The 57,588-nt window shown below is 40.8% G+C and overlaps 2 protein-coding genes across 2 annotated transcripts; both read left to right on the forward strand.

The window, feature by feature from the left end:
* The first annotated feature begins 9,972 nt into the window (after positions 1-9,972).
* On the forward strand, positions 9,973-36,290 carry LOC113015859 (adhesion G-protein coupled receptor G7-like). The gene is made up of 16 exons (XM_026158214.1): positions 9,973-10,000; positions 13,216-13,908; positions 14,582-14,666; positions 17,267-17,304; positions 17,391-17,500; positions 17,645-17,785; positions 17,912-18,000; positions 23,626-23,762; positions 23,924-24,114; positions 26,970-27,122; positions 27,249-27,361; positions 27,997-28,355; positions 34,711-34,792; positions 35,077-35,235; positions 35,676-35,831; positions 36,197-36,290. The coding sequence occupies exons 1-16, from the start codon at positions 9,973-9,975 to the stop codon at positions 36,288-36,290; spliced, it is 2,628 nt and encodes an 875-aa protein (XP_026013999.1).
* A 4,604-nt stretch (positions 36,291-40,894) lies between these two features.
* On the forward strand, positions 40,895-47,699 carry LOC113015861 (paraneoplastic antigen Ma2-like). Its single transcript, XM_026158215.1, has 3 exons — positions 40,895-40,952; positions 46,050-47,560; positions 47,679-47,699. The coding sequence occupies exons 1-3, from the start codon at positions 40,895-40,897 to the stop codon at positions 47,697-47,699; spliced, it is 1,590 nt and encodes a 529-aa protein (XP_026014000.1).
* Positions 47,700-57,588: the final 9,889 nt, after the last annotated feature.

A 57,588-nucleotide genomic window follows, 5' to 3' on the forward strand; every position in this document is an offset into this window, starting at 1 on the left:
AGGCCTTTTTATTTTGATACTTTCACAGTGCACTGAAAGTTTTGTTTGATAATCTCTGTTCTTTAAGCAGATCTGCACGTCGGGAATTAAAAGCGCTACACGTCGTCGAGAAAATTGTGCCAAGTGAGTTCTCCACATTTAAATGGACTCTGGAGAAAGCCACTTATTTGGGACAATTATTAAATGACAGTCCCAGTCCAAAAGGATTCAGCGATGTAATCCAAACTAAAGTTCTTCTTTTTCTTTTTGAAATGACGTCATTTTGCTGAGAGTGGAAACTAAATGCGACGATAGGTTCCACTATCAGCAAAGAAAGAAAGAATGAATGCATGAATGAATGAGTGAAAGGAAAAAAAACTGACTGACTGGTAAAAGCTGACAAAAGCTGACAAGACTTTACTGATGTAACACGACTGTGTGAAGTTGACCCCCGCCTGGCAGGGGTGCAGATGAGTCTGTGTGTGCTTCCCTTTACAGAAGCAGAAAGATGACAGCAACACTCGAGGTTGCGTGATGATTTAACATTTTAAATGCCATTTTCTGTGTCTGTGAATTTACTATGTGTGTGTCATTCACTAGCTTGTGTGCTCACAGAGATATCTGTGACAAAGTATGCATACGCCTGCGCAAGCGCTAACATTTGCATTTTCGTTTTTACAGCATTACGGTTCTTCATGTGTTTGATCATGTGATTTATAGGAATACTGGCTAATGTTTCTCTACTACAAGATTTCTGGGTTTATGTGTGAAGAAAACTGTAGTTACAGGCATATGTTGATGGAGAAATTAATATAGTTTGAGACATACTGTGATGAGACCAGTGTTACTGTTTCCACAGCGAGTGTTAACTTTATGGTGTTTTATGGCACCTCTAGAATCTGTTGACCTGTGTCTGACCTCCGTCTGACCACAGTCAATGTGTATTGCTAATGTTTGTTTCTTTGAGAATGCTGTAGTAGATTCAGCTGAAGCGGACAAGTGACATGAGTAAAACAAATAAGAGATTACGGTATTTATGGAATAGTTTATTATGGGCTCATTTGCTGGCCACTTTGGACCCATAATAATAATATATGAGTGGAGTGACTTTGCTTAAGAGAAGTCACTGATTACATTAACCCTTTAAGACCTACCATAGAACCAAGTTCGCCAGAGCTTATATTATATTTTTACATGCTGTGGAGCCATTTTTGGGAGCATTTCAAGTTGCTATACATCAATACAACCATTATAGCCCAAACTTTAATAATATGTCTGCATTAGGTGCATAGTAATTACATAAATTGCAAAAAAGTGCAATAAACTACAAAAAAATTGAAAATCGTTTTTGTTTTTTTAACATATATTTCTAGTTAGAGAAATTTAAGAGGCTTATCCCTCAAAACTGTAAATACAAAAAAGTTACACAAACTAGTTTCCCACCACAGGAAATTTATTTTGAGTGTCTTCATAGTTTTATTTTTGAAATACACCAATTTTTATATACTGCAGGAAAAACGAAAATAAATATTATAGTGCAAATTTGCAAAATAACAGCATATGCATCAAAATAAACGATTTCCAGCAGTGCAATATGAGTCTTAAGCATCCCAGAAACGACACAGAAAGTCATAAAGTCAAACATAACTTTTTAAAACACATAACAAGTAAAACACAAGCTCATAAGGCCCCGATCGTAAAAAACTACATTTCCGCAAAATGACGTCACTTCCGGTTTCGGGCAGGTCATGCGGTCATGTGATAGTTCGTGCTGATGGACGTAGGAAGTGTTACAAACAGCTGATGGATCGGCGAAGCGTGTTTCTGGAATATCATGTTTTTGTTGCTGCAAGTGATTTTTATGCAGTTTTTGCAAAGCTATATGTGGAAGGAAACTGTGACCTAGGACAAGCTGATGGCATAAGATGTAAGTACAACTCCTCCAGTTTCATATGCAAAAAAAAATTATTGCGCTAGCTTACTTGGTTGCAGAGCTACCGGGATTTAAAAATAGTTACGCAAAACAGAGCGTGCCCGCTCCGATCGGCTGTAAAGGGTTAATGTTAACAGAGTACATGGGATAATCCATGTCTGAGGTGAATTAGGGTAATAGTTGTAGTTACTGATTTGAGAAAACCTGCACATGACACTTGTCTTGCTGATGTTGAATGCTTATTACTCTTATGATACAATTGTTTACAGGTATGAATTTTGATTTCACTTCCAGATTTTGCTTTCCAGGCCGTGATGGTGTGTATGCAGGCTCCTGGGAGAGCCAGGTGTTAAGCAAACTTAATATGCAACACACGCTAACATCTTTTATTGCAGGGTTACGGAGCTACTCCAGAGGAGATGCCCTGATGTTGCCTGGGACATGATCTAGCTAATCTGTTTCTTTAAGACAGGGATCCAGGTTTGGTGAGTTGACGCATGGGAATGTCCATGCGTCAAGAGGTGGAGTGCAAGGATTAACATTAAACAATGTTTACTATTATTGTTGCAGTGATTTGTGTGATTAGCCGTTTTATTTACAAATATTAAACCTATGCAAGTGGTGCATCCATGTTCAGATGAGGCTTTGATGGCCTATAAGTGAAGTTCACTGAACTAAAGAATGTGGTTTGATGATTGTTGAAATGCTCTCCAAATAGAAGTTTTTCTTCTTAGCAAGGAAATACAGGTGCAGCAGTAATCTCCTGAGAAATCTTCAGAGGCCCAGTGAGAAGCGTGAACCATTCCAGGCATAGCTGACAGCCAGGCAGTGGTTGAGGTCAAAGGTCAAGCTGGTTGGGGCCCATCATGAGATCAGACCTTGGAGCCACAGCAAGGACCATGAAACTGCCTGCAAAATAGAGGAGAGGATCGTCCACAAGATGGGAGCTGAGGCCAGGAGAGAGGCTTCAGGAGGATCAGAGATCATCTTCAGCACAGCAGACATCACACAGAGAGCTGTGCTACTGAGTTTCCAGGAGATTTTAAATAAAATGAAAGATTCAATATTGACGCTGAGGAAGACAACTAAGGTGTACGACGTGCTCTGCCTTAAACCTTCAGCAGCGTTGGAACATGAAAACTCGTGGGATGAGGGGAGCGTGCCAAGCTCCATCGACAGCGCAGAAGGAGTTCGGGGATGAAATCATGATTCTGTGAAAGCACAGGAACCAGAAGCTATGGTGGTGATGACAGCAGTTTCCTATGAACATCACCTAATGCTGTGCCACTATACTGTGCATACGATGACACTCTGAAGGCTGCTGGGATCATAACAGCAGTAAGATGACGGAACCCAGCACCCTTTCCACAGAGAGCTTTTTCTGCAGAGCGTGGACAATTAAGGAGTCATAAATATCCCCCTCACAAGACGAAGGTCTGAAGTCAGGTGATGGGGGCTGGTAAGAGGCCATAAAACTAGAGTGCTGAGAGGTCTGCAGCTTGGAAATAGCTGAGACCCATGTTGACGAACAACAAAACCAACTGGTATGTTTGAATGTCTATTCTACATACATTTGGACTCTGGTCCTATGGACAGTGATGGAAACAACTGGAAGAGACATTCATGACGCCCTGCAGAGCTTAAACCACTCTGCAGAGAGACATGTGATGTGCACACCCGGAGGAAGCACCACCAAGCTGAGATGTTTTTGAAAATGTTACTTTTTTAGTTTCACTATTAAATTAACAATTTCTTTGGTTGCTCGTAAGATGCAGTTTGCCATGAGATGAGCTCAATGAATGGGGTAACTGCTAATACATTTATTAAACTGTGTACCTTTCAGTAATTTAGGGTGATTTGACATATGCTGAGTATAAAAAGGTTTGCATTGAAACTGTCAGACATGAGGTATTCATACCTGGGAACTTTTCAAGCATAAAGGTCAAAAAGGGGGGAAATGTTAGATTTGTATTGTTGATTGTCATTTATGCTTAGAAATATTTACTTATATATGCTTAGAGTTTTGTAATTAGTTGTAGATTGGTAGAGGTTTTGATCCTTGATAGTCTGCAAACTTTGTGTGTATTAGACAGCACTTTGGGAGCATGAGAGGTCATACCGTGTCTTATTGTTTTATGGTAGGATTAACGTAGCTACGTCTGTTCTAGTCTAAGTGCTCTTTGTTTAGATGAACTGCAGGACTTCCTCACCGTGTTATCTAGGATGAACCATCTAGGGTGAGGGGGAGGCTACCCTCTTCCTGACCAAGGATGTTTGACCCTTTGATCAGCAACACACACACACACACACACACACACACACACACACACACACACACACACAGGCAAGGTACTCTTTGTTTGTATGTAGACGTCGTATGTTAATGAACCTATGCATATTCATGTAACCTCAATAAAAGGACAGTGTTACGGGAGGACGGACGAGAGCTACTGGGGTCAAGCGAAGGAACGGCGCTCTGTCTGGTTCTCTCCCGTGCACGAGTACCATGAAGAAGTTTGCCTACTTGCGTCTTGCTTGCAGTGTAATTATATTGTCTTAACGTTCCAGCGAATAGGTTCAAGCTACAAACCTATCAAGATCACTTCTAAATGTTAATTCTTGGTTTATTTCAGTGTTTCCTTTGTTCCTGAGTAAATTGGTTTGGCTGAGATTAAAGTTAAGCTTCATAATATATTAATCACTGTTAAATTAGACGGGGGGGGGGGGGGGGGGGGGACTCCGGACTTGCGACATCATCAAGTACGCTGGTGTTCCAATTGTACAAATTGCGAGTCCGTGCTCGCGTCCTTGGCAAGTCCGTACTCCCGTGCATTCTTGGCTAGTCCAGACTCGCGTACTTGAGAATGTGGACGGGCCTTATTGTGGCCCGTCCAGACTGGCAGCCCCGCCTACATCCTGCTTCAAACGAGCTGTGCATTTAGCCCTGTGCCTTGTAGTGTGCTGTGTGAATGTGTTTCTGTGATGAGAAGAGCTTGGCTGCATTGTATATATTGTAAATAGTGTGAACAGACCTTTTTTGTTGATCTAGTAGCTGTAGGGGTGGGATGCAGTTTTCTTTTAGAACCTTTTTCTCCCGTTTAGGTTAGAGAGACAGGTAAGAGGCCTGAATTTTCTTTTGGGTTTCTGATTACAGGTAAGTCAGTTCCATTTCATGACTAGAATGTTTTGTTTGTTGTTTTGGCCATGCCCACCCCTGATGCGCGCTACTTTTTGAGTTTAATAATGCAAGAGCGGATTCAAAGGATAAAACATGGACTAATATAAGAGATGTTTGCTGGGTCCAGGTGTTTGAGTGCTCCGCTCACCAGGTGGAGGCTTCCGGTGATGAGGACGTGGATCTCGGCGGCCTCACGGAGGGGAGCAGCTTTGGCCGTGACACTCTGTTTAACCGGCAATGTCGACTTGGCCAGGTCGGCCAGCACAGAGTCCCTGCCTTGCAGCAGCTGAATAATTCAGTTATAAACATTGTTTAATTAGAGGTTCAAAAACTTTATAGTTTTCTACCTGGTTGTTCTAAATGTAGGGGGGACCTCTCCCTCTGAGCTCTGTAAAAGTTTCCAGGCAACAGCAGGAACACAACCAAACAGGTTACTATATAACAGGTTATTACATGTGTATCACACCACAAACATAACAGTTTCTTACAGAAGACAATTGGAAATCATAACATCCATCAATATGTCCGCAGGGGAAAAAGTATCTCGATGTGACACTGTCCTTTACTTATATTTGGGCTTCATTTTTTTGTCACTTCTGATATGAAGTAATCCAGTCAATGAGATGATGTAAATAAAAAAGATGCAGACTTAAGTTGTTGTTTTATGGCAATCCTTTCAAAATCTGAAATTTGAAACTCTTTTAACTGTTTAGTTCTTGGTGTGTGTGCCTGTTTTCATGGTTGAAGTAATGGATTTTAATGTCCACATGTTGCATTCAGCTAGAATGGAAAGAGAACAGCCTTTTAATAATAAATTAACAACAACAGCTGACATCTAATTTCATGTTTGCTGTTTATAAGTTCCTGATAAATCTGTGAGCTTCAGCTGTGGGAAACGGACACCAATTGGGTCATGACCAACAAACTGTGGACACCAGGGGGCGCTGTGGAGACAGCAGTAAACTCCAAACACAAACTGAGAATGAAAGGTTAAACAGTGATCAGCTGATTTGCTCAGTGAGAAATCAATCACTATGTCTCGGGGTGAGAATGGGAGATAAAAACACTTGCAGCATGTATTTAAAATAATTTATATTTTTCCTTCTCCTGCTGTAGAGTGAAGAGATATATTAGTTAGTGTTGATGGCTGATGAAACTATGTGAAACCACTAACATGGTCAGCATGTTTTTGCTGCTAACTAACATTACAAACCACTGAGTACTAGTTTATTGAATGTTATCTCTCTATGATAATCAGATAAGATAAGATAACCTTTATTAATCCCACACGTGGGAAATTTGTTTTGTCGCAGCAGAAAGTGGACAGTGCAAAGTTACATAGCAAAAATGAGAAAAAACACTGGAATAGGATAAGAATAAGATACTGTACACAATAGAATAGAATAAAATAAAACACTATATACAACAGAATAAAATAGAATACAAATGCTATATACAACTGTGTAAAGTACAACATTGTCAGAAAAAGAGTATTGCACTTAGTGTTATTGCTGTTGCACATAGGTGGATGTGTGTGTTTGGTCAGTTGCGAAGTCTTTGTTGTGGAGTCTGACAGTAGTGGGGAGGAAAGACCTGCGAAGTCTCTCCGTCCCACACAGCAGGCTGCCACTGAAGGAGGTGCTCAGTGCTGTCAGTGTTTCCTGCATGGGGTGGGAGATGTTGTCCAACAGGGATGACAGCTTAACCACCATTCTCCTGTCACTCACCATCTCCACTGGGTCCAGAGGACATCCTAGAACAGAGCTGGCCCTGCGGATCAGCCTGTTCAGTCTCTTCCTGTCCCCAGCAGAGATGCTGCCACCCCAGCAGACCACACCTTAAAAGATGGCTAAGGCCACCACAGAGTCTAAAAGACCTGAGTGTAACCACGGTAACTTCTGACCCCACTTCCGCCAGTCCCTTTATTGTGGCGGGAATGAACCCTATATAAGTTCCGGGTCAATCAGCTGCATGTCCCTCCTCTGGCTGCTGTTGTCCCTGTGGTTGACGTACTTGTCAGATATCGACAAATTTTACACTGCAGACCAGTTGACAGCGTGCAATAACCCGGCCGATTCATCCATCTTTACACCACCTCACAATCGACTCAACGGTGAGTTATTTGTTTGTTTTGTCACAATTAATGAAAATGCGGAGCCCCGATCGAACATCCTAAAACGCCGGTAAGCTAATGCTAGGCTAGCGACAATAAGTGCAATTACTAGTTTTATTTATTGAATATTGTTGTTTTTGTTTATTCCATTATGGCCGAATGTTGACTTAACGTATCTAGAGTTGAACGAGTGATTTGATTTTTGTAGTTTTGTCAGTTTTGGATGTTTTTGTTACTTTTCTGGTGAAATGCCAAAACGGCCTATGAGATTTTGAATGGAGTTAAATTCCATTGAGATTATTGAATCTGTTGCGCAACACCTGTGGTTAAATGAGTTTTGTAAATATACTTGAGTAACTTTGGATAATGTTTATTAGCTTTATTGCTGATATACTTTGATGGGACCCATGAGAATGTTTTTCTATAATAGTATGTTGAATGAAATTCATTATAAGAGATGGTTTGGTGTATGAAACATGGTATTAATTACTTGTCTTTGTTATTTATGGATTTATGTATTTATTTTGTCACAGCAGTAGAATGCTGTTTCATTTTCTTCGGTGAATGATAATTTATGTTTTTGACCTTGTTTAGGTCAGGTTTTTTTTTTTTTCCTCCCGCGATCAGCCCTGATCAGCGCGGGATGGCGAGCCACCCGACCACCGCTACGTTGCGGTAGGAATCGTAAACCTATGGACTGAATTTAACTATGACACATGACCTATCACAGGTCCATGTAACTAAACTAAATCTCATACTGGACTACACCTCATCCCACCTCCTTTTGGAACCTAATAAGCTGTTTTGTATTGTCAACATTATTTCTGTTTGTGATATATATGCATATTTTTTTTGTACATCTGTCTATACATTTCTCAAAACAAACATAATATATATATTTTTGAGCTCTACTTTGGTTTCCTGTGTTTTATTCACACACTCAGGCTCCATAGTCGAAACTAATTCTGATAGCTCATTGTCTATGAAGTAGAGCTGGGCGATAGAACGATAACGATATGTATCGCGATATAACTTTTACTCGATAGAGAAATTAAACTATCGCGATAGACCTCGCCGCTCTTGTCCTCTTTAAAAAAAAAAAAAAAAGGTCAGCAATCCAAATTACGTAGCGCAGAGCCGAACCAATCACAGCCGCAGCGTCACGTCGCGTGACTTGTTACGTACAGCACAAGTGCCAAGCCGCACATGTGTATTTGTTTGGGAAGCAGCCAGCCACCGTACCGCCTGGGTAATGGAGGAAATGAGTGTGCCGACTAGAAAAATCAACCGAGCGTGACCGAAGGTTACCGAAGAGAAAACAGATGAGGGTTCCAATGCCGGAGAGATTGTCGAACGGAAGAGCCACAGAAGTTCCGTAGTGTGAAGGTATTTCGGCTATTTCAAGTCTGACAAAAAACAGAGTAGCGTGCACTGTAAATTGTGCTGAAAACAAGTCTGGAAATACAATAAACTGGTGCATGTGTCACACTGTGCGCCACGTTATTGTTTCGGTGAAATGAATTTCTACAATACTGTTACTGTTAATTCTACTCTCTGCAGTGTTTAAATGCTTACATATACACACAGTTACTGTCCATCCACACATACGACTCTGTTCTGCTTCTATGCCCCAGCTTTGTTTACTTTTTCCCACCGAGGCTTCTAGACTTCTGATTGGCCAACATTTCTGCACTGTTAGGAATCTAGCGCCACCTGCTGCTTTGGCATGTTCACAGCAGCGTTTTCCTTCATTTCTGCCTTTATGTGTGGACGGGATTATTTTTTTTAAAAATGAAAACGGAAAATCTCCGTTTTCAAAAATACCCGTGTACGTGTGGACGTAGCCTCAGTCTCTGACTGGAAGCGCTAATTCGTCATTCGGCTTTTGTCAGACTAAAGTAACTGTTAAAACTGTTTGAAAAGCTAAGCTATACAACAAGGAGAGATTGAGAATTTCCTTTTAGTTCTCAGTTTATTTGATATTGACAAAAGTTAGTCAGTTTTGTCTGTTCTTCTGTAAAACAAACTAAGATTTATTTTTAGAATTAATATTTTGTTTCTAAGTGGAATTGACAATTTAGTCTATTTCGTTTGTTCTATTTTGAAACTTAAACGCTTTAGCGGCTGCCTTTTGTGTAGTTTGCAATATTTGCCTTTATTTATCTGAAAAGGTCTCATGTTCCTTAAGTACATCTACCCTGTTGAACTTCATCCATCCATTCGCGTCCGCTTAATGGATGAACTTATTATGGGAAATAAATATTTAAATAAAAACAAGCTGCTGATTATTTCACATTTAAATCTTACAAATATAGTTATTTGGCTTATATCGTGATAGATATGGTTATCGCCTGAAATGAAAAAAACATATCGTGATATGAAAAAATCTTATATTGCCCAGCTCTACTATGAAGTTTTAATATAAAAATAAAAACAATATTAAAAGTTTGGAGAAGCTTAGATTTACCAGTGACACTTCAGGTTTCACTCAGTGCACATTCTGTACAGTAAATCACACCATATTTATTAATTGAGCACCTTCTACAAAGCTGGACTGCAGTTTGAAGTTCTTTATAGGTAACTTATGGACAAAGATAAGGAACCTTTTCTTGAACATGCAGTAAAACAATCAGGCGCTGTATAATTTGATAGCTTATTGTAAAGCAGAGTAACTCAGCTGAATGTTTTCACGCAGACTCACACAGTGGCGTCTTTAAAATATTACCAAACTAGACAAATGGGAAACCTGATGTGCAGCTGCTCATCATCATGGATGGCTGGCTTGTTTTCGCTCTGGGTAAGAAAAACTGAGCTTTTCTGATTGTTGCTGGCAGTTCCTTAATTCGTCACTTAAAACTGAACCAACTCAAATGCGACTCTCCTTAATTTTTCATAGATAAGTTTGAATTAATGCACATAAACAACTGCAATATATATACACAACATATCAAAAAACTTATGAAATGCATTGCCTTTCTTTGTCATTGTTTTTTCAGACTTAATAATACAGTTTTTAATGATAATTATCTCAGTAAAAGAATGTTAATAGTGGTAATTTCATTGTTTTAGTTCTTTTACTGTGTCATTGTTTTTATAATTAGTAGTAGTAGTAGTAGTAGTAGTAGTAGTAGTATGCTATGATACATTGTGCTACAACACATCACTCCAATCTGACATACCTTTTCATAGATACTTTTTGTTCCCACAATGGACATATTAAAGTCAAGAAAACACAACAAATGATAACTATACTATGAGAGAGTGCTGCAGTTATTTATTTGTAAAAAATGTTTGGAATCATGTATGATTTTCGTTCCACTTCTCACGTGTACACCACTTTGTGTTGGTCTTTCACGTGGAATTCCGATAAAATAGATTCATGTTTGTGGCTGTAATGTGACAAAATGTGGGAAAGTTCAAGGGGGCTGAATACTTTTGCAAGCCACTGTATATACTTACAACAGTAATACCCCCCCCCCCAACCACCACCAAAAAAAAGCATTAAAAGAAACTGTAATTGAAAACAGTCAGTAGTCAAGTAAGACTAACGTTGTTTCAAGAGGAAAGTGCAAATTACATTAATGAATAATATGCATCAACAGCTGCATCAAGGTATAATACAAATATACAGTATGTTTAGGACCTTATGCCTGACAGGTGTGCTCACCTGTAACAGAATGAAAAGTTGTTATGCAGATTTGTAGAAAATAGTAGGAATGATTGCCTGAAGTGTTCTTTTTTTGGCAGTGAGGTTGTGTCAGTCTGAGGGAGAGTGTGGAGTGCAGTGGGTGTGATGGTTTATCCATGGTGGAGAGCAGTTTGTTCAGTGACCTCTCTCAAATGCCTCCAAATTCTAATTAATGATGTTTCCAAACTTGTGGATTTGTTTGTTGATCCTGCTGGTATCTTTGGCACTGATGCTGCCCACCCAGCAGACAACAAAGTGGTGCTTGTTTGAACTGTCAAATGTGCAAACATATAAGATCGTGACATTTGTATATATTATATTATTTTATACGGCATATAGATGTCGGCGCTCATAGTGCCCTAGGCAATGTTTATATAAAGTATCGTCAAGATTTGCCACTCGACTAGGAGGACAACCTACAAACATGCACTATGTCTATAACATTCATAGTTTTGTTTACAATTAATTTGGAGCAGTGACATCATACTGTAATGATCAAAGTATCTAGAACAGTGAGTATTTTTTTATGGACTTCTTTTCCATGACCACTGACTGCACATAAAGTAATGCATCCATCACTCATCGTTTTACAGCTGCCTGCTATAACTGGAGAACGTTCCAGGATCTGGTTATGAAGGTTGACTTGAATGTTTTCCCTCTGTATCACATAAAAGTCAACACAAGTCTGTGAGCTTCACCGATGTTTGATGTTCTCCATTTATCACATTGGTGCTATATTTCCTTGTTTATAGAGGCCATTACCGTGTTAATCACTTTACTCTATAACATCCTGAAGGCACAGAAAGGACAGATAATATTGACCTCTGACAATATCCAGCTGCTGCTTGTGAGCACGACTCCAGGTATTGTTGACATTTAGGTCATTGCATAGACTACTCTGGTGTGGTTCAGAATGTGCAGCTGTGCTTATTTCCAGCTGTAGCAAGCCTGCTGTTTTAACCTGTGTTGCTGATCTGATTCCACTACAGGACCTTTAAAGTCAAAGTCAGCTTTATTGTCAAAGACCATATATACAGTCTGTAACAACCCTTATTGTGTTATAGCACCACTGTGCGGGGGGGCTGGGGGCTACTATTGTAGTAGTTGGGGGAGTCTCCTAGTGGGTGTGTGTGTCAGTATAGCGTGGCAGCAATTTCATGCAGCTCGTGTTCTGTTCACACTTGTAACGGCCTGGCGCCGGCGACTACCGACATGTATGTACGGACAGAGTAGAGCCGTGGAGACCTGGCTTGTATGGTCTTATGTTGCTGACAACGAATAAAGGTCTGTTGCTTGATTTAACTGACTGGCTTCGAGTTTTCGGCTAACCTCCACACCACACGCTCGCTCGGACCTGCTAGCCACTCCTTCTTCGCCAGTCTGCTGTTACAAGTCATACAGAGGAATTTGAAATTGCAATGCTACCATGGCTCTCTCGCTGCTCTCTCACACAAACTCGAGACCTGCATTCACCTCTTCCCTCTGAACCCCCATACAAAACTGAACCACCACCATTGGCTTTTCACTGACTGCCCCCCACCCCTCACCCCCACCCACTTGCACACAAACTTGCTCTTTATATAATTGTATAGTATTGTGTTGTACATAAGACTCCTATTTTATTTTTTATTTTTTATCTTTATATTGTTTTAGTGTACACTGAGGGCTATGTCAATTTCAAATTTCTGTGTATGGCTGTACATATGGTCTTTGACAATAAAGCAGAATTTGACTCTAGCTTGAACAACTATCACTGCTCACATGAAAGCCACCTGTAGTCAGAGTCCCACCCCTTAATCAAATATCGTCTGTCTCAGAAGAAGTCAATGAGAAAACTTTATTGAGACTGCAGGGGAGGAGAGTTGTGCCTAACCCATTCCCATAGTCATAACCAGCAGTGCAACGCTATAAAACATGAAAGGTTAATTTAATATAGTTCTGACTTTCTCCATTGGACCAGCCCAGGCATCATCATTAAGTAAAATTTTATTAGTTGGTTGCAATTCCACGTAGAAGATCTGAGGATCATTAGTCTCATTCTCCACAAGTTACAGTGACATGTCAGGGGCTCCACATTGACATACTGTGAAATGTAATGACTTGAGTAGTCCTGATTTTACCTGCACTGCCACCATCAGATCATTTTAATGTCCAGCACCTGTAAAACTATCTGAATCAGCCTCAGCTGGGTATTGTGTTTAATACTACAGATGAGATGGTATAAGTTCATGCCAAGTACAGTAAATATTCTACATGCTAAACAAAAGCATGTTAATATCGTTAGGTTCAAACTGATCATTGTAATTCTGATGTGTTTCCCACAGCTATTCCTTTAGCCTCCTTCACAGCAGGAGCAGAGTTCACTGGAACAGCAGCCATCCCTGATACTGCAGCTACTGCACTCCTTCCTACTGATGTTTCTGATCATTCTACTACTACACAAAATATTACCACAGTACAAACGGTTAGAACAGAGGGTACAACTATAACAGTTCCTAACAATACCACTTTATGTAATATTTTTAATGTATGTACCAGTCCACCAGGCACTGATCCAACAGCTAACTCAGAGCATACTTTAATAACAGAATTTGTCACATCAGAACATCCACAAACTACTTCTGCTACCATTACCAGTCCTGCTCTTACAACCACAGATTTTACCAGCCCTTATACTATCTCTAATCCCATGACTGAGCAAATGCCTACTACTTACTATGCTCCCACTAATACTACTTCTAACACAGGTCCATACACTAACACTACTTTAACTCCTACAGCTAATACTACTGTAACTCATGAAAATACTACTACATACACCTCTCCTGATACTGCTTCCCCAACAATTCCCACTAGTGCAGCTAAACCTCACACTATACCTTCTACTACTACTACATCATCTCCAACTACGGTTACCCCTCTTAGCACCACTTTCCTGAATTGTTCTAATGGTGGGAAAAACCTGGATGGTGTCTGCATCTGTCCTGATGAATTGACCGGAGAGACATGTTCAAAAACTAAGAAAAAAAAAAATAACAAAGACTGAATTTTGTTACAAGGTGACAATAGACAATAACTTTGTCATTATTAAAAATATTTGGAAACTGGTTGTTGGCAATAAATTACCTCTTTTATTGCAAGATGTTGTGATTTGTAAATTAAAAGTCCATGTAGTGTAACAAATTATATTGTGTTTGTATTTTAATCTCATTTATCCACAGCTTATGCTACAAAGATGACTCAAAATCCCTTCAGTCTGATTACATTACTGTCATCTTGGATTTATCTGCAGCCAAAGTTTTTCTGTTGACCAATACATGGTTTAATAACAGATCTGATATTTGTGAGAACAGTACCAATGAAGCAGTTTTAATATGTTGTTTCATTAAACTTTACATGAATTATTTATTTCAGTGATGTGAGGATGCAGGAAAACACCATCAGCTTGTCAACTGCACTGTCTTGACTTTATTGTGAGACACAGCTTTTAAACTAGCACAGACCCATCTCAGCTGTAAACAAACACTGACAGATGGTTATCTGAATGCCAATATTCTTTTGCTCTTGAGCATGCATCATCCATTTGTTGTGATTTTTTTAAAAAAATATAAATCACTACGTATTGTTTTCTTTTCAGAGTCGGACATAATTCTCTAAAACACAGTTTGTATTTTTATGGATTTGTATTAGACAATTCCTGCAAAAAACAGACGTTAGGACAATTCACGTTCAACTCTACACTCAGTGGCCGGTTTGCATATTCTAATGGTTCAAGGTTCAAGGTTCTTTATTTGTCACATGCATAGTTATACAAGTATAACACACAGTGAAATGTAGCCTGACACGCTCCTCGACATGTGCAAAAATTGTGGGGTGGGGGGGGGGGTGTAGAGGAAGTCAAGTCAAGTCAAGTCAAGTTTATTTATAGAGCACATTTAAAAACAACCAAGGCTGACCAAAGTGCTGTACAGTAAATACAGATAAAAATACAATAGAACACAATTTTGTAATAACACCTCGCTGATAAAAATAAAATAAAAATATATAAAACAAATAAATTAAACCTTTCTAAAAGCCAATGAAAAGGGGTGAGTTTTAAGAGCGGTTTTAAAAGTTTCTAGGCTTTTGGAGAGTCTGACGTGAGGAGGTAAACTGTTCCACAGTCTGGGTGCAGCCACAGCAAACGCCCTCTCTCCCTTTGTCTTTAATTTATACCTGGGAACATCTAAAAGCATCAGGTCGGCTGACCTCAAAGATCTCCTGGGGCGATAAGTTCTAAGGAGTTCTGACAGGTAAGAAGGTGCAGTGCCATTTAAAACCTTAAAAGCCAGCAATAAGATTTTAAAATCAATCCTAAAGGCAACTGGGAGCCAGTGGAGAGAGCAGAGAACCGGAGTGATGTGGTCTCTTTTTTTTGAACCGGTCAACAGGCGAGCGGCAGCGTTCTGCACCAGTTGAAGGCAATGTAGACAGGAACGATCTAGGCCAGCATAGAGGGAATTGCAGTAGTCTAGCCGTGAAGTAATAAAAGCATGGACCACTCTTTCTAGATCGTTCCTGCAAAGGTAAGACTTGACTTTGGCTAAAATCCGCAAATGATAAAAAGATCCCTTAACTACAGAGCTGATTTGTTTATCAAGTTTAAAAGCATTGTCAAAAAATAACACCAAGACTCTTAATGGAAGAAGTGCAATCGGAGGTTAGGGGTCCCAAAAAGTCAAGAGAGAAGTTGGGATCTTTAGGAAGCCCAAACACAATGACTTCAGTTTTGCTTTCATTAAGGTGTAAGAAGTTAAGAGTCATCCAAGTCTTAATGTCAGACAAGCAGGAGAGTAGCGGCTGCAAAGAAACATTGCAGTTCAACCTCAGAGGGAGGTAGATCTGAATATCATCGGCAAAGATGTGGAAGGACACATTATGTTTACGGAGCACATCGCCCAGAGAGAGCAAGTACAGAATAAACAACAGGGGGCCTAGTATGGACCCCTGAGGTACGCCACAGGTTAAAGGAGCTCTGGGAGATGACAGTTCACCAAGGTGAACAGAAAAACTCCTATTATTCAAATAGGACTGGAAAAACTTTAAGACAGTGCCCTTTAAACCGACACAATGTTGAAGGCGGGATAGCAGTATGTTGTGATCAACAGTGTCGAAGGCTGCTGTCAGGTCCAGGGTTACTAAGACAGCAGCACAACCAGAGTCAACAGTTAAAAGCAAATCATTAAAAACTCTCAGAAGGGCGGTTTCTGTGCTATGCCGAGCTCTAAAACCAGACTGGAACTTCTCATAGAGATTGTTATTGTCAAGAAATAGCTGGAGCTGCGTGAGGGCGGCTCGTTCCAGTACTTTAGACAGAAAAGGGAGGTTGGAAATGGGCCTAGGAAGAACATTATATATATTTATATACAGACATATAGTATATACCCTGGGTGAATGTGCAGTAGTAGCAGCAAGCAGGTGAATTCTGTACATTAATATGAATAGACATCTGACTATTTTACAGGATAGACAATATAAACATATTTAAAATTAAAGGAATTGAAATGTACATTGTGCCTTGGTTTAGAGTGTCTGGAAGAGAGTCCTGTCTCAGTCAATTATAGATGATGTGAGAGGGCGGGTGTGTGTGTTTAGGGCACGGATGGCTTGGGGATAGAAGCTCTTCTTGAGTCTCTCTGTCCTTGCCCGGAAGATGCGGAACCTTCTACCAGATTGCAGAAGTTGGAACAGTTTGTTGCCAGGATGGGACGGGTCCTTCAGTATCTGCGCTGCTCTAGTCCGGCATCTCCTGGTGTAGGTGTCCTGAAGCGGGGGGAGAGCAATCCTGCAGCAGCGTTCTGCTGTACGGATCACTCTCTGGAGAGCTTTTTGGTCCTTCACACAGCTGTTCCCAAACCACGATGTCATGTTCTGTGTGAGGATGCTCTCCACAGCGCCTGTATAGAAAATCCTGAGGATCTTTGGAGAGACCCTGAACTTCCTCAGTTGTCGTAGGTGATACAGGCGCTGCCTAGCCTTTTTGGTCTGGACCTGAATGTGGGCAGCCCATGTCAGGTCTGAGGAGATGTGGACACCAAGATACTTGAAGGACTGCACCCTCTCCACTGGAGCTCCATTGATGATGATGGGCTTGTAGTCTCTGTGCTGACCCCTTCTGAAGTCCACCACCAGCTCCTTGGTCTTGCTGACGTTCAGCTGGAGGTGGTTGTCCTGGCACCACGATGCCAGATTCTTCACTTCATCCATGTAGGCCGCCTCATCGTTGTTGGAGATGGCACCCAACACCACTGTGTCGTCAGCAAACTTCACAATGGTGTTGGAGCCATGGGTGGCCACACAGTCTGAAGTGTAGAGGGAGTAGAGCAGTGGCGAGAGGACACATAATGAAAAGTGTGAAGTAGGAACAAGTAGCGGTAAGTCATCCCCTCAGTCCAACATCACTCTATCAGGTACAGCACAGTGTAGTGATGCTTCTCTTTCTGTTACTATTCCCACTCAGCTGGTAAACCTCGGGCTTTAACCAGATGCTTGTTCATGAATGGATCAGCAAATTTCAGCCATCCACAGATCTTCCAGTGTAACCTGACACTCAGTGACATACAACAAAATGTAAGAAGTGCAGCTTTTTTCATCTGAAGGTAGATTGAAAGTCTTGTATAACTGAGGTTTAAGAATATTGCTTTGAGGCAATCCTGTGGAAATGCAGCTTTGAGATCCCATGCAGAGGAATCCAGATTGTCTTTCTTCTTTCAGCTCACAAGTCCAGCTGATTTAGAGATGCTGGCAACCAGCACTCAGATTCTGACATCCAACCCAGAAGAGCTGACAGCTGAAAATGTTACAGCAGCAGCTGAGATCGCCAACACACTGCTGCTGTCTGCAAATGCCACAGAGGTACAAACATTCAACAAATCTTAAGAAAAAAAAGAAATGAAGCTTTAAATCAGTGTTAACAAGGGTTTGGTCATGATTTATAATCATGTAACGTATTAATCTTAGTTCATATTTTTGTTTCTGCAGAACGTCAGGGTGGCAGCAGTAGCAACAGTAAGTCAGCTGCTGAATGCCACTGTGCCAGATGATACCAAGGCAAAAAACGCAAGTCTGGGGTAAACCAAACAAATAATAAAATCTATATTGATGGTTACAAGGTTCCTAAGTTCTCATGTCTCATCGTATCTGTGTCATCTTATCTTACTTATATGAAGCTTCTGTCATGGTTCGGATTTTGAGGAAGAGACTACGACTGGGATATAGTTTGGGTCAGCACAGATCAACCAAATTTCCTACACTACCGATTTACTGTCTGGCATCAAACACTTTAAACCGTATTGTCTTAAACACATATAACCTCTTAGCTCAAAATTCACCCCCAAAATAAACAGCAATGAATTTAGTCAGACTAATATGCCCTATTTTAAAACTAATTACTCAAGATCAGAACAGAACAGAAGCCCCACTGAGTGAACATTTAATTTAGTGTAATTTCCAATTCAGCACCTTTGGAGATCCATCAACAGGCGGTGCTTACCTCTCATACTTCGGGGCCCATCACTCAGTCGGCCTCCTGGCTGTCCGTCTGACACCACTTATACCCCAGCCAAGCTCCATTTGTCCCTCCTCAAACCGGGTTTTTCGGCACCAGAATTGTCATGGTTCGGATTTTGAGGAAGAGACTACGACTGGGATATAGTTTGGGTCAGCACAGATCATTTATTAAAACACACATTACAGTGTGGGAAGAGCCGGACTTCTTCTTCGTTTGCACAAAGACGGAAAGCTTTATAGTCATTATGACGTCACACAGTTAGACCTTACTGGCAATGATAACAGTTCCTCGCACTCAAAACGTTCTCCTTATATGGACATCAACTGCTACTTTAGAGAAAAACAAGTGTGTATTACATTGTGCACTTTGTGATAGTGTAGCTCTCAGAGAGACTGTCCTAAGACGACCTTTCTGTTCTTATTAAGTGTGTGTGTGTTGTTACAGGCCGGCGTACGTGCAGAACTGAACGCAGACAGGCCGGTGTCCAAGTACTGATCATCTGTATGCATTAATATTTGCTCAAAGTAACATAGATGTAACTTAGGTGTAGACTTTGGATGCCTGGGCTGACAAGTTAGCTGTTCTGTGTCGTGCCATCCGCTTAGCCAGATTTATAGATGTATGTAATGTATGGATGTATTTATGGATGTACAATGATTGCAGCAGTTAAATACCATCCTTCCTGCCATATCATAACAACTGTTCATAACTACTAATTAGAATCGATTCAACATTAATTAACATAAAAAACATTAAACATTAACATGTCTGTGAAGGTTCTCAGTCATCCAGGTCATTGTAGTCAAAGGAGCTTGCAAAGAAAAGCGTCTGGACTTCTTTAAGTTGCTTGAAGACGTTTCACCTCTCATCCGAGAAGCTTCTTCAGTTCTAAGGTCAAATGGTGGGGAGTCCCAGATTTAAACCTAGTGGGAGTATCCCCCCGCAGAAGGACAAAAAGGACCCCCTGATGATCCTCTAATCGCCTGAGCCACACCCAGTTTCATACCTTGAAACAACAGTTCTAAGACCAGTTGGTGGAGAGTCGCAGATTTAAGCACTAATGGAACTGTCGCTTAATCCAATTTCGATCATCTGCTTACTGACATTTGCCAAGTTATGAAAATGGGTGTGGGTCATTATCAGCCAAGGTTCTGGATGAACCCATTGTGAGACCTTGCCCCACCCTATCGTGTGACTTACTGAGATCAAATGTCTCAATTGACTAGCTTGACACACATCCTCACTTTAGGTTTGGCAACATTTTTTTAGTAGATAAATGTAAATGGCTTAAACATGAATGAGCTGCAGTTTGAAGAAAGGTTTTGAGGGGATGGGTGGTGGCTCCCAGGCCTGGCAGATCTTGATGTACTACTGAGAAGTGAAGAAGTGAAAGAATGGAAAAAGGTCAGGGAGGGTAAGGTATGGAAATGAGAACGAACAGCTTGTAGAACTGGGTGGTCATATATAGATAACAACTGGAAGGGGCATGTTTCAAGGCGTGGTGCTGCTCCTGAAATTCACATAATTTATCTCCAATTCACTAGCTGGGCCAACGTCTTCATGTTAGAGTTGAAAGCATAAGTATAATAAGTACATATAGGCAAATGGCTTAAACATGAATGAGCTGCGGCTTGGGGAAAGCCCTGAAGGGAACTGGTGCCAGCTTTTGGTGTGTCAGATCCCAAAGAAGGCATCCCTTAGAAGTACAGGGTGGGCCATTTATATGGATACACCATAATAAAATGGGAATGGTTGATCATATTAAAGTCCTGTTTGTGGCACATTAGTATATGTGAGGGGGCAAACTCCTTAAGATGGTTGGTGACCATGGTGGCCATTTAGAAGTCGGCCATCTTGGATACAACTTTTGTTTTTTCAATAGGAAGAGGGCCATGTCACACATCAAACTTATTGGTAATGTCACAAGAAAAACAATGGTGTGCTTGGTTTCAACGTAACTTTATTCTTTCATGAGTTATTTACAAGTTTCTGACCACTTATAAAATGTGTTCAATGTGCTGCCCATTGTGTTGGATTGTCAATGCAACCCTCTTCTCCCACTCTTCACACACTGATAGCAACAGTGTAGTTTCAGGTGCTGCACATCTCGTATCGTCACACCATAGACAATTGCCTTCAGATGACCCCAAAGATAAAAGTCTAAGGGGATCAGATTGGGAGACCTTAGGGGCCATTCAACTGGCCCACGACGACCAATCCACTTCCCAGGAAATTGTTCATCTAGGAATGCTCAAACCTGGCACCCATAATGTGGTGGTGCACCAGCTTGCTGGAAAAACTCAGGGAACGTGCCAGCTTCAGTGCATAAAGAGGGAAACACATCATCATGTAGCAATTTCAAATATCCAGTGGCCTTGAGGTCTCCAATGATGAAGAATGGACCCACCATCGTTGTACCCCATATACCACACCATACCATCACTTTTGTTGATCCAACAGTCTTGGAGGGATCCATCCAATGTGGGTTAGTGTCAGACCAATAGCGGTGGTTTTGTTTGTTAACTTCACCATTCACATAAAATTTTGCCTCATCACTGAACAAAATCTTCTGTGTGAACTGAGGGTCCTGTTCCAATTTTTGTTTTGCCCATTCTGCAAATTCTGTGCGCTGATCTGGGTCATCCTCGTTGAGATGCTGCAGTAGCTGGAGTTTGTAAGGGTGTCATTTGTGAGTAGTTAATATCTGCCGAAGGGATGTTCGACTAATACCACTCTCCAGTGACATGCGACGAGTGCTACGCTGTGGGCTCTTGCTAAATGAAGCTAGGACAGCCACTGATGTTTCTTCATTAGTGACAGTTTTCTTGCATCCACATTTTAGCAAATCCAACACTGAACCAGTTTCACGAAACTTAGCAAGCAGTTTGCTAACTGTAGCATAGGAGATGGGTGGTCTCAGAGGGTGTCTTGCATTGAAATCTGCTGCAATGACCCGGTTACTGCGTTCACCAGAAATCAACACAATTTTGATCCACTCCTCACGTGTTAACCTCTTCGATATGTCAATGGCTTAGAACAAAGAGAAACTTGTAAATAACTCATGAAAGAATAAAGTTACATTGAAACCAAGCACACCATTGTTTTTCTTGTGACATTACCAATAAGTTTGATGTGTGACATGGCCCTCTTCCTATTGTAAAAACAAAAGTTGTATCCAAGATGGCCGACTTCTAAATGACCAACATGGTCACCAACCATCTTGAGGAGTTTGCCCCCTCACATATACTAATGTGCCACAAACAGGACTTTAATATGACCAACCATTCCCATTTTATTATGGTGTATCCATATAAATGGCCCACCCTGTAGTAGTAACTGTGTTATGAAGGTCTAAAGATATCTGCACTAACCGGTAGGCAGGCTAGCGAAGATAAGTAGCCCATGGCCTCAATAAGGTGATTGAGAATTCCATAGAGTAGAGTGGATGAGCTTGGAAAATTTGAAATAAATGGCAAGAGAAGAGATCAAAGGATATTCCGGACAACAAAAGACCTTGATAGATGATCGAGGGTAACCCTTGATCAGGTAGCGACGTGGCTTGACTCTGAACACTGGTCACTATATTCTTCATTTCCAGTTAATACTTGTACAGCTGCTGTTATTGTGTATATATTTATTTATATTTCTTCATGCATTCTTATATAGTTCTATATTGTGTATTGTGTATTTTGTTGTACAGTTATTTTATTTTCAACTTTAATTTATATATTTTATCTTATTCTTTCCCAGTTAAATTTACCCTTCATTCTAATTTGTGTTGTACAGTTATTTCCTTTTTAACCTTAATTTATATTTTATTCCTTCCTAGTAAAATTTACCCTTTTTAATTTTTCATATTTATTTCCTATCTCATTCATAGCCTTTTCCTTTTTTGTTTTCTTTAGGTCACGAGCAGTTGTCCAAGCATTTCACTGCATATCGTACTGTGTATGACTGTGTACGTGACAAATAAAATTTGAATTTGAATTTGAACTGATTAGAGGAGAACCTCTTTCCATAAAGATAACCCACAAAACTGGCAGAGAGCCAAGTATAATGTCACAGTATGCAGAAGCAGACTGTATGTATTGTGAATAGTGGAGCCAAATGCAGAAACAAAGGAACGTGGATCAAAACTTGAATTAACAAAAAGCGAGATGTTTAATATGGCTGATGGAGAAATACAAAGCAACGCACAAGGCAAACAAAGACGAGACTAAACAATAACCGGGAAAGCTAAAAATAAACATAAAACCCTAAACATGAAACTTCATGTGGATACAAAGATACCTGTAACATGGAGACATGGCGCAAAACAGAACAGATGACCTGACACTGAGCAAAGGAGGACAAAGGGCTAAATACACCAAAGGGTAATGAGGGAAGTGGAAACAAGGGAAGTGAAAACAGCTGATTAGAGTGAACATAGTGACACCACAGGGGAAGCAAAACTAAACACAATGATCATGAGACCTTATAAAAATAAAACAAGAAACAATGACAGACTTAGACATGGCACACAAACTTGACAACATGGAGTATGCAGACAAGAAACACATGACATATTGACACTGAAGACAAGAAAAGACTTATAAATCAGGAGTTATAGAAGAAGTAAAACTAGAAAAAAACTCAACTAATCTTAACTAATAGTGGCAACACAAGAACATAAGATATAGAAATAGAAAACAAATTCAAAACTGCTGGGTCACAGACCCAGCCCCTGACATACAATTCCACCAAGCGGCTGAACCTCATAGAAGATGATAATGCCATTTTTGATGTTGTCAGAACCACAAGTCACCTTTGAGAGCTGTCTTGAATAACTGTGTCAAGGAGGGAGGGTTTAGATGGCGCTAGTGAAAGCACATGAGAAGTGAAGGATCGCCTTGAGGAATTATGTGCACGGTGGTGTCGGGGGTCTGGGTCTGTGACCCAGCATTTTGAGATTATAGTCCTTTTGTGAACTCATTGTGTTTGGAATGTTTTAGTTTTTATTAGTTAGTATTTAGGTATTCTTTGCTGTGGCTGAATACTATTACATACACTTCTGATACTACTTCCTCAACAATTCCTAGTACACCTAAACCTTTCACTACACCTTTTACAACTACTACAATAGTATTTTGTTGGTTTAAAGCTTACATTTGGAATTTTAAAATTGATTTTATGTGATCACTAACAGCTCAGTTTTTTGTTTTGCAAAAGGGGACTCTGACAGTTTTATAGCCAACAGAATTCAGCTGAACACAAACGCAACACAGGTTGTCGTGGGAAACGGTTTCGTAGCTGATGCCCTTATTTGCATACAATTCCCAAAAGGTGAGTTTTCTGCATTTCCACTTACTGCAGAACTTTTGAAGAAGCTCATTGTATTAGTAAGGGGTATTTATAAGAGAGCTGTTTTAGTTTGTTATTAGTAAAAAGCTTCAAATTTCAACTAGTTTTTACTAACTACAGTGGATTTCTTTTTCTTATATTAGGCGAAGGTGTCAGAGGCCATAAGACAGATTCAAACCTCTCTCTGGGTTTCGTTCTCTATCAGAACGATCGTTTCTTCCGTTCAAAACTCTACATGAGGCGACGGGCCACCATCAGGGTCCTGTCAGCGAGTGTCAGAGGGCAGGAACCCAACATGGTGCCACAACATGTGGAGATGCTATTCAGGCCAATAGTAAGAAATTCAGTATTTCTATGATAATTAAAGTGTGATAACATTTATTGACTACTGTTTTTTTTTCTCTAGCTATGAGTTTGGTATTTCCTGGGTATCTCAGGAGGATTGCTTTAAGTCCAAATGTGTGTTTCTAAACCACATAACTTCCTTATACATGAAATAAGTTGGTTTTTTTTTCACTTCAAGCACTGTCATTGTCTCACATTAAAAACAAAACATTTTTCATGGTCTTTGAACCAACTGGTCTTTGATCCAGTAGTTTGAGTTTGTTCTTAACTTAGGATTTACAAAGGGGTTATATATACAATTACCTGTTTTTCAAGTATCTTTATAACTCTGTGTTACCTACATTATAACCAATCTGGTCCTTTTTGGCCACTTAAAATATGTTTACAAAACTATTGTTTTATTTGTTGCATTTTTTTCTGCTCTTAAAGAAGACATTTCATTTAACTGTATAAATAAAGGATATAATAAAGTCACTGCCAAAACTGACTGTAGCTTCTGCCTTGTGACAGGAATGTTGTTGGTGGTTCAATATGACTTGATATAATTCATGAGGGATGCATTTGACATTTTCAGATATTATAGACCAACAACTTATTTATAGTAGTTTAAATACAAGCAATCAGTTTATTGGCACAACCAGCCGGGTACACAGTGACCGTGACAACCTGATTCAATTTAAGGAACTGAATCATTGGTGCGATTTGTGCTGTATTTTGGTGATTTGTGCGAGAGAGCAAACGTGTGTGACATAATAAGAGACATGGAGCTGGGAAGAGAGGACACTCTGCTTATTCCTAAACAAAAAGTAGTTCATCAGCAATTCTGCTCCCAGGTCAAAAATGTATATAAGAAATACACTATACATATATATAGTTATAATTAGGGGTGGGTTTTTATAATCGTTTTATCGATTAAAATCTGGCTTGGATAACGTGAAATCGATTCATTAAAATCCTGAATCGATTTTTTTAATATAAATTTATTTTGCCCGAAATGCCAGAATCTCAGGTGAAAGATCACAAAATTTCGAATGAGAGCAGGTACACGGATTCTGCACAAAGACGTAAACACACAGCGCGGACCCGCGGATCAGAATCAGTGAGATGTCGCCTTTCTCAGCTGACGGCACGGACACGGTCGGGGCTGAAAGCCGACTGCTCGCTGATTCTGATCTGTTGGTGGGTCCATGCTTTGTGTTTACGCCCTTTTTTCGCTGATTCTAAAGCTGTTGGTTTTATCTCTCTCCAAACAATATTGACCGAACCAGCAGCAAAAGAAGATCCAAACTACGCTTCACATAAACATCGTCATGAATTCTCTCTGACTTTTACTGTTTTGCTTCCACCACAATAAAATCACACTTCATGCACAGCTCTCTCTCTCTCTCTCTCTCTCTCTCTCTCTCTGTAGTTCAAGAACAGTTTCCCGTCTAAAAATCTGTTTTCTTCATTATTTGCTTGCTTGCTATCACAAGACTACCGTTGTTTGCAGCGCTGTCGGCCGCTGTTTTTTTTTCTTTTCGTTTTACATACTTCCGAAAAGAAAACCTAATTTCTGCTGTTCAATACTGAACAAATGTAAACTTTTTAAAATTATGCAAAATGCAAAACGCTTAGCCGTGTCTCTAATAAGACCGCTGTAACGTCATATGTTGATTAATGGTTTTCTTGCATTTTTGATGTACTGCAGGATATTTTTATAAAATCCCAGGCCAGGAAAACCACCTTCATGTTTTTCTGTGTTTTATCTTCAGCTATTTTGACACAAAGGCATCTGCTGTGATGCTCACACCTTTGATAAAGTCATGCGTGTGTCAGCTTCCTTTTCATAGATACAAAAATATGTAAATGTACTGATCTGAATTATAATATTTCTGACTGTCAAAATTTCCCAGATTCAAATCTAATTGAATTGAATTGAATCGAATCGTGGATTGAATCGATTCGGGACCTTGTGAATCGGAAACGAATCGATTCTAGAAATCAGTGACGATACCCAGCCCTAGTTATAATTATAGAAGTTATAGTATATTATATATAAACATGCCTGTCCGCTGGTTTATTACATAATCACGTGGAGGAAGGGGCACAGCTCAGCACAAGCATAATCCCAATCCATTGTGTTGTACATTGTTATCTCTCTCGATAGATAGATAGATAGATAGATAGATAGATAGATAGATAGATAGATAGATAGATAGATAGATAGATAGATAGATAGATAGATAGATAGATATTATTAGTAAAAAACATCAAGCAATCTAAAAAAAAAAAAAAAGGAACACGCCATAGCACATGTTTAAAAAAAGTAAGGATCATTCATCACAGTGATTTACTATTAACACAGACATAACATTATTTTTTACTAAAAAATACATTTTCAAATCACATCAACCTGATATCTGACAGAACTGTCACATGATTTTAAACAGAAGCTATTGGCTCAGTTCTGTAGAGTGGGAAATCATAATGAAGAAGTTCATTATTAGTTGTAGATTCAAGCTACTCTCCATATTTTTGGCCACCAGATGTCACCAAAGAGAATTGTTGGCCATCACTAGTGTTAAGTGAGTCTCATGTTAGTGTTATCGCTTTATGCGTTTACGTCCTTCCCTGCATCAAGCTGTGTGTCTGGATTCTGGGTCTCTGTTTCCTGTCATATTTTCATAGTCTCTTGACCAGTGTGCATTGGCTTGAGCTTTGCTTCCCCTGGCATTAGTCAGATTTAGCTCACTTTTGAATTTAATTTGAATAATGTGATGGATGATTGTTACAAACAAACCCAGAATAGACACTTTGTAAATCAAAGTTGTAGATTTCTAAACCTGTGTGCTTCTGTTTTAGGACATCAATGGGACGTCTCTGTACGACTTCTCCTGTGTTTTCTGGAACTACATTCAGAAGGACTGGAGCACCAGCGGCTGCTCTAAAGGAAACACTTCAGATGGACTCATGAGATGTTTCTGTAACCACACCACCAACTTTGCTGCTCTCTGGGTGAGTATCACAAGTTTACAGGTTCACAGCTATAAGGCTGCAGCTTGCTTAACCTTGGTCATGAACTAGCTCCAAATGTAAACTATTTATATTTTATGGCATGATTAAATCCTGTTTGTTTTTCAGTCATACAGAGAGAACTACGAGTATGCGAAAGCTCTGGATGTGATCTCCATTGTGGGACTTTCTCTTTCTATTCTGGGTCTGGTTGTGACGATCATTTATCACATTAAAGAAAAGTAAGTTTGGGTTACTTCACAGATTAGAAATGACTTTAAATTATGTTGCATTTAAATTCTCTCATCACATTTACCACTCATCACTTCTAGTTGTTATTTCACAAACTGAAACTTGCTTGGATCCAACAAACAGTATAATTATAATAACAATAAGGATTGATTATTTTCTTATTTTATCTGACTAATTAAAGTCCTAAACTGGTAAAACTGGTGTCTGTAGAGTTTGTAATAAAAGCAGTATTTTAAATTCAGGAGAATTTCGGGAGGGATAATTGGAGTATGTTTTCCCATTTGTAAGACCTGAAAACCAGTAGTAATCAATAATTTTTTATTGTTTAAGGTTAGTTTGTTTAATTATGAAAATAATTATATTATCAGCTAAAAGGAAAAACATGTTTGATTGATTTTAAGCCTTAATATCAAAGAAATAAGTTATATATAGAGAAAAATATCTATAATAAGAAATATTTTTCATTACATTTAAAGCAAAAAGATGTGCTTAAAACCAAATGATTTTGTTGACTGTACGGGCTTTACAAATGGGCTTACATTTTTCTTTTTCTTTTTTGTGTTTTCCTTTTAGAAATACAAAAGTTTAAAAATATTAAAACGTTGTTGTTTTTTTCTCTCTGTAGATTCTTCAGGAATACTCATGGGCAGCAAAGTAACCTGAATTCAAAGCTGGCTCTGCTGTGCATATACCTAAGCCTGCTGGCCTTCATCATCACCTTCCTCTCTGGAGTCCAAAACTCCAGCAGACAGAATGACACTAAGGTGCAGGGTGATGATTTGACCAACGACCTCCTGAATTCTGATGAACACATAGAACCGGACCTTGGCTCGTATACGGCTGTAGCAGCTCTGCTGCACTTCCTCCTGATGGCCACCTTCATGTGGAACAGTGTATACAGCACTCAACTGGTGCTGCTGGTCCGGTCAATGCGCCGCAGCCTGCCAACACACTGGACTCCACTGAGTGTGACTCTGGGATGGGGTAGGACATTCTGAAAGAAAACAAAAATGCCAAATTTGAAATATTTTTAAAAATGCATTAAAGCAACAAGGGTATAATTGGCTGTTTTTGACTACTTTAAATTTTACCTCTACATTTCACCTTTAAAAACGATTTGCTTTGCCTTGTTTGGTATCATTCTTTTCAGCACAACCTCGCATGTCTGAATTTACAGTTATGTTTCATTTTGACATACTGTATTAACACAATTGATCTAAAATCAGACAAAAAACTATTGAGGAAAAAACAGTGTCCACTGGCCTGTAGGGGTAAATAGACTGCAGAGTCCTGGGCCCTGTTTCAGGAAGCCGGTTTAGTGGAAAAACTGAGTAAGTATACCCTGAGTTAACGAAAACTCTGGGTTTTCGGTTTCACAAAGCGAGTTCAGCTGCAGCCTGAGTGAGTCACTATGACGACACACGCCGTGAAGCTAACCTGCCCCCTAGCAGGTTTACCACAACTAACCCTGACTGTCTCCGCCCCTTTGTCGGAAACCTGACAGTAGGAAGTCTCAGACATGGCGTGTCCCTTCCTTGAAGAGCCAGTAGATATCGAAGCCCAAATTCTCCGCAGAGCTCTCCGCCGGGAGAGAGTGATTCGAGCGCGTCTGGACATCTTATCATTACCTGATGATTTCCTGTGCGAACGTTACCGTTTCTCAGCACAATCTATAATTTATTTGGATAACATCCTCAGGCCATATATTACGCATGTGACACATCGCGGACATGCTCTCAGTTCTGTACATATTATTTGTATTGCACTTCGGTTTTTTGCAAACGGGAGCTTTCTGTATAATATTGGTGACGCTGAGCACGTTTCCAAGGCTACCGTCTGTCGGGCAGTCAGGAATGTTACAGTTGCACTGAAACGTCTCCTGTACTCGTTTGTGGTGTTCCCCGGTCATAGACCCACAAGATTCATCAAAGAGGGATGCTACAAAATTGCAGGTATCAGGATGACCAAAACTTAATTCATGATGTGGTGATACTTGAACTACTACTTAAATTTTACATTTATTTTCAGGGTTCCCAGGCGTGATTGGCTGTATAGATGGTACTCACATTCCAATTATTGCTCCTTCAGTAAATGAAGGAGACTATGTGAACAGGAAGTCTTTCCACAGCATTAATGTACAGGTACATAGTTCCCTGTAGCATTTCAAACTAACAAATTATTTCATCATAGTAATGGATGCTAATTTGTGTTCTCTGCACTGTGAAGATCATATATGATGCTGCCAACATTATCACAAATGTGGAAGCCAAGTGGCCAGGCTCTGTCCATGACTCACAAATATTCCGTGAATGTACACTGAGCACAAAATTTGGACATGGTGAGTTGAAAATACTTTAAAATATATAAAGACCAATTGCTTCAGGGACATTTGAACTGAAGTGTATCCTTCTGTCTTAGGAGAGTTCACTGGCTACTTGCTTGGTGATAGGGGGTATCCATGTTTACCCTATTTGCTTACCCCTTACCCTGACCCTGAACCGGGCCCACAGCAGCGATATAATCTGGCTAATTGCAGGACAAGAGCCAGAGTTGAAATGACTATCGGAATGCTTAAGGCCCGGTTCCAGTGCCTGCAAAGACTCAGGGTCACCCCAGAAAGGGCATGTGACATTATTGTGGCATGTGTGATTCTTCACAACATTGCCACAATTAGAGGAGAACACTGTCCTTCTGAACCAAACATCAGCAGTGATCCAAACCATGAACATCCTGACCCTCCCACGGACATACAAGATGGAAGAGCAGTCAGAGACACCATATGTCACAATCATTTCCTTTGACCCATCACCTCAACATGTTGAAAGAAGAATAAACAGATTTTTTGTTCAACTGGCTTTATTGGTCGCCTGTGTTTCCTGTACACAAAGTGTCTCTGTTGCTTCCTCCTCTGTAACAGCTGTCAATGTTTCTTCATTATTTTCCTGTAGTAAAGAAATAAACAACATTGCTGTTCTACTGTAAACTCATATAATCTGTGGAGTATTACTCACAACTGCATGTTGGTCTGGCTCAACAGGAGGCTGCACCAGATGCAGTACACCATCACCATCAACTGATAGAATATGAGGTTTATACAGGTCACTTATAACTTACAAGGGACCAAATGGCAATTAACAAACATACCAATCACCTTACACTTCATTGTCATTATGCTCTCAAAGACAACCAAGACTGAGGCAAGGCAAAATCAGTAGGAAAATAACTTCACTACAAAATAATCCATTATGGTGAAGAGTTTATCAAATGAATGAGTAGCACTGCGAAGGTGACTGTGAAGAAAGGATGTATGCACATCATGTATTATTTTGGATTTACCTCTTATGTAGGCACTTGTGTCTTGCGGGGTTATTGACTCAGAGGATGTCCCCGCAGAGATGCCTTCGGTCACAGGGCGCCCACTGTTTTGGCTGAGGGCCAACTGCTCAGCCTCTGTGAGTGGTGGTGGAGGAGGACCCCCACCTGTTTTTCGGGCCTCCGCTTTTTTTCTGTTGGCTATAACGGGTCACATTTGAGCATACAGAGTAAGCAAATATGTACTTGTAATGTGCTCAGATAATTTCAATAAGTGCTTACAGACAGAAAATTAATGTAGCCTCTAACTGCAATTGATTTACATCGGACAAACAGACCAAGCACTATGGCTCATAATACAATTACACCTTACCTGTTTGGACTATATTTTTATATTTCATTTTTACTTGCTGCCAGGAACGTTTGGGGCCTGTTGGGTTGCACCTGCGCTCACATCACATCACAAAATAAAATGTATAAAATAACAAATAAAATAACATATGATAAAATAACGTTTTAAATGGGTGGAAATCCCTAGATCAATGTTTAAATTAACACTCACGCATTGACTCTGTCGGCTATGTTTTGCCATGCATGCTCACTTTCTTTTGCAGCTGTCGCTGTGTTACTTTTTTCCGCGGAATTTGCATGTTATCGGCATATGCTGCCATCAGCATTTCGGCCTCAAGCGCTGTAAAATACATTGACCGCGCCTTCTTTCCCTCCGTCTCCATGGTGACTCGCTTAATCTGTGCTCCGCTTATCAGGGCTTATGTATCCTCGTCCGCGCGCTTCACTTGGGGTTAAAGCAACTCCGCCTTGATTGAACTAATTGTTATCAGCCTTTCTGGAACGGAATATTCCGAGTTGGACAGTTCGGGGTTACTCAACCGTGAGTGTCGTTTTTCACTCTGAGTTTTCCAAACCGGCTTCCTGAAACAGGGCCCTGGCCTGATGAGGTAACTCTTTTGTGTTGTGCCATCCGCTTTGCCAGAGGTTGTTTGGTTTTCCTGATGTATAAATCCTGGCAATCCTCCTGGCACTTAACAGCGTACACAGTGTTACTCTTTCTGTGTCGGGGGACCTCGGTGTGGATTCTTGGTGTGGACCAATTTTTGGTGCAGCGTGTTTTGGTTTAAAAGCAACAGAGACATGGTGTTTGGAAAAAATGCGTCTCAACTGTTCCGATACTCCTGACACATACAGGATCACTACAGGCTTTTTCGCTTAGGCAGCGGTTGTCCTTCTCTCCTGGTTCGGCTGGAGCTTTCTTTAGGCGCCTTCCCAGCTTTGACAAAAGTCCAGCTGGGATAACCACATTTACTCAGGGCCTTCTTGATGTGGTGTTCTTCTGCTTCCCTGGCCGCTGTGTCAGTGGGGATGGTGTTCGCGCTGTGTTGTAGCATCCTGATGACACCCAGTTTATGCTCCAGTGGATGATGGGAGTCAAATACTGATAAATACTGATCCGTATACATAGGTTTACGGTACACATCAGCTTTTAGATGTCCCTCATTACTGATGGAAATCTCACAGTCTAAGAAGGCTAGCCTGCCACTTTTCATATCCTCCCTGGTGAATTTGATGTGTCGGTCCACTAAGTTAATGTGATCTGTGAAATGTGGTACATCCTGAGATTTGTTTTTCACCCAGGTGTCATCCACATATCTGAACCAATGGCTTGGTGGTGTTCCAGCGTAGAATAACAAAGCCCTCTTTTCCACTGGGGAACCCATGGCACACCCATGTTTCTGCCCGTAGAATTGACCCTTGTATGTGAAGTAGGTGGAATGAAGACACAGTTTCAAAATCAAACACACTTGGTCGATGCTGAGAGCGGTCCTGTTGCTGAGGTTGGGATCATCCTGTAATCTCTTACGAACTATTGCCAACGCTTCAGTGACTGGGATGCAAGTGAAGAGAGATGTAACATGCCTCCATAATGACATCTCTCACCTTCTCAACAAAATCCAAGGTGTTCTGGATGTGGTGTTCAGAGTTGCCTACCAGCGGGTTGAGGATCGAGGCCAAAAACTTAGAGATGTTATAGGTGACCAAGTTGATCATACAATTGGTCTTAAAGGTGCCTCCTGTTTATGTATCTTCGGTAAACCATACAGACTTGGTGTAGATTCCCCTGGGTATAGCCTGTGTTATGAGGTCCATTCAATAGCATTGTCTTGTTCTAACTGCTTCAGACAGTCTATCACCATCTTCCTGTACCCGAATCCTTATTTGACTTATCTAAGAGTCTTAAATTTGGCACTGACAAATAACATCTATGTTTAATAATTCAAAATAAAAACTGAAGTGAGATGAAACATTTTCCAGTGATAAATCCTAAACCAAAACATAGTAAACCTACTCTTGAAGCTAACCAAAACAAAACTGATTTTAAAAGCAAACACTCTGCTGCAGGACAGATGGTGGTCTGCCTGTCTTCACCCCAGGGAAAAAGGTAAAGTCTTATGGGTCTAGGGGTGGATTGCCCTTTTGATGGCAATGGTACCTGGACCTGGGGTAGAGTGTGTTTGGGGAGTGTGTGTACAAATCAAATCAAATCACTTTTATTGTCACATCACATTTGCAGGTACACTGGTACAACAAATGTGAGTGAAATTCTTGTGTGCAAGCTTCACAAGCAACAGAGGTGTGCAAAATGCAATACAATAACATAAGAACAAGCAGAATATGAATATGTATGCTATATATGTATATATACATGTGTGTGTTTGTGTGTGTGTGTGTGTGTGTGTGTGTGTGTGTGTGTGTGTGTGTGCACGTATGTGTGTGTATACATATATATATATCATTAAATAGAAGTAAACATAAACAGAGGTCGGTTGTTGGAAATGTGCAAAATAAGTGGCATTTGTCTACAGTATGATGTGCATAATGTTGGAGTTCCAGTAAGTGAAGGTGAGGTGTCTATGAAGTGTTCAACACTCTGATGGCCTGATGGAAAAAGCTGTCTGTCAGTCTGCTGGTTCAGGACCGGATACTGCATTACCTCCTGCCTGATGGAAGTAGTTTGAGCAGCTTATGGCTGGGGTGACTGGAGTCTTTGATGATCCTCCCCACTTTCCTCAGGCACCGCTTCCTGTAGATGTCCTGGAGGGAGGGAAGCTCACCTCCAATTATCCCTTCCGCACACCGCACCACTCTCTGGAGAGCTTTGCGGTTGTAAGCGGTGCTGTTGCCATAACACGTGGTGATGCACTCCCTACAGATTGTTACATGGAGAAACCTTTTGAATACAAGCGCGCTCATGCACACAGGTGTTGACACGGGTGCTCACAGAAACAAACTATTTCTTTCTTGGCTGCTACCTCAAAGCACAGCGTGTGCTGTCATGCACTTGGTGCTGCTCAATAACATTCAATATTTAGTATTTACTGTTAGTTACACTTATCTAGGTTATTGCTGTAGTCTCCCTATTGTGTTGCTCTGTTTTTGCTTGTTTGTTTATTTTTTTCTTTCAACAGGTGATCCAGCAGATTTTTTTAATGTCTTCTCTCACGGTCCCTCTTCCTCTCTCTTTTTCTTTCCCTCCCTTTCTTTCTTTCTCCCTTTCCTATCCCCCAGTCATGTCTGTCCCATCTGTAATAACTTAAAGTAAAATGAAATAATAATAATAATAAACCAATAACAAAGGTAAATCAAGTGGACCAATACGGCAAAGCTAGAATGATCCACTTGGTACAATAAATCCGTGGGCATCTTTCTTAGCCTTTAGAAAATAATTCTGATTGCTAAAATACCAAAGAAGACATGCAAAAAAATAAATAAATAAAATAAAATAAAATAAAATAAAATAAATAAATAAATCAAATCCAATCAAAACACCCCAAATAAAAGTTAGTTCTTTTTTCAATATTTACATAAAAATAATGAAAAAGTAATACATTTATAAAAAAAAACAAAAAACAAAACATGAGTAAAAATGTTGACTTTAATATCTGGCCCACTTAAAATGTTGAATTTAAATCTATTTCAACTGCTGTTTTGATTTATTGTGTTCTGTTAGGAGTGCCAGCCTGTTTCATGGTCATCACACTGGCGGTGAGCTACAGGGTGGACAATCCTCTGGGATACAGACAAGAGGAATTGTGGGTAATCATTGCTGTGATCAATTCTATTTATTATTTATCTATTTAATATGTGCTTTGATTACCAGTTCAGTCATTGCCTTGTCCAAATGTTTTTGACATTTCTATGAAATTTGCCACATCACAGTTTAATTTATAGAACAGTTTATTGTTGAGGTGTGATGTGGCGTTAGCATACCAGAGTACTAAAATTTTACATCTTCAGTTATAAAGTATTTGTAAAGTTTTGATCAACATAGACAAAAAGTATTTTTCTTAATGCTTCTTTTATCCTCTCATTGCAGTTGTTGGCTGGCAGCGTTGGATAAGAAGCAACAGTTCAACTTTGGGAAGCCAATGTTTTGGGCTTTCCTTCTTCCTATCGGTCTGATCCTGATTTACAATATCGTCCTGTTGGTTCTCACCTCCATGGCCACGTGCAAAGTTGATACCAGACTGACCAGGTAACATCTAACGCTGCTGTCGTCCTCTCACTGCTGACTTCAAGCTAATTACAAATGATTCCATGAAGAAAGAAAAAGTCAGAATATTAGTGGGCTTTTGAGTATAGACTCATGAAATACAAAATTTGCAAATACTTGGTTTTTTTAAATTGTTTAAAAAAACATGACACAAAGTTTTTTTACTTTCATATTAAGTTGATATTTTCAATATTTTTTCAAAATAGTAACATTGAAGAAATACATGAATACACAATTTTAAGGAAAAGAAATGTTTTTAAATGTTTGTAAACAATACCACTATAATGTTCCATTTTTGTTTTCAGAAAATGTATATTAATGCATTAACTGCATCTTAATAGGCATGATGTAAAAACTTCCACAGATGAATCATTTCTGCCATGCTTCAATTTGGGTTTTAACTTTTTCTGTTTTTACAGCAGCAACAAGAAGTCGTCTTTAAGGAGTAGGTTCCTCATCAGTTTGTCTCTGGCGGTGTTACTCGGTCTGTCCTGGACTCTGGGATATTTCACTCTCCTTAATTCAGGAAAAGCATACCAGTTCTTCAGCATTTTGTTCTGCATCTGTACGACCACACAGGTATGACTCCTTCCACCATATTTTAGAACTGAGGTTTCATGAGCTTCTCAGACTTCAGATAAACACATAAATTACAAAAAAAACAAAAAAACAAAACAAACGAGAGGCAATTGTTGAAAGTTTCTTTAAACTTGTTTCTTCCACAGGAAATTTTTTTTAGAAATATATTATATATAGTGCCAACTTGATCCCCTAAATAGCAATAGGTTGATGAACGGTCCTGACACATCAGAGTTTCTTTGAAGTTAGCAACTGACTGTGAGTTGCTGCAAATCTGGTCCCCATCTTCAAAGCAGCAATTTCAAAGGCAATGCAACTGCACACGGATTTACTGCACATGGAGGCAACCATTTTTGTTGCACTGGGATGTCCAACTGTTCTTCTTCTTTAGTGCTAATGTAACATTAGGCAATCTGAAGTTGATAAAATGTATTATAAGAAAAAGCTGGTTTTATTAAATAAAGTGCAATATGAACCAATCAAAGACCTACAAGGATCTGAGTGACATCGAAGTGACCACCAGCAAAACCCTGTAGGACCTGAGGAGGATTTTTTTTCATGCAACAGGACAGAGATCCTAAGTCCAGCAGAAAATCTACAACAGTAAATCAAGCTGTTGCAATGGTTCAAAGTCCAGAGGGTCAAAGTCCAGTCGGCCAAAATTCCTCAAAGGTGATGTGAAGGATAGACAGTTGTTACTAAAAAATAGTGATTTAATTTTGTTTTTTTATTGCAATTATCAATGTTTTATGATTTCATGATTTATAAAGTGACGTGGAAGATTCCCATAATCTTTCGTCTTTTAAAACAAAAACAATTAAATTAAATTACTTTTACTGACTTTTACTTTCACTTGTGGAAACAAAGTGAAACCACTAACCTAATTTTTCAGTGTTCAAAGCTTAACGCAGAAAATGCAATTGAATCATTATTTTTGCTTTATTTTTAAAGATTGTTCATCTGTGTACATCTGCATCAGTTTAACAGCTTGATGTTTGCTATCAGTAGCTGATACTGTAACACATTCATTGGATATTTAAACCTGTGTATGTGTCTGCCGTCACTGATCCACTAGAGGGCACCCAACTTCCACACAGTTTGCTCTCAAACAGACAGCAGTAGGGAACCATTTCACATTCCTTATTACTGTTAATTTCCCCCATTTTTTTTGTATATGCTTGATCTTTGCTTTGGTTGCGTCATCTCTTACTGTTTGTTTCAGTGTGTTCTGCATTATTTTAATTTGTGTGAAGTTTTATGTCTAAATCAGCATCAGCAATTCCAACATTTCTATTCAGCTAAATAAAAATGGAAGATTAAGAACTAAAACATATGCAAAGTCCATGTCCAATCTGTGTTTCTGAAACAAGAGCCTTTCTGTTTGAAAAGGCTGATGAGGGTCTTTAATGGCTTTAACAACCACATGTCCATGTTTTATTATCAGTCATTAGTGTTCTCCTGCCTAAACTTACAGTGTGGACCCTCAGTCTGAGGAAAGCTGCAACTCAGTGCTGAAAGTTCAGGAGGCTGAATCCTGATGCAAACCTTATGTTAAGATACAGCTTTAATATTTACAACGATTGAAGAAATGTGTGGAGATGAGCACAAAAATGGTGGAATAGTACTGTGAATAGTAGATGAATAATACTCCATAAATTCAGATGCAGTTATGAAAACTGTTTCCAGGGCTGAAGATTATAAAACATCCAACATGTGGGGAAACAACAGGTTTCCAGGAAGAAGCAGCAGCTGTTCATCCATCAGAGTGGCTGCAGCTGATCCAGAGTCACCTCTGATAAATCATTTTGGGAGGAATTAAAGAGTCCTTCAAATTAAATTAAAAAGGCTCTGTGGTGACATAATGAAGGCAAAAAGAGTAAGGGTTCCTATTATTTCTTCTTGAAAAGTCACCAATTGATTCCTCATAATTCAACTTCTGCAAAATTCACATTTCCTTAGCTTTCCACAAAACGCATTAAAAACCACTTAACAGTTCCCAGATTCATGAAGAAGTAGAGGAAACTTAAAACAAGCCAAAGAGATTTAACAAAATAAGAAAGGTGTCTTTGCAAAGTTGTCAACAGACATTTGATAAAAGAATTAGTACCATCTGAAGAACCGAAACAAAGTTTTCCAACTAAACAATCATAATTTCTTTCTTACCATGTGAAAAGACTCATGAGTCTACAAGTCCAGTTGTAATCTGGAGCATTTTAATTTTAATTTCATTCACTGTTTTGGTTGAGTTAAGGAAAATATCTTCACCCATTTAAAAAACTGGCCTCTTCACAAGATTAAATATCTCAGACAGCTCAGTTTTTAACTCTTTGCTGTACAAAAATGAAATTTGATGACCTCCCCTTAATGACTCCTCAGTATATATCAGTAAAGATTTTGTTTGATTACCATTACAATTGGTTCTGGGCTTTTCCAAGGGTAGCCCTAGCAAGCTGCATAAGCAAAGATCACCCTCACCAACTTCTCATTTTGTTCTTGAAGAAGGGCTGAAATAAGGTAGAAATGACTCGGTTAAGAAAAGCTAAACGAGTAGCGAAAGCTTTACAGTTATCAGAGTTATGCATCACAGAGGTCATGACAAAAGGGTACATTTTACATTACCTCCTGAGCTCCAGGCAACCAAAGTAGCTTATCTACTAATTATCTACTAATTGTAGGCAAGTTGCTCTCTGATGCATCCACTGGAGTGTGAATATTAGATAGAAAGCACTAAGTAGAAAAAGAATAGGTAAAGGTTCTTGTATCAATGAATGAATGTAGCATGTTCCATAAAGCACAGCATATACAATCCCAAGCACTGAGTGCTCAAGCAGAAAACAATATAGAAAAACAAGTCCATTCACCACACAATTTCTCAGACAACCACTAGGGGTGACACTCAAAATGTGACTATAGATTGCAAGATTATGCAAAACACTTGTTTATCTTTGTTTGTTTTTGTTTTTTTTAGAGAGGGCATTGTTGAAGAGCAGGGCTACAACAAGAAGGGAGTGTTAGTCAGTTTTAGAAGAATCATATGTCAAGTATCTGGCTGGTCATTCTCATTGTTGATGGGTAACTGGTTGTTTGCAGTGTGGTTGCTTTGACCATGGTGATTTTTGTCATGCATATGTCCAGAAAAAAAAGAGAACATGTTAGGCTGTGGATATGCTGCATTAAAAGCAGCATTTGCTACTAATATAATCCTGCTTGATACCACAAAAACAAGAATGTAGCCCAGATCTCAATGAGTTGGACAGAATGACCTACTGCCTGTTAGGTAGATAGGTAGAAATATAGAAACCCATCAATCTGGTGACCTAACCAGCAATAACAAAGTTTTTGGGAGCCAATATCTAAATCAAAATGTCTTATTAAAGTTACTGGTTATTATTTGTCTCTTTTAATGTTGCCAAAATCTAGCAAACATGTTGCTGTTTTTCGTCTCCGCATAATTTTTTTGGTCCCACAATCCTGGATGAACGTGATTGGTTAATGAATTTCTGACCATAACAAAACAGCCTACAGAGTCATATAAAGGTGGCTTTTTACAGAGGACATGCTGTTCTAGCTTTTGGTTTAATGACCGTATGTATTTCCTTCTATTTACCTGCTTTATAATGACTTCTGTTTGCATTTCTTAATCAGTGCTGAGCTGCAGTATCCAAACAGGCTTGAGAGAACAACAAGAACCCTAACATGCTGCTGCAAGTCAGTCAGCATTACACCATACACAAGTGACAATGAAGGGTCTTTGAAGGACATCACTTTTCTATTGAGTGGATATTCATCACAATGTGATGTAAAAAAGATGGACTAATGTTCCATTTGGAACCACATGAGTACAAATGTTTCCTGTTTAACCAGGACCGCAGAAACAATAGTGTTTTATCATCCTTTCTCCCTTATTGTAGAATCTGAGTCATCCTCAGGTCTCTGAAGGGTTGTGCACCAAAAGCTGTCCAACAAGTTAAGAGAAACAACAAGACCTCTTTACCTCATTCTCTTTGCCCAACTTTGAAAAGAATAAAACTTAAACAAATGGATCTGAATCAGATAAATGATCATTGGTCCCAGTGGTGTCATCTGACTAAAAAGTTTCATTACTTAAGCTGTTATTCATCTCTGATTAGGTAAAACTCCTATGTTGCAACCCAAGTAAGATTCACCCACATGCGTCATCCAACAGGATGACCATGGAAACAGCCTGGCAGCATCCATCGACAGCTGATGACAAAGACAAATAAGCTGGAAACACATTTGGGTGTGTCTTGTGTGCTGGTCCTTTGGCGATGTTTGGTGAAGGAGATTCCCTAGTTCTGGACCAGCTGAGTCCTATCATGACTCATTGGTGTGGGAAAGTCTCAAGACTCAGAGGGGTTCCCACTGACTCACTGTTTGGCTCTCACTTTCTGTTTGTTGTGGATCCTCAGAGTTGGAAACACCAAACCAGCTGCAGCCAATCCACCATCAAAATACATAAGAAACCCAATTTCTTATGTTTCTTATGACAGGACAGTTTGTATGAATGGTGCTGTGAATAAATAATCCATGTAGAATTCTGACTAACACTCGTGCTCTGGAGGAAAATTCAAAGGCGCTTTATGAAATATCGAGAGTTTCTCTTTGACAGGGCCTCATCAAAATCAAATTATATAACAAGATCATTTCTTACCAAGCTAACATAATGCCAAGACACAGTGCAGGTATGTTTACCTGTTATTTCTTTTAATTTATTATGCGATCACCATTATAGATACATACTTTCCATATTAGCAGCTAATTTTTATGAGCTGTCTTTCATGTTCTGCAGAATTGAATGGTACTGGTCTGAGAGATACAGTTCAACCGCTGCAGAGTGACAGGCAGCAATAGTTTGAATCAGTACAACAATGGAAGAAGATTCAGCCAACTGAGAAATGGTCCACAATTAGTCTGCTTTCATTTTCTCTTCTGTGTAGTCAGCAAAGTCGCTGTAAAGAAGTGGCTTACAACACAGAAATACAAATAACCATTCAAACTCACATTCACATCTATGGAAAATTTAGAACCACAAATTAACCGCATGCCTTTGGACTGTAGGAGGAAGCCAGAGTACCTGAAGAAAACCCATGAAGACACAGGTGAGTTTCTGTTTATGTTGTCCAAAAAATTAAAATTTTCTCTTTTCAGAAATGATGCAACCCTAATAATCTGCCCTCTAGTAGATTAAATCAGGTTGAGGAAATATATCTTTGCCTTTATATTAGCGGCCAAAGAGTGTTTTGCTCCACGCATATTCACTGCTGATGTTAATTTATAATAAGGCATTACATTATACGAGCAGTTTATATGTTTTGTAATGAATAAATCTTGGCATGAAATGAAAATACCTTAAGCAGCTGCCGAGTATTTTATGACACACATTTCATTTGCCTCTTCAGTGTGGATCGCCTTTACCTTCTGCCTATGTCTGATTTGGGTTGAATTTAGCATTGGGATAATGGTGAGGTAGCTGTCTGGTTAACACTAAAACATTTTTAAAATACAGAAATATGTGAATATTATGAAATTAGTGTTAGATATTTATAGTAACGAGGAGAAACAGATGATTTAAAAAGCTTTTTGCTTCCTGTTTGAATCTCTTGGTAACTGATTTCTCCAGAGTTTGCCGTGTTCCGTGAAGGCAGCAGCAGCTCTGACATTACACAGATGTCTCCTTCGAGGTGAGAAATGTTTGAAGTTATTTTGTTTTCTCACCACACATGCCTCCAACCCACTTCCCCACGTGACTGCACACAGAGGCCACGTGCCGACATTTTTACCACCAAACTGTGAAAGCTGAAGGAGGTCTGAGGCTGAAATTTCACAGCAGCCCAAGCCGACATTTCTCACTGCGGGCTCATCAGCCAAAAGACAAATCTGTGGACGATTTCACCCCAAAGTATTTCTAGGTTTAGAGCACATTTCATCTGAGTTTGGTTTTGTCATCAGCAGCTTCAATCTTGAGATGTCTAAAGTACTCAAAAATGATGTTTTTATTTCTTATTATTCAGTGAAAAACAGATACAAAGAATTTAATTTCTCCTCCAATCATCTGCTAGTCTTTAAGCATTATAGAGGTCCATCAACATCTGTTGAGTAGCTCAAAACTATTTAAAAGCATCAAATGTCAAAGGGAAGCTGAGAAGCATCTACCTGGAATGAACTCTAATACTTATAAACAGCTCAAAATGAAAAGAATATGGGTTGGAAATTTCAATCTGCCTTATTAGATGCTTGAAGGTCATATCTGCTGTTTCCTTACAAATAGGTCGGAATGGCAATCCTTAGTAAGGACACTGGGACCTGAGAGAACTCAGAAAAAAAGCGCAGAGATACAAAGTAACTGCAACTTAAAAGAAGAGGCATGCAAAAACCACAGAAAGTCACCAGGCAATCACAAAGGAACATGATGCAATTAAAGAGGTACCGGAAGACCTCAAGTAGGCATGACCTGACCACAAAGAGGCATGAAGCTACCACAAAGAAGGTGCACAAAATAACTGCAGACACACCAGAATCACAGTACAAACACAAAAAGGCAAAAAGGGACCAACTACAGATAAGCAAGGCGCCAAACATCAAAATCATCCAGCTTGATGTTTTGTGTTTCCTTTAACAGAAATCAAAAGATGGTCTATTCACTAAAAAATAAAGTGTTATTTGCTAAATTTGACTAAAATTTGACTAACAGTGCCAGGGCTCTGTGTGCGGGCAGGCGGAGATGAGGATCCAAATGCAGGACACGGAGACTAAATGCAACTTAAAAAACCTCAACTTTATTGCTGGTAGAAAACAAAACATGAACAATGAATACTAAGAACCAAAACACACAGGCACAAATTGAAGATGAGCAGACATTAACAACACAACAGAAAGCAAAAGAAAACACAGGGCTTATATATACTGGGGAGTAATCAGGGAATGGGAAACAGGAGGGAGACACAGCTGGGAGAAATAGACTAACGAGACAGGCGAGAAGTAAAACTGCACACTCTGACATCAGACTGGGACTATCAAAATAAAACAGGAATACGGAACAAATCACAAAGACGCAGACTTGACACTGAGAGGCAGACTGAAAGAATATAACACATGGAACCCAGAGATGACAGAGACTTAAAGAAGAATTAACATCAAACTAAACTCATGACCAGAACCAAACTGAAACCTAGAATAAAAATAAGCAAAACAGCACATCTCAAGAATCAGAACCTAAATCATAATCTAGAAAAACACCAAAATATAAGAAACAGAAAATGCTGGGTCAAAATGACCCAGAACAGTGACAAAAAGTTGTCCTCTTTATATTCAGTTTAGTTCAAATCAACACATACAACCTCATGTACGTGAAAAGAAAGAAATTCTGGTTATGTTTCTGACCTATAACACTGAGCCCCACAGACTGAGAGTGCACAGAGTGTACATTACAAAGGAAAATACAACAGGTCTTTATGGTGGTTATGTAACTTCATCGGATCTGTAAAGTGCGTCATTGCTCTTTATACGAGCCATATGAAGCTCCAAATGGTCCAATAAAATCAGCAGAGCTGATGTTGAATGTAAACAACAAACAAAAGGGAACATTTAGTCCCAAATTTCATCCCTAAAATCCCCTTCTTTACGTCGTGTACCTGTAGATTCACACCAGCACACCTTTGCAGATCTGTGACATCTCTGCTTCATAATCCATCCTGATGTGACCCCTTTGTTGCAGGGTGGTTTGTTTCCTTTTGTGGGGGTGAGCAGGCAGGGCGGCTCGGGCAATCTGGAGCAGATTAAAACCTCCTCCATAGAAACAGTCTGGGGGATCAGATCAGACCTCCTCTGACTGGAAGCAGATGTGCGGTTGGGTGACTTCATGAGCCCTGTTCGCGGGGTTTTCCTCCAGTGCTGGACGTGAACTTGTTTGTGTGTGGAGTCGGATCACATTGAGTACTGAGGCCATTTTGACGAAGCAGAATTTAACCACACACACACACACACACACACACACACACACACTGAACATTCAGATCTTAGCTCAGAAACAGATCTTCTCATCTGTCTGGTGGTTTTACTCAAGTTTCCACTAATGTGTGGCTCTGTTAAAGCTCAGAGACGTCTGAGACAAACTGGGATGTAAATCCAGCATGACAAACGATGCTCTTCAATTTTATATGAGAACATGTTGTTTACTGTCAAACAGCACATTTAGCACCCTTTGTTCTTGTTCTGCATCTCATTAACCTGCTTTTATCTGCAATGGAGTCTAGCCTATCAAGCTTTTGGAGGAACACAGGTCACCAGTCCAGTAAGGAGTTTAATAATAACTAGGGGCTCATTAGTGCTCTTTTATTTAAAAGTCTCCAGACAATATTCTTGATTTATTGTTTGTAAAATTGCTAACCGTTCAGTTCCAGTCTTCAAGCGTGCGCCATAAATCTTTTTAGGAGGTTCATGGCTGCTTTTGGAAACTGAACATGTAGGATTTACACCAGGGAAAACCGGGATCAACGGGCCTGACGGCCTGACTTTTTAGGCTTTAATGCGCCCCAGAGAAGGCGTTTGCTAACAGATGGCTAAACTAGAGTACGACATTGTTCATTCCAAATATATTTAGAGCTTAATGTTAGCTTCCTACAGTGCTTCCAAAGAGGTAAGATTGATATCAATTTGCAACAATTATCTTGCTGTTAGCATCTCCTCTCTGTACTGTGTCATGGATATACAGCTTAAGTATCCCTATGTAGCCCTGGCTATATAAGTAGCTCATTATTTCAATTTGTTCATTAATATTGATAGTTAATTGCAAATGTTTAATGTGTTCAAGAATGTATACCTGCAAAGTATGTGATGTGTGTCAGTTAAATGCACAACCTTTTTATTTGTATTTTGAGGTTTATGTCATTATTTTTGATATGGTATTGATATGTACTACAGCTCCAGTGAACCCTGAAGTAGTCTCAGGTAGAGGGGTGGGAGTAAGTGGGGAGCCGTGTGCACTCTGCAGGAAGCGAGAGAGACGAGAGCTGAACAGTGTCGAGTGAACGCAGAGTTCTTAGAAGGGCGACAGACGCATTTTCGGGTTGACGGATAGTTAACTGGAGTCGAGAACTGTTGTACCCTTCTGTGAGGTAAATGTGGATTTTGTCTGACACTTGTACCCAATGTTATTGTGTAAAACGGATTAGCGCTAACACAGCCGCTAGCACAACTGCTAACATAGCTGCTAGCATAGCCTAGCATATTCGCTAAGCTCTTGTTCTGCTCTGTTTTTATTTATTAAGCTAATGCTAAGATTGAATGTTATCACATGTGAACTGGCATTTAGTGGAGTTGTGTGATTCAGTAGGAGGAGACGGACGTCTTGCTGGTGTGTCAGAGAGGTCCCTTCTGCTGGTGTGCTGAAGTTATGTGTTCACGTGGGAGCACGTGGAAAGGACGACTGTGAGTGCTGCTGCCGCTGCCTGCTGGTAGCCGTGACCCAGTTTCCCCGCTATCCCCTTGAACTGCCTGGAGGTGTGAGTACTGTTGTTTGCACGTGCTTTTTATTTGTACTGCTTGGCAACAAGTGAAGCGACCATATTGTTTTAGGTCCCAACGCACCCTAGCCACGACTCAGGCCTGCAACGAGGGGTTTGGTAGCAGAAAGACTGTAGCACTTGAGGTGTGTGTGTGTGTTTGGTGAGAGTGCGTGTGGGCCCACAATATTATTTGATTATTTTGTTTCTGTTGAGGTAGATACCTTATCATTGTTTAACAAACTTTATTGATTTTACTTATTTTCTTTGTGTTGTTAATTCAGCATTCACTAAAGTGGAGTTAACTTTATAATTGACCTGCTTGTGTGTGATTTATTTCCATGTAGTGTAGTTTTATTACATATTTAATACCATAAGCATTAAAAAGGGAGTATCAATAGGAAAGTAACAACAGGAACCCAGGGCCCCTCTCAATAGAACGTGGGACGGGTGTTACACAATTATGGAGGCACTGCTGGGATACTCCCGTGCTTAACTTTTCTAGTTTGTTCTTTAAAGGAGTATTTTGTTTACAGATTTTCACAGCCTAGCACACCAGCATTAGGGTTTATATGATGACTACTCGAAAAGAGTCTCAAATTGCACCTGAGCTTAGTAGCTGGTGCAGTAAAGCAGGTATAGACCCAAACCGGGCTTTTGTACTGCATGATGTTCCTTCTGATTTTGACTTATCAGACATTGAAGAGACAGCTCAGTCAGTGAAAGCTTTTGGAAGAGTAAAAGTGAGAGATAGACTAAGAGACACCCAGACAGGCAATAACCTTGTGCTGTGTGAATGCCGTCAAGCTACTCAGCCAGACCGCATACCACCACATGTACAGCCATTGAATGGAGGTCCTGTCTGGAAGATTTCCCTCCTCACTGAATCTGTGAGGTCAGTTGATGACTTCTCAGCCAAGCTTAAGAAACTAATGGTAGAAGAAGGCAAAACAATTGATGATGTTAGTGCCTTGCTGTCTACTGAAACCCCACAGGAAAACTCCCCTGAATCCATCATTCGGGCAGTCGGAGACCTGTTAGCGAAAACTATGCGACCTACCGGTGAGAATACTGCATCTCGACGTCTGCGGATATTCTCTGGCCACTCTCCCACTCCAGCAGGTGAAGAGAGCCTGGATAGCTGGGTTGAGCAGGCTCGCCTGATGATTGAAGAGTGTGACTGCTCTGAGAGAGAGAAGCGAAGGAGAGTAGTTGAGAGCCTAAAGGGACCGGCGTTGGAGATCATCCAAGCTGTACGACGAGATAACCCTGATGCTAGCCCGGAGAGCTATGTAGAGTCTCTAGAAAGTGCATTTGGATCCCTGGAGTCAGGTGAAGACTTGTACCTCGCCTTCAGGAGCCTGGGTCAACAGCGAGGAGAAAAGCTGTCAGACTTCCTGAGAAGATTGGAACGCTCTCTGACCAAGGTAGTGCAGAGAGGGGGTCTCCCTAGCCATCGAGTCGACCGTGCACGTATTGACCAGCTTATACGGGGTGCAACTGAGTCAGAGATAATGTTACTGCAGCTAAGACTCAGAGAAAGAAAGGAAGAGCCACCCGCTTTCCTGAAGCTGCTCAGTGAGATTCGAGAAGAAGAAGACCATGCAAGAGTGAGGCATGAGTCAAACACCACAGTTAGACAAGTGAAAGTTGGCGAAGAGACAAAAGCCAAATCGACAGAGGTTCAAGAGCTCAAAGCCGAGATCAAAGAGTTACGCTCTGAGCTTAAAGAGTTAACAAGCAAGCGCTCAGATGCCGAGCTAATGTTGAAACAAACCAAGAAAGTTGCTGAGACTGGCGCGGAGAATGAAGTCCAACAGTTAAAGCAGCAAGTTCAACAGTTACAACACCAGCTGACCGTTATGGCAGTGTCACAGGGTTCAACCCAAACTGACTCAACAAAGAGAGATGGGAGAGCCAGACGAAGCAAGGTAAACAGACCATATGCTGCAAAAGATTCAGAAAGTTACTTCTGTTACCGGTGTGGGGAGAATGGCCATATTGCCACCCACTGCATGGCTCCTGAAAACACTGCCAAAGTAATTCAGAGGCTACTCGGAGCCCTTCGTAGGAGCAAAGAGGGAAAAGGAGCTACAGGTGGCGCTTCTGAGCCCACACAGGTCGGTTCCATCCGGAAAAGTTCCGTGCACACATCCTCACAGGGTGGACTCCCAGAAGGATTGGTCGGCCCGTCCATGATGACCGATGTGACCATAGAAGGACAACCATGTAAAGCTCTCCTTGACAGCGGCTCTCGAGTCACCATTATATTTGAGAGCTGGTATTCCCGTTTCATCCCCAATGTGCCCATTCTTCCTTTAAAAGATCTCGCCATATGGGGACTGAGTGATTCCAACTACCCATACAAGGGGTATGTGGCAGTTGAGGTGGGTTTTCCCCCCCAACTCAAAGGAAGCTGTAGAGACAGTCACTGTCTTGGCCTTGGTGTGTCCAGATCCAAAGAGCCCAGACCCGGTTCCTGTCATCATTGGCACTAACTCCCAGAAACTGCATTCTCTGCTGAGAGATTGTGAAGAGGTAGGAGGGAAAGATGAGATTCACTCACTGAGGATAAATAGTCTCTCCTCAGAACTGCCCTCATCACTCATTAGCCAACAAACAGGCGTGGTGGGTCATGTGAAGTGGCAAGGCCCCGGGCCAATCACTATCCCTCCCTGTGCAGTACAGTATGCAGTTTGCAAGGTGGAACAACAGCAGCCATTAGACAAAAGTATTCTAATGGTGGAGGTGGGCGAATCTACAAACCTCCCAGCTGGAGTGTTGGTTCCACCTGTAGTACTACCATCTTCTGAGATGGACACTAACAGTTTCACACTTCTGCTAAGAAACGAGTCCCAAAGAGAGACTATTGTCCCCACTGGTACAGTGCTAGCTCAGGTGTACTTGGTGGACACTGTCACTGAGTTAACAAAGACCTCCGCCCAAGAAAGGTCTATTAACCCTGAACTGTTTGACTTTGGAGATTCTCCTATTCCTGAAGAGTGGAAAGCCAGGTTAGCAGCAAAGTTATCAAAAAGAGCGGATGTTTTTTCCCTGGAGGAGTGGGACGTCGGCTTAGCCAAAGGTGTCACTCACCACATAAGGCTGAGAGACCCTCGACCATTCAGGGAGAGATCTCGCAGAATCGCACCTGCTGACATTGAAGATGTCCGACGCCATCTACAAGAACTGCTGGCAGCCGGCATAATCAAAGAGTCACGCAGTCCGTATGCTTCCCCGATTGTCATAGTCAGGAAGAAGAATGGCAAGGTGCGGATGTGTATTGATTACCGTCTACTGAACTCCAGAACCATCCCAGACCAGTACACTATGCCACGCATAGATGATGCACTGGATTGTCTGACAGGAAGCAAGTGGTTTTCTGTACTGGACCTGAGAAGTGGATATTACCAAGTGGAGATGTCTGAGGCTGATAAAGAGAAAACAGCTTTTATCTGTCCTCTTGGGTTTTTCCAGTTTGAGAGGATGCCTCAAGGCATCACTGGCGCACCCGCAACCTTTCAAAGGTTAATGGAGAGAGCTGTTGGAGACATGAACCTGATTCAAGTCCTTGTGTATCTGGATGACCTTATTGTGTTTGGCAGGACACTGGAGGAGCACGAGGAACGGTTACTTAAAGTCCTGGACCGGCTGGAGGAATGTGGTCTCAAAGTCTCCATTGACAAATGCCAATTTTGCCAACCCCAGGTGAAGTTCTTGGGACACATTGTCTCTGTCTCTGGAGTTGCCACTGATCCTGAGAAAGTGAGTGCGGTGACTCACTGGAAGAAACCCACTGATCTGAAATCCCTAAGATCTTTTCTCGGATTTTGTGGATACTACCGGCGGTTCATCAAGAACTACTCCGCCATAGTCCGCCCTTTGACAGAACTGACCAAGGGATATCCTCCTGCACAGGGTAGCAAAAAGGGTGTCACTAAAGGAAAGCAAAATAGCTACTTTCGAGTTGCCGAGCCTTTTGGTGATCGGTGGACCCCAGCTTGTGATGACGCCTTTCAGAGCATTGTTTACAAGCTCACACATGCTCCAGTCTTGGCATTTGCTGATCCAGCCAAACCATACATCCTACATGTTGATGCAAGTTTGGATGGGCTAGGAGCAGTCCTGAACCAAGAGTGCCCAGAAGGACTCCGCCCGGTAGCGTTTGCCAGCCGCAAGTTGAGTCATGCAGAACGGAACTACCCAGTTCACCAACTGGAGTTTTTGGCTCTGAAATGGGCAGTAGTGGAAAAGTTCCATGACTACCTTTATGGGGCTAAGTTCACGGTGAGAACTGATAATAACCCACTCACCTACGTCCTGACCACTGCCAGGTTGAACGCGACAGGTCATCGGTGGCTAGCAGCACTCTCCACCTATGATTTTAGCATTCAATATAAGCCCGGTCGTGAAAATGTGGATGCCGACTCACTGTCCAGGAGTCCGCAAGACACAACAGATGGATGGGTGGATATCCCACCTTCTGGGGTAAAAGCTTTGTGTCGTCGGATCACTACAGATGGTTTTCAAGAACACACCACCAGATTTGTTGACCAGCTGGGTGTTTCGCCAGACGCCATTCCAGCTTTATATGCAAACTTCACTCAGATAGAAGTGGGCCCGCTGGAACAGCTAAGCCTGAAAGAACTGTCAGAAGCCCAAGACTCTGATCCAGTTATAGGTGTGGTGAAACCTCAGGTTGAGAGATACCAAAGTGTTTCAGCTTCCACGCATGCAAACCCAGATGTTGTGTTGCTGATACGAGAAAGATCCAAGTTAAAGGTTAAGCGTGGCCTTCTGTACAGAGTCACCACAAGACCCTCTGGCCGAGAAGTGAGTCAGATCGTCTTGCCTGCTAAGTATCGGCCAATGGTACTAAAATCAGTGCATGATGATGCTGGTCACCTGGGCACAGAACGAACTACAGAGCTCATTAAAGACCGGTTTTACTGGCCCAGAGTGGCATCTGAAGTTGCAACATACATACAGAACTGTGGAAGGTGTGTAGCTAGGAAGTCCATCCCACAGAAAGCTGCTCCTTTACAGCACATTACCAGTAATGGCCCACTAGACCTGGTCTGCATAGACTTTCTTTCTATTGAGCCAGACTCTAAAGGCATGGCTAATGTGCTGGTTGTCACTGATCATTACACCAGGTATGCTCAAGCATTTCCCACAAAAGATCAGAAAGCACTGACTGTCGCCAAAGTCCTTTTTGAAAAGTTCTTTGTGCATTATGGATTGCCGGCTCGCATTCACTCAGACCAGGGTAGAGATTTTGAGAGCAAGCTCATTAAGGAGCTATTGACCCTGCTGGGCATTCGTAAGTCCCGAACGTCACCTTACCACCCTCAGGGTGACCCGCAGCCTGAGCGTTTCAACCGTACTTTGCTAGCAATGTTGGGCACCCTGGATCCAGCTAAAAAGCCTAAGTGGAGCCAGCATATAAGCCAGCTAGTACATGCTTACAACACCACTAGAAATGATGCCACAGGATACTCGCCCTACTTCCTCATGTTTGGAAGAGAGGCGCGACTACCCATTGACCTGTGTTTTGGTGTGGGGTCAGATGAAGAAAATGACTTAAAGCACCACCAGTATGTGGCTAACATGAGAAAAGAACTTCAAAAAGCTTACCAGCTAGCCGCTGATGCAGCTTCCAGGAACAATGAACGAAACAAGAGACTGTATGATGCGAGAGTTCGGAATCAGACACTTGAGGAAGGTGATCGGGTGCTGGTTCGGAATCTGGGCCTCACAGGAAAGCACAAACTACAAGACAGATGGAACTCACTACCTTACATAGTGATTGCCAAGTTACCCAATCTCCCTGTGTATCGTGTAAAACCAGAGAGAGGAGCTGGTATTGTGAGGACCGTGCATAGGGATCACCTGCTGCCCATTGGTTACATGGTCAGGATGTCTGCTCCATCAGAAAAGACAGCGCGACCAAAGAGACCAAGGACCAGGGCACAGCAAGTAAGGTGTGAACATGAAAGTCAGACACAAAATTTGGAGCATCTGAGTGAAGATGATTGGTCCTCAGAGTCTGAAGAACAGTGTGTCTACTATGAACCTCCTTTAGCCTTTCGCGACAGTGTTGAACCTCGACGTGAGGAGGTTGTGAGCCTTCCTGACCATATGGAAAGTGATCATCCCAGTGTTCATGAAATGTCCGAGGTGGAGGAACAGGGGGAAGAACTCTCAGTAGTAGTAGATCAGACGGAGGAAAGTTCACAGCAACACCAAGACTTGGTGGGGGCTGAAGAGCTGGAGGACAGAGATGTTCCTACACCTAGTATCTCAGTTGGGGGTGCTGACTCACCCTATGACCTCCAAACAAAAAGGAGAGTGAGACCTGTTTTGCGCCTCAGTTATGATGAACTTGGAAGGCCCACTGACAGACCTGTGACTATTAGTTACCGAGGTATGGTAATTCAGATTTGCTACGACCCTGACTCCTAAATGTTAATGCACTAGCCAGTACTCTTTAGTGAGATTTTAACTGGCCTAATGCAAATAGGTCTGATGGGGACATTCAGACATTCAGAAGGGGGAGGGTGTAGCCCTGGCTATATAAGTAGCTCATTATTTCAATTTGTTCATTAATATTGATAGTTAATTGCAAATGTTTAATGTGTTCAAGAATGTATACCTGCAAAGTATGTGATGTGTGTCAGTTAAATGCACAACCTTTTTATTTGTATTTTGAGGTTTATGTCATTATTTTTGATATGGTATTGATATGTACTACAGCTCCAGTGAACCCTGAAGTAGTCTCAGGTAGAGGGGTGGGAGTAAGTGGGGAGCCGTGTGCACTCTGCAGGAAGCGAGAGAGACGAGAGCTGAACAGTGTCGAGTGAACGCAGAGTTCTTAGAAGGGCGACAGACGCATTTTCGGGTTGACGGATAGTTAACTGGAGTCGAGAACTGTTGTACCCTTCTGTGAGGTAAATGTGGATTTTGTCTGACACTTGTACCCAATGTTATTGTGTAAAACGGATTAGCGCTAACACAGCCGCTAGCACAACTGCTAACATAGCTGCTAGCATAGCCTAGCATATTCGCTAAGCTCTTGTTCTGCTCTGTTTTTATTTATTAAGCTAATGCTAAGATTGAATGTTATCACATGTGAACTGGCATTTAGTGGAGTTGTGTGATTCAGTAGGAGGAGACGGACGTCTTGCTGGTGTGTCAGAGAGGTCCCTTCTGCTGGTGTGCTGAAGTTATGTGTTCACGTGGGAGCACGTGGAAAGGACGACTGTGAGTGCTGCTGCCGCTGCCTGCTGGTAGCCGTGACCCAGTTTCCCCGCTATCCCCTTGAACTGCCTGGAGGTGTGAGTACTGTTGTTTGCACGTGCTTTTTATTTGTACTGCTTGGCAACAAGTGAAGCGACCATATTGTTTTAGGTCCCAACGCACCCTAGCCACGACTCAGGCCTGCAACGAGGGGTTTGGTAGCAGAAAGACTGTAGCACTTGAGGTGTGTGTGTGTGTTTGGTGAGAGTGCGTGTGGGCCCACAATATTATTTGATTATTTTGTTTCTGTTGAGGTAGATACCTTATCATTGTTTAACAAACTTTATTGATTTTACTTATTTTCTTTGTGTTGTTAATTCAGCATTCACTAAAGTGGAGTTAACTTTATAATTGACCTGCTTGTGTGTGATTTATTTCCATGTAGTGTAGTTTTATTACATATTTAATACCATAAGCATTAAAAAGGGAGTATCAATAGGAAAGTAACAACAGGAACCCAGGGCCCCTCTCAATAGAACGTGGGACGGGTGTTACACCTAGATCACTGATACTGAAAGAAAGACACAGATTCTTAGGAAAGTTACTCCGTATTCTACAGTAGGTGTATTTCTTAAGGTTTATTTTGGATGTATATGAGAGATGGTAATCTATTCAAAAGTGAAAGTGACACAGAAGTTAAACATGACATGACACAAATTTAGCCAAGAGGTCACCAAGGTAGTGTGTTTTAGCTCTATTTGCACTTCTGAGCTGCTGACTGCTCTACACAATGCGTTTCAGCAGATTGATGCTGATGGTTTTTCAAGAGGGCGATGTGCTTCAGCGTTGCCTCCTCCAGCCTGCTGCTGGTCGCTGGTTCCACTGATTAACGATGTGTGCCATGCTTGGTATGTAGGAATCTTCATACGCATTCCTGTGTGTCATATACCCCAAACTCCAGACTCTCAGCCAATCAATTCTGTGGCTAATATATGTGAGGGCCAATCGGCGGTGGCATTTTCCAGCCTGATCCCAGCAGTTTGGACCAGGACTGAGCTTGGCGGTGGCCTCCCAAGCTGCACAGAGCTCAGAGCTGTAATCTAATTTTCTCTCTAATGACAGTGATGAGAGCAGCAGATTGGAAACATGTGGAGGGAAGAGTGATGAGAGGGGGAACTGTCCATGAAAATAAAGACTGACAACACAAACACACTGCTCTCTGAGCAAAGAGTCATAGTGAGGTACTTCATTATGCTCAACATCTTTGTTAAGTCACTTTCTTCTTTCACAGTGGCAAATTGTTTATTTTTTTTATCTCATCAGTGTCAAATGTTTCTATCTGAGAACACAGAGGAGTCTGAAAACAAAACAGATCCCAACCATCTACAACTGTAGCACCATGACTGAGTGAGGTGTTATACATTTTTTACAATACAAGTTTTATCATTTGTACTATTCTTAGAATGTTTTCTAAGCAAAGTTCTTACATCATGGTGGGTACTTATATGGACATAACTAAACAGCTGGACAGGACTAATTGCTGATTGGCTGAAACTGAAGCAAACATTTGCATTGCTGCAGCTTTGTCAGTCATCATATTCCATTTACACATCTGTTTTGTTTGCACAAGCACTCACTCTGTAATTTCACCAACTCTACAGCAGCGTTATAGGTTCAGATTCTGCTACAAAACTTTACTGCAAGGTTTACTGCACTCACACAAAAAGTTTAGCAAGACATGCACACATTGCACAGCTGTAAACAAAGTCTATGAAATGTTGTGATTTTAAACAAATATTCTTTGGTGAAAAATTAATTTCACAATATGTTGTAAAAACCCAACAAACAAAAATGGAGGACAAACTTTATTGAGGCTGTTTCAAGTCAGCTGTAGTTTAATGGTTCAACACCAACCCCAGTGTCGCAGACACCATCAGTATTAAATGAATGACACTCACATATCACTGTGTAACAGGGTTAGAGTGTAACAGTAATCATCAATAATGTCCAAAAGCTTCTAATATCACCAGGCCTTACAAATCATCAATCTGTCTGTAAAGTGTAATCTGACTGGGTCATCCATCCAGGCAGATTGTACACTTACAGGAGTCTGTGGTGGGATGAGAATGATCCAGCTTCCCAGACTGAAGCTGTGGGTCCCCACAAAAATTGATAACAGTAATATTAAAAATAATAATAATAATGAACAATGTTTTTCCTTGGAATACAGACTCATTTTTAAATGCTGAAATAAGAACTGAAAAACTTCTTAACCAGGGATTAAATGCTTATGGCCTCTTGCAAAAATGCTTATAGAATCTCTTGCATATGAATATGTAGAATCTGGGAGGAGGAAACTGTTGATATACAACACTTTCAGGTGTCCATTTGTAGTTCTTTTAACCAATCAGATGCATGCAGGTAAACAGACTGTATGCAGTTTGAAATGGATCAGATCACATAAGCTGTCATGTGATGACTATTTCTCAATGCACATAAAACCTAAAAACCTTAAATTATATTTCAATTCAATTCTTTAGATGGTGGAACGACACAACAAAATCTCAACAACAGTCACCTCCAGGCACTTTATATTGTAAGGTAGAGACTCAAACTTAAAACCCACATAAACAGAAGAAAGTGAAGAGAATGGCTTCCCAACTCAGTAACTCTGACTGAAGAATGTAGGTCAGGTTAGAGGTTAAAAGCTGGCACTTCACTGTGACATCTCTCAAGAAGACGGAGGAAGAAGACCCACAGGCAGGGCATCTGAGCCAGAATCTGAACACTCAGAACCTGAGGTGTCTCTATCAGCTGTACAAACATATATTCACACAGCTGTGTGTGGTCTGAGGCCTCACATGCTAATGGTATTTTAACTTGTGCAATGTGCAAACACATAGAGCATGCAGTGGGCAGAAATGTTATGCGTCTCCAGGTGAAATATCTGACAAACTTGAACGCATCAAGCTGCTGGCTCTTTGCCTCCCACCATCAACTCTACATGACAAAACGAAGCCTGAGGCGTTGGATCACAGCTTTGCTACAAATCTCTCCTTTGGCCTTAGAGTCCAAACCTCCCATCAGCCCTGCCAGGGATCTCAGAGCATCCCCACATTGATAAATCCCAGGAATCAGCCTCACGGCGGCATTACATAACCTGCAAACTGAGGTTAAAGAAACTGGTCCTGAGCTCCGAGCTTCACATCCAGACTCAGCAGGAGACTTTCAGCACATTTTTCCACATAAAGCAGGTGAAAAGGATCCGATGTGATTCACTGATTTCCTCTGAGGCCTCGCTGGAAAAACTGAAGCAGTTTGCTCACATTTTACACAGCTTTCAAACACACAAACTTATTTTTCTGGGTTTCATCTTTCCTGACACAACAAGGCCTCACTAAGCTGTGAAACCAGCACACTGACAAATAAATGAACTTTGATTTATACTTAAGAGGCGCTAGGGATGGGTATCGAAAACCGGTTCTTGTTGAGAACCGGTTCTCACTGTTTAAATTCCTTGAAATTGTTTGCCATTTTTGCAAACGATTCCCTTATCGATTCCAGTCGCCCCGAATGATGTCACCACGTTGCAGAGCGTCATTTACCTGGCAGGAAATATGGCGGCTCAAACGCTAAAAAGTTTGGTTATACTTTACGAGAACGGATGACAACAGGGCAACTTGCAATACTTGCAAAGTGGATATTTCATTTAAGGGAGGAAACACTACGAGTATGCAAAAGCATTTGCTCACAAAACACACGATGACCTTAAATGAATGTTGTGTTTTTAATTCCAATTCTCAACCCAGCAGCAGTAGTAACGTTTGCACGTCCTCTCCCGTTAATGCGGCAGGTAAATAATCAACTAACAGTGCATATTATGTTAGCGCGATCTGCCTTATTACAAACCTGCCATTACTGTGCATTTAGGTGACCATGATGAGAGACAGACAGAGTCTGGCTGGCTCAGATGCTGGCAGTTCTCGCTGCAGTCTACTGGTAGCGTCTCCTTTCAGGCCAGGATAGACGAATGTCACCGAGCAGTGACTAAGGTTGTGGTCAAAGGCTTGCACCCATTTGCCAGCAGATGCCCCCGATTTTCGGTAAGTGAATGTGTTTAGTTGTAGGCAGGGACATTACTGGATATTCTTGTGTAATTGCTACAGAATAATTTATGTTATACTTTGTTATTGCAACAGAAGAATATTTATTTTATTATTTTACATTTACAATTTTTTTCCTGGGGACCCTGTGACACCCCACTGAAGAGCCGTAGGCTGTGGATCTCTTAAGATCTCACTGTTGGGTTACAAACCCAACAGGCCATGTTACTCCTAAATTTCTATCTTGTTCAAAGAGAAGATATAAAACAAAGTTCTAAGCTAATCGACCTTAGTGTTCTCCTTTTTTAAAAAGAATCGATAAAGAATCGAATCATTAAACAGAATCGAAAATGGAATCGGAATAGTGAAAATCTTATCAATACCCATCCCTAAGAGGCGCTGTAGTAAGGACAAAGGATTTTTTTCCGCAAAAAATAGCATCACCACTTTCTAAAATCAAACATTTTTGTAGAAAAACTTAACAAGTCATGCTTTTCTACATGACTAAACACTAAAATTTATGTCGTTGTCCTGTCTTCCTTTCCTAACCCCAACCAGTCTCAGCAGATGGCTGACCCTCCTTTCAGCTCCGTTCAGCTGGAGGTTTCTTCCTGTTAAAATTTAGGTTTTCCTTCCCATTGTCGCAAAACAGGGGCGTGCAGAGAGGTTTAAAGGGGCGGGTGCTCAAAGTTAAAAAGGGGCACATTGAACCAGGCCGAATAACAACAACACACATTCATCAAGAATCTAATATGGGCAACAAGGCAAAGCAAACGTAGCCGATGTTTTACCTGATGGGTACAATGTTGCTGTTGAGGGGTTTCTGCTGCTCCTGCTGCTGATAGTGCTGGAGGGCAGGGGTGTGTTGATCTGAGACTGTAGACATTAAAAAG

This window comes from Astatotilapia calliptera, chromosome 23 (genome assembly GCF_900246225.1).
Source record: "Astatotilapia calliptera chromosome 23, fAstCal1.2, whole genome shotgun sequence".
NCBI classification, from domain to species: Eukaryota; Metazoa; Chordata; class Actinopteri; order Cichliformes; family Cichlidae; genus Astatotilapia; species Astatotilapia calliptera.

Excerpts from the sequence above, each read along its gene's own strand:
- LOC113015859 (XM_026158214.1), top strand. The coding sequence starts at position 9,973 with ATGGATGGCTGGCTTGTTTTCGCTCTGG. Across the intron at positions 14,667-17,266 it reads GCATATTCTAATGGTTCAAG|GACACATAATGAAAAGTGTG; the intron begins GTTCAAGGTTCT and ends CAGTGGCGAGAG. Across the intron at positions 35,832-36,196 it reads TGCATCTGTACGACCACACA|GGATGTCCAACTGTTCTTCT; the intron begins GGTATGACTCCT and ends TTTGTTGCACTG.
- LOC113015861 (XM_026158215.1), top strand. The coding sequence starts at position 40,895 with ATGCCTTTGGACTGTAGGAGGAAGCCAGAGTACCTGAAGAAAACCCAT. Across the intron at positions 40,953-46,049 it reads GAAAACCCATGAAGACACAG|ACATTGAAGAGACAGCTCAG; the intron begins GTGAGTTTCTGT and ends TTGACTTATCAG. Across the intron at positions 47,561-47,678 it reads GCCCGTCCATGATGACCGAT|ATCTCGCCATATGGGGACTG; the intron begins GTGACCATAGAA and ends TTCCTTTAAAAG.